Source organism: Poeciliopsis prolifica, unplaced genomic scaffold (assembly GCF_027474105.1).
Source record: "Poeciliopsis prolifica strain line A6 unplaced genomic scaffold, Auburn_PproV2 SCAFFOLD179, whole genome shotgun sequence".
In the NCBI taxonomy this organism is placed as follows: Eukaryota; Metazoa; Chordata; class Actinopteri; order Cyprinodontiformes; family Poeciliidae; genus Poeciliopsis; species Poeciliopsis prolifica.
In genome coordinates this window covers 72,428-143,890 of record NW_026562554.1, presented here as the reverse complement: position 1 = coordinate 143,890, position 71,463 = coordinate 72,428, and the positions used below count along the sequence as shown (strand labels likewise).

Sequence of the window (71,463 nt, the reverse complement as noted above, 5' to 3'; positions counted from 1 at the left end):
AAGCGACTAGTTTTAAGTCAAGGCTTTTAAATTATTTATTAGCCGAGGCAAAATTAGCTATATATAACTCGAAGAGACAAGATGCAGGATGGACCTCAAGTTGATGTTGTGGCTCTGTGGAAAGTAAACATCAAGGCGAGGCTGAGTTTGGAGTTTGCTTTCCACAGGGCCACTGGGAATGTGCAGGGGTTTTTAGAGTTATGGGGATGTGACAAAGTGTTGTGCATCATTTCAGGAAATAATGAACTAATTTATACTGATGTTTTATTATAATGTATTTTTTGTAATGTATGACATAGGATTATTGTAAAACAACAAAAAAAATAAAATTGTTTTATTATTATTGTAAATAAATGTTTTGTAAAAATCAAATCAAAATCTTCTTCTACTACTTTTTCTTCTTCTTCCCCTTTACATTGTAACGGCAGTTTGCATCCATTGCTCTTGCACTACTGCCACCTATTAGATCCTCATATCTATGTCTCATTCTAATATCTTTGATTTACATATTTTCTACAACTAATAAAAACATGTTCCATAAAATCACACCAACTTCATAAACCAGTAAGATGTTTCCTCATCTTAAAAAGAGTTCCATTTAAAAAAACTGACTGGTTCTTATTCTATTCATAATCTCCTCCCTCCTGTTTATTCCGCTAACCATTACTACATCAATTGTATATAAATGACTTCCACTTATTTCATCATCCCACCTAATTTTCCAAATCTTCTTGCTTCCTCTCCAAACTATACTTTTGCCTTCATATTTAGATCACTTTACTGGCATATCAACAACTTCTTGTTTAATAGCCTCCTTAGCCAACCTATCTGCTCTTTCGTTACCCAAAATACCCACATGAGCAGGAATCCAAAATTATATTACATTTTTATTTTGTTCACGTATTCTGTTATGAACAGCCATAACCTCATTTCATCTCTTTTGTTTTCTTCTTCTGCTGCAGTTTTTTTTTTGTCTTCTTCTTTGGGATTTTATAATTAACTGCATTCATGTCATCGCATTACCGCCACCATGTGGATCCTACGATCATCACAACTACAAATTTCTCATATAGTGCCTATTCGGGGAGTCCGGGAGAAATCAAGCAGTCTGCGCTGATCGTCCATCTCTTCCTCCGACTGGACGATGATTTCTTTAAACTCTGTCAATGTTTCTGCAGTTCACTGCTCGCTGATTAACTGGTTTAAGCCGGACTGGAGATATTTATTAGAAAAACACTCAAACATTCAACAAACAGACCATGTGTCGTCCTCTTTGTCTTCTTCTTCTTCTACTACTTTTTCTTCTTCTTTACATTGTAACGGCAGTTTGTATCCATTGCTCTTGTACTACTGCCACCTATTGGATCCTCATATCTATGTCTCAAATTCTAATATCTTTGATTTACATATTTTCTATACCTAATAAAAACATGTTCCATAGAATCACACCAACTTCATAAACCAGTAAGATGTTTCCCCATCTTAAAAAGAGTTCAATTTAAAAAACTGACTGGTTCTTATTCTATTCATAATTATCTCCTCCCTTGTTTATTCCTCTAACCATTACTACATCAATTGTATAAAATGCCTTCCATTTATTTATATCCCACCTAATTTTCCAAATCTTCTTGCTTCCTCTCCAAACTATACCTTTGTCTTCAGATTTAAATAATTCTGTTATGAACAGCCATAACCTCGTTTTCATCTCTTTTGCTTTGTCGTCTTCTTCTTTGGGGTTTTATGACTAACTGCATTCATGTCATTCCATTACTGCCACCTTGTGGATCCTACGATCAGCACATCTACAGATTTTTCTCAGTGCCAGTTCTCGTTGCAGAACGTGAAATGTTTTCCTCGTAATATAAGAGAGCAGAAAAAAAAATAGAAATACAACTAAGACAAAAGACACACAGAATTACTGAAGACAACAATAATCAACCAAACTTTAAAAAAATCAAGAACTATCAATGAGTGATTTTCATAAAGTTTTTAAATGGATTTTTTATCTAATCATCAAAGAAAATGTAAAGTCAGTGCATAACAGCACATTGTATTTTTGATTATAAGTGTATTGAGATAAACAACATCCATCCCTCACACTTTCTCTATACATAATAGAATAATACAAATCAATCCCTCAAGTCCAATCTTGTGAGAATGTTCTGGAAGGGAGTCCATGTCCAGTCAAACTCTGTTAATGCATGAAATTAGTCACAATGGACCACAATGTCTCTTCATCTATCAGCATCAGTACTGGCTCTCCTCAGGGCTCTGAGCTGAGCTTTTGCTCTTCACGTTGTACAAACACAACATACAGTCTGATATAAACAGTATATAAGTACAATAACATACAGTTTATCATTATTGTTGGATGGTTGCACAACGTCCATATGATCACATTTAAATACTAAAATTTTCAGCTTTATAGACATGAAACCCTCCAGTCTTTCATTCTAGTTTTTAACAAAATCAAATCTATAGTGAACCTCAACATAGGACATGTACGGAAAATACTTCTACAGCTTTTCACCAGTGTGAATCCTCATGTGCCGAGTTAAATTCTGTTTTTGACTAAAACTTTTTCCACAGTTCACACATGAAAACGGCTTTTCACCAGTGTGAATACTCATGTGCTTAGTTAAATTCTGTTTTTCACTAAAACTTTTTCCACAGTTCACACATGAAAATGGCTTTTCACCAGTGTGAATCATCATGTGCTTAGTTAAATGCTGTTTACGACTAAAACTTTTTCCACAGTTCACACATGAAAACGGCTTTTCACCAGTGTGAATCCTCATGTGCCGAGTTAAATCCAGTTTATGTCTAAAACTTTTTCCACAGTTCCCACATGAAAATGGCTTTTCACCAGTGTGAATCATCATGTGCCGAGTTAAATCCTGTTTTTGACTAAAACTTTTTCCACAGTTCACACATGAAAACGGCTTTTCACCAGTGTGAATCCTCATGTGCTGAGTTAAATGCTGTTCATGTCTAAAACCTTTTCCACAGTTCACACATGAAAACGGCTTTTCACCAGTGTGAATCCTCATGTGCCGACTTAAATTCTGTTTTTGACTAAAACTTTTTCCACAGTTCACACATGAAAACGGCTTTTCACCAGAGTGATTCATCATGTGCCGAGTTAATTTCTGTTTTAGACTAAAACTTTTCCACAGTTCACACATGAAAACGGCTTTTCACCAGAGTGAATCATCATGTGCCGAGTTAATTTCTGTTTTAGACTAAAACTTTTTCCACAGTTCACATGAAAACGGCTTTTCACCAGAGTGAATCATCATGTGCTGAGTTAAATCCTGTTTTTGACTAAAACTTTTTCCACAGTTCACACATGAAAACGGCTTTTCACCAGTGTGAATCCTCATGTGCTTAGTTAAATTCTGTTTTTCACTAAAACTTCTTCCACAGTTCACACATGAAAACGGCTTTTCACCAGTGTGAATCCTCATGTGCAGAGTTAAACTATATTTATGTCTAAAACTTTTTCCACAGTTCACACATGAAAACGGCTTTTCACCAGTGTGAATCCTCATGTGCTTAGTTAAATTCTGTTTTTCACTAAAACTTTTTCCACAGTTCACACATAAAAACGGCTTTTCACCAGAGTGAATCCTCATGTGCTGAGTTAAATACTCTTTTCGACCGAAACTTTTTCCACAGTTCCCACATGAAAACGGCTTTTCACCAGTGTGAATCCTCATGTGCTGAGTTAATGCCGTTTTTTCACTAAAACTTTTTCCACAGTTCACACATGAAAACGGCTTTTCACCAGTGTGAATCCTCATGTGCTGAGTTAAATTCTGTTTTTGACTAAAACTTTTTCCACAGTTCACACATGAAAACGGCTTTTCACCAGAGTGAATCCTCATGTGCTGAGTTAATGCCGTTTTTTCACTAAAACTTTTTCCACAGTTCACACATGAAAACGGCTTTTCACCAGTGTGAATCCTCATGTGCAGAGTTAAACTATATTTACGTCTAAAACTTTTTCCACAGTTCCCACATGAAAACGGCTTTTCACCAGAGTGAATCCTCATGTGCTGAGTTAAATACTCTTTTCGACCGAAACTTTTCCACAGTTCCCACATGAAAACGGCTTTTCACCAGTGTGAATCCTCATGTGCTTAGTTAAATTCTGTTTATGTCTAAAACTTTTTCCACAGTTCACACATGAAAACGGCTTTTCACCCTTATGAATTCTGATATTATCACTGACAGGATATTTGACAATCAATTGTTTTTTACAGGTGACACCTGACAAAGGTTTTCTTCTGTCCTGATTTTGGTTCTCAGTTTCATCAGGCTTTTCTAAGATTTCTTGGTTCCTGTTTGGTTCTGATTCAGTTTGGTATGTTTGCTCATCAACAGGAACCACCATGCAGGTATCAGAATCCTGTTTTAATGCAATCAGCTCTTCACCCTGACTGCAGTAAACTTCTTTTTCTTCCACTTTTATCTGCAGGTGTTCTAGATCCTCCTGTTCTTCTTTTATCTGATGATCTTCTGGCTCTTCCTGTTCTTGTTTCACCTGCAGAGGTTCTAACTCCTCCTGGTCCAGAGTGGATCTCCTCTCCTGGTTATAAACGTTACACTTCAGGGAATCTGGACAAGCAAACAGAGAAGAGAGAAATTGTTAACTTTACTGAAGTAAATAGGAGAAATTGTTCACAGTTTTAGACAGAAATCAACAAAATAACATTGAAAATTCAACAGCGTAGACAGAGATACACATCAGTCGACAAATCCAGCTGACATTTGGAAAATTCTCAAATGAACTGATAAAAAAAAATATTTTATTTATTACAAAATTAAACTTTGTAGGGATTATTGTTAGTATTTAATAGTAAACTGTATTATTTCAATATATAATTTTTTTATTACTTTGAATAATATTTAAATGTAATTTTTGTATACTTTAAATTTTTGGGGTTGAGTTATAAACATGAATTTATTTGTAGGTTAATAGTTGTATATTTTTTGTTCCTTTATTATTTGCTTTTCTAAGTTAGACAGGAAGAACTGTGGGTCCATTTGCTGAAAGTATAGAGGCTTGGAAGTGACGTCACTGTGTGTGACGTTTACGTCACTGGGCGCCATCTTGTATGGCAACATACCAAAACAAACATTTTTTGATGGTTTTATCACCTTTCCGCTGTATCTTCCTCTTCCATAATGCAGAAAAGCAGTTTGAAACAAAGTGGGATATATTGTGAAAAGCTTCTCCCAGAAGCTCAAAAAAATGTTACATGGAAAAAATATCTAAAATTGAAATCGACCCGTTAGAAATAAAGAGTTGGAGCAGAGACCCTGATCATCCTCTAATAACAAGATAGAAAGACTTTGAATTCATTTGGATTTACACATGTACAATGAAAGAAAATCCAGTTGGAAAGTGCAACTAAAGTATGAAATATGTACAATATAAACCTAAATATGCAACTGCTGGAGATGCATCAGCAACTCTCGCGATAAGCGAGTTAGAAAACGGATGGATGGAAACCAAACACACAAATAGTGTTGCACTCACGAAACAGACTCTTCTTCACTTTCGGCAACTTTATTTGCACATGACGTGTATTTGTTTTGGGGCTGCCGTTACAAAGTCCCTTCTTCCAGAGCTACAACGTTTTAACTGACTACTGACACTACTTCCACTACACAACGAAACACTGACGCAGCACAAAGCTCAGATTGTGAGAAACTCCATTTTCTCTCCATAAATCAGCCATTCTCATTGTGATGTCTGCGTTCATTTACCTGCTAACAAAACATTTATCCGGGAAAAGAGCGTTTACTAAAATGATCCTCATGCAGAAAGGTGCAGACATTTAGACCTTAACCTGCATCCAAACGCTGCTGTTTCCTACCTATTCGGTGTAAGATGATCTGGGGAGTCCGGGAGAAATCAAGCAGTCTGCGCTGATCCTCTCTTCCTCCGACTGGACGATGATTTCTTTAAACTCTGTCAATGTTCCTGTTCACTGCTCGTTGATTCACTGGTTTAAGCTGGACTGGAGATATTTATTCGAGAAACACTGAAACATTCAACAACACAGACCATGTGTCGTCCTCTTTGTCTTCTTCTTCTTCTTCTTCTTCTTCTTCTTCTTCTTCTTCTTCTTCTTCTTCTTCTTCTTCTTCTTCTTCTTCTTCTTCTTCTTCTTCTTCTTCTATTTCTCCTTTACATTGTAACGGCAGTTTGCATCCATTGCTCTTGTACTACTGCCACATATTGGATCCTCATATCTGTGTCTCAAATTCTCGTATCTTTGATTTACATATTTTCTATACCTAATAAAAACATGTTCCATAGAATCACACCAACTTCATAAACCAGTAAGATGTTTCCCCATCTTAAAAAGAGTTACATTTAAAAAAACTGACTGGTTCTTATTCTATTCATAATTATCTCCTCCCTTGTTTATTCCTCTAACCATTACTACATCAATTGTATATAAATGCCTTCCATTTATTTATATCCCACCTAATTTTCCATATCTTCTTGCTTCCTCTCCAAACTATACCTTTGTCTTCAGATTTAAATAATCTGTTATGAACAGCCATAACCTCGTTTCATCTCTTTTGCTTTGTCTTCTTCTTCTTTGGGGTTTTATGACTAACTGCATTCATGTCATTGCATTACTGCCACCTTGTGGATCCTACGATCATCACATCTACAGATTTTTCTCAGTGCCAGTTCTCGTTGCAGAACGTGAAATGTTTTCCTCGTAATAGAAAAGAGCAGAAAAAACAAAAATACAACTAAGACAAAAGACACACAGAGAATTACTGAAGACAATAATAATCAACCAAACTTTTAAAAAATCATGAACAATCAATGAGTGATTTCATAAAGTTTTTAAATGGATTTTTTTTATCTAATCATCAAAGAAAATGTAACATCAGTGCATAACAGCACATTGTATTTTGATAATTAGTGTATTAAGATAAACATCATCCATCCCTCACACTTTGTCTATACAGAATAGAATAATACAGATCAATTCCCCAAGTCCAATCTTGTGAGAATGTTCTGGAAGGGAGTCCATGTCCAGTCAAACTCTGTTAATGCATGAAATTAGTCACAATGGTCCACAAGAGCACTTAGACCACTGAGAATGGCAGTTGACCTTTTCACTGCTTTTGTAGAACAATGTTCAATAAATCCCAAGAAGCATTAAAAGCACAATATTATAACATTAATATGAATGCTACAATAAGATTCTGGAACATTGAAACTTTGTGAGACGATTACTTGTTTATAATGCATAAATGAACCGCTGAAAAAGAATGATTAAATGTTTTTAATCCAAACAAGATAATTACTTACTGTAAGGCATGAATATATTTGTAAGCAAAACAATTACAAAACAACAGCAAGAAAATCTCTCAAGGAAACTGTTGGATCTGAACACAAAACATTTATCAAACATTTCACAATATGACGAAAGAGATACAGTTGAAGTTTTAAATGCAATAGAATTGAATGGAGAGCCAGCTTCAGGACGTCTGCTATCTCCGTCTCCAGGCCAGTTCTAACGTGCTCTCATACAACTCAATATTTATTACATTGAGGCGTTGCTTACAAATCATTTGCATAGAAGGAGACCAGATTTCAGTCACAAGTCTCTGCTCAAACAATGTTGTCATCCTGCATCCATGCAGCTGTTGTCCTCCAAGCACATTTTTGTAGCTCTTGAAGATCCTGTCTGTAAATTTCTTGAGGTTATAAAAAACTTTTCTCTTGTTTCTTGTTTCTCTGGGCTACAAAACAAGAGTTTCTCAGGACTTCTAGTCTTTGATCCATTCTCCTGCTAAGGTGATAACATTTTCTTTCTGACTGGCATTTTTCGTCTAGTCAAGCTATCAGTGTAGCTGCGGCTTCAGGCATTTTGCTTCTCAAATCGGCCTGCTTCATACTGCTACAAACACACATCCTAGGGGCAAATAAATATCACATTTAACAACTTAATTAAAAAATTTCCACCACTTTATAGATGTAAACCCTCCAGTAAATAACACATTTTTATTACAATGACATTTATAGTGAACTTTTAAGACTTTTCACCAGTGTGAATCCTCATGTGCCGAGTTAAATCCTGTTTTTGACTAAACCTTTTTCCACAATTCCCATATAAAAACGGCTTTTCACCAGTGTGAATCATCATGTGCCGAGTTAAATGTTTTCGACAAAAACTTTTTCCACAGTTCACACATGAAAATGGCTTTTCACCAGTGTGAATCATCATGTGCCGAGTTAAACAAAGTTTTATGACTAAAACTTTTTCCACATTTCACACATGAAAACGGCTTTTCACCAGTGTGAATCATCATGTGTTGAGTTAATGCCTTTTTTTCAGTAAAACTTCTTCCACAGTTCACACATGAAAACGGCTTTTCACCAGTGAATCATCATGTGCCGAGTTAAATGCTGTTTTCGACTAAAACTTTTTCCACAGTTCACACATGAAAACGGCTTTTCACCAGTGTGAATCATCATGTGCCGAGTTAATGCTGTTTTCCACTAAAACTTTTTCCACAGTTCACACATGAAAACGGCTTTTCACCAGTGTGAATCCTCATGTGCCGAGTTAAACAAAGTTTATGACTAAAACTTTTTCCACAGTTCACACATGAAAACGGCTTTTCACCAGTGTGAATCCTCATGTGCCGAGTTAAACAAAGTTTATGACTAAAACTTTTTCCACAGTTCACACATGGAAACGGCTTTTCACCAGTGTGAATCCTCATGTGCTGAGTTAAACTCTGTTTATGACTGAAACTTTTTCCACAGTTCCCACATGAAAACGGCTTTTCACCAGTGTGAATCCTCATGTGCCGAGTTAAATGCTGTTTTTCACTAAAACTTTTTCCACAGTTCACACATGAAAACGGCTTTTCACCAGTGTGAATCATCATGTGTTGAGTTAATGCCTTTTTTTCACTAAAACTTTTTCCGCAGTTCACACATGAAAAAAGATTTTCACCAGTGTGAATCATCATGTGTTGAGTTAAATGCTGTTTACGACTAAAACTTTTTCCACAGTTCACACATGAAAACGGCTTTTCACCAGTGTGAATCATCATGTGTTGAGTTAAACAAAGTTTATGACTAAAACTTTTTCCACAGTTCACACATGAAAATGGTTTTTCACCAGTGTGAATCATCATGTGCCGAGTTAAATGCTGTTTTCGACTAAAACTTTTTCCACAGTTCACACATGAAAACGGTTTTTCACCAGTGTGAATCCTCATGTGCCGAGTTAAATGCTGTTTTCCACTAAAACTTTTTCCACAGTTGACACATGAAAACGGTTTTTCACCAGTGTGAATCCTCATGTGCAGAGTTAAACAAAGTTTAATTCTAAAACTTTTTCCACAGTTCACACATGAAAACGGCTTTTCACCAGTGTGAATCCTCATGTGCTGAGTTAAACTCTGTTTATGACTGAAACTTTTTCCACAGTTCCCACATGAAAACGGCTTTTCACCAGTGTGAATCCTCATGTGCCGAGTTAAATGCTGTTTTCGACAAAAACTTTTTCCACAGTTCACACATGAAAACGGTTTTTCACCCTTATGAATTCTGATATTATCACTGAGAGCATATTTGGCAGTCAATTGTTTTTTACAGATGACACCTGACAAAGGTTTTCTTCTGTCCTGATGTTGGTTCTCAGTTTCATCAGGCTTTTTTAAGATGTCTTGGTTCCCATTTGGTTCTGATTCAGTTTGGTATGTTTGCACATCAACAGGAACCACCATGCAGGTATCAGTCTCCAGTTTTAATGCAATCAGTTCTTCACCCTGAGTGCAGTAAACTTCTTTCTCTGCCACTTTTATCTGATGATCTTCTGGCTCTTCCTGTTATTGTTTCACCTGCAGAGGTTCTAACTCATCCAGAGTGGATCTCCTCTCCTGGTTATAAACGTTACACTTCAGGGAATCTGGACAAGCAAACAGATAAAAAGAATAATTGTTAACTTTACTGAAGTAAATAGTAGAAATTGTTCACAGTTTAAGACAGAAATGAACAAAATAACATTGAAAATTCAACAACGTAGACAGAGATACACATCAGTCGACAAATCCAGCTGACATTTGGAGAATTCTCAAATGAACGGATTAAAAAAATAATTTTATTGATTACAAAATTAAATGTCGTAGGGATTATTGTTAGTATTTAATAGTAAACTGTATTATTTCAATACATTACTTCTTTTATTACTTTGAATAATAGTTAAATCTAATTTTCGTGCACTTTAAATCCTTGGGGTTGAGTTATAAACATGAATTTATTTGTAGGTTAATAGTTGTTTAGTTTTGTTCCTTTCTTATTTGCTTTTCTAAGTTAGACAGGAAGCGGCCCGCCAAACGATTTAGCCCGGCCCGGGGTCTAAATGCCCCCAGCCGGACATTACCATTGAAGAAAAAATTAATAAAATGGCCGACACCACGACATCTGAAGACATTTTCCGCTCTGTTGTTGGACCGTCCCGCGCCGTAAGCCTGGCTACTGATGGTGCGCCGTCAATGATTGGGAAAAAGACAGGTGTTGTGACAAAGTTCAGAGAGAAAGTACAAGCTGCAAATAAAGGAGGGAGTTTTGGACATTTCATTGTATTTTGCATCAGGAAGCATTAAGCTGCAAGTCGCTAAAAATGCACCATGTAATGGAGGTGGTTGTCCGAACTGTAAATTTCATCCGAGCCAGAGCTCTCAGTCATTGTCAGTTTGCTGAGTGAAATATTTCTCATGCATGCAATACATGTTATGTGTGAAAGTTTTTCTATATGTATATATTTTATGCATCAACAAGAAAGGCGACAAATGTACTTCATCAAATGTCTGTTTAAAACACCTGACACTTAAAATTTCAAATGTGTGAAGCTCACGAATTTGTTCAAATTGCTTCCCAGATGTAGAAAATTGATTTTAAATGATTTCTTAATTTTTATCTGTTCACTGCGTGTGACGTTTACGTCGCTGGGCGCCATCTTGTATGGCAACATTCCAAAACAAACCTTTTCTGATGGTTTTATAGCGTTTCCGCTGTATCTTCCTCTTCCATAATGCTGAAAAGCAGTTTGAAACAAAGTGGGCTATATTGTAAAAAGCTTCTCCCAGAAGCCCCCAAAAAAAACTCTACATGGAAAAATATCTAAAATTGGACAAATCGACCCGTTAGAAATACAGAGTTGGAGCAGAGACCCTGATCATCCTCTAATAACAAGATAGAAAGACTTTGAATTACTTTGGATTTACACATGTACAATGAAAGAAAATCCAGTTGGAAAAGTGCAACTAAAGTATGAAATATGTACAATATAAACCTAAATATGCAACTGCTGGAGATGCATCAGCAACTCTCGCGATAAGAGTTAGAAAACGGATGGATGGAAACCAAACACACAAATAGTGTTGCACTCACGAAACAGACTCTTCTTCAGTTTCGGCAACTTTATTTGCACATGATGTGTGTATTTGTTTCGGGGCTGCCGATACAAAGTTCCTTCTTCCAGAGCTACAACGTTTTAACTGACTACTGACACTACTTCCACTACACAACGAAACACTGACGCAGCACAAAGCTCAGATTGTGAGAAACTCCATTTTCTCTCCATAAATCAGCCATTCTCATTGTGATGTCTGCGTTCATTTACCTGCTAACAAAACATTTATCCGGGAAAAGAGCGTTTACTAAAATGATCCTCATGCAGAAAGGTGCAGACATTTAGACCTTAACCTGCATCCAAACGCTGCTGTTTCCTACCTATTCGGTGTAAGATGATCTGGGGAGTCCGGGAGAAATCAAGCAGTCTGCGCTGATCCTCCATCTCTTCCTCCGACTGGACGATGATTTCTTTAAACTCTGTCAATGTTTCTGCAGTTCACTGCTCGCTGATTCACTGGTTTAAGCTGGACTGGAGATATTTATTAGAGAAACACTCAAACATTCAACAAAACAGACCATGTGCTGTCCTCTTTGTCTTCTTCTACTTCTTCTTCTTCTACTACTTCTTCTTCTTCATCTCCTTTTGCTTCTTCATCTCCTTTACATTTTAACGGCAGTTTGCATCCATTGCTCTTGCACTACTGCCACCTATTGGATCCTCATATCTATGTCTCAAACTCTAATATCTTTGATTTACATATTTTCTACAACTAATAAAAACATGTTCCATAAAATCACACCAACTTCATAAACCAGTAAGATGTTTCCCCATCTTAAAAAGAGTTCCATTTAAAAAAAACTGACTGGTTCTTATTCTACTCATAATTATCTCCTCCCTCCTGTTTATTCCGCTAACCATTACGACATCAATTGTATATAAATGCCTTCCATTTATTTCATTATCCCACGTAATTTTCCAAATCTTCTTGCTTCCTCTCCAAACTATACCTTTGTCTTCAGATTTAAATCATTTCACTGGCATATCAATAACTTCTTGTTTAATAGCCTCCTTAGCCAACCTATCTAAGTCAAGCCACTTAGCAGATTTTACTCAATAAGTTGAAGACTATAGATAGATTTAGATAGATTTTATTACAGACTCAAGTCCAAATTACATAAAAAAAGAAGAAGAAAAAAAATTGATAAAAGTAGAAAAAATACATAAAATAACGGCTACTAGCGTTTCAGGAGGCAGTCATACCAATGTCTCCAGAGTACAGATGAGTATTTTACTGCAGAATATATTTTACTGCAGAATATTTTTTACTGCAATATATTTCATCAACAGTAGGATAATGCTATTATTAGACTCGTTTATATGACAAATAAAATTAAACATAAGCTTTCTTAAAACAGCCATCAAAATGCTGACGCGAGCGGATACAAACAGTTCACTGGCACTGGTCCATCTGGGCTTATTTAACAAAAGTCATTGTCAGCCACCTTCAATCTTTGAAGACTGGCTCTTTGAACGTTGCACCACAAATGTGCAGTATACAGTGATGTACAATATGATCTAAACAAGGATATTTGCCTGAGCAGATGACATTCGGACCTGACGGTAAATCACAGACAGTCTGTCGACACATGACCAAGATATTTTACTTCATTAGAGAAATTCAATAGAGTCCCAGACAGCTTGAAATTTGGAAATGCCCTATTTTTTTCCTCCTTAGTGCAACAGATCAAGATACTTTTTGATGGATTGAATTTATCATGTAGGTTACCAACATGATGCAGTTTCTGAAGACCAGCTGAACTGGGACTAAAAACGTCTCGGTCATCAGCATACATTAAATGATTAATAATAGTTTCACCATCCATGCAGCCAGTTCTACACAGGTTCAGGAGATTAGAGAGATCATTCACATGAAAATTAAACAACATAGGAAATAAAATGCTTCCTTATCTCAGACGAAAGGATGCAGACATACACTTGTCCCATTTGACCTGCATAGTTTGATTAGCACACCAATAGGACAGACATCTTACTATATATTTGCCCACAACAGCGTTGCACAATTTTAAAATTAGTTTTTTCTGATTTACACGATCAAAAGCCTTAGTGGCGTCTAAAAACACAGAAAAACTGTAGAGTTTTTACTGTTATAATTATCCAGTAATTCTCATGTATCAGGTTGGACTTGAACCCAAATTGATTGTCTACAGACATAACAATCTGCAAATTTTGGCAAAAGAATAAGTTCAAAGACTTCAGAGTGTGTACTAGGTTATAGTTATCAGAGCTACCTATTTTACCAGCTTTTTTTTTAAATCACCGGAAGTAGAAGTACATTCATCAAGCTATCAGGAATAAAAACAGAAATAATAAAATCAGTGAAACACAAGGCAAGAAGAGGGGCGACCCTTGAACTCCATTCCTTCAGATTTATTTACAGACAGTTCCTTAATTGCTTGATAGACCTCGTGTGTTTTGATCATTTCTACAGTACTAACCTTGTCAACTTGAAAGGGTTCACTGTATACACAGGAAAATAATTAATTAATTAATTAAAAATAATTGGATCTCCTCTCCTGCTGACTTAGCTCATCCTCATAAACGTCATGTTGTAGGTGATCTGGAGAAGAAAACAGAAAAAATTAGGAATTCACTTCATTGAAGTAAATAAAAAACTTCCATCGTTTAAGAGAGAAGTCACCCAAACAAAAAAACAAAAGAAAAAGAAAACCGGAACTCCACCGTAAAACCAACCCGGGAGCAACGTCCCCCCCAAAAAAGTTCCGCTTCGCCACTGCTGCTCCGAAACAAACAAAATATAACTTGTTCATTTTTGGAATAAATCGAATAAGTCATACATTAAAATACATTAAAATTATTTAATAAATATTAATACAACCAAAATAAAATAATGGGGTGGCAGTTTTAGGTGCGCCACATCTTCACTGCATTGATTCTCCCGTGGCTTCAAAAGTATTAACCCTTGAACTTTTCCAAATTTTATCACATAAACACATCTGAAAATATATTTCATAAGAATTTTATGTAATTATCCAACATAAAGTGGGATACAATAGTGAAGTAACACTAGACATTTAGACCTTAACCTGCATCCAAACGCTGCTGTTTCCTACCTATTCGGTGTAAGATGATCTGGGGAGTCCGGGAGAAATCAAGCAGTCTGCGCTGATCATCCATCTCTTCCTCCGACTGGACGATGATTTCTTTAAACTCTGTCAATGTTCCTGCAGTTCACTGCTCGCTGATTAACTGGTTTAAGCTGGACTGGAGATATTTATTAGAGAAACACTCAAACATTCAACAACACAGACCATGTGCTGTTCTCTCTGTCTTCTTCTTCTACTTTTTCTCCTTTACATTTTAACGGCAGTTTGCATCCATTGCTCTTGCACTACTGCCACCTATTGGATCCTCATATCTATGTCTCAAACTCTAATATCTTTGATTTACATATTTTCTATACCTAATAAAAACATGTTCCATAGAATCACACCAACTTCATAAACCAGTAAGATGTTTCCCCATCTTAAAAAGAGTTCCATTTAAAAAAACTGACTGGTTCTTATTCTATTCATAATTATCTCCTCCCTCCTGTTTATTTCCTCTAACCATTACTACATCAATTGTATATAAATGCCTTCCATTTATTTATATCCCACCTAATTTTCCAAATCTTCTTGCTTCCTCTCCAAACTATACCTTTGTCTTCAGATTTAAATAATTCTGTTATGAACAGCCATAAACCTCGTTTCATCTCCTTTGCTTTGTCTTCTTCTTCTTTGGGGTTTTATGACTAACTGCATTCATGTCATTGCATTACTGCCACCTTGTGGATCCTACGATCATCACATCTACAGATTTTTCTCAGTGCCACTTCTCGTGGCAGAACGTGAAATGTTTTCCTCGTAATAGAAAAGAGCAGAAAAAACAAAAATACAACTAAGACAAAAGACACACAGAGAATTACTGAAGACAATAATAATCAACCAAACTTTTAAAAAATCATGAACAATCAATGAGTGATTTCATAGTTTTTAAATGGATTTTTTTTATCTAATCATCAAAGAAAATGTAACATCAGTGCATAGCACATTGTATTTTTGATAATTAGTGTATTAAGATAAACAACATCCATCCCTCACACTTTCTCTATACAGAATAGAATAATACAAATCAATCCCTCAAGTCCAATCTTGTGAGAATGTTCTGGAAGGGAGTCCATGTCCAGTCAAACTCTGTTAATGCATGAAATTAGTCACAATGGTCCACAAGAGCACTGAGAATGGCAGTTGACCTTTTCACTGCTTTTGCAGAACAATGTTCAAATAAATCCCAAGAAGCATTAAAAGCACAATATTATATTAATATGAATGCTACAATAAGATTCTGGAACATTGAAACTTTGTGAGACGATTACTTGTTATAATGCATAAATGAATAACGCTGAATAAAAATGATTAAATGCTTTTAATCCAAACAAGACAATTACTTATTATAAGGCATGAATATATTTGTAAGCAAAACAATTACAAAACAACAGCAAGAAAATCTCTCAAGGAAACTGTTGGATCTGAACACAAAACATTTATCAAACATTTCACAATATGACGAAAGAGATACAGTTGAAGTTTTAAATGCAATAGAATTGAATGGAGAGCCAGCTTCAGGACGTCTGCTATCTCCGTCTCCAGGCCAGTTTCTAACGTGCTCTCATACAACTCAATATTTATTACATTGAGGCGTTGCTTACAAATCATTTGCATAGAAGGAGACCAGATTTCAGTCACAATCTCTGCTCAAACAATGTTGTCATCCTGCATCTATGCAGCTGTTGTCCTCCAAGCACATTTTTGTAGCTCTTGAAGATCCTGTCTGTCAATTTCTTGAGGTTATAAAAACTTTTCTCTTGTTTCTTGTTTCTCTGGGCTACAAAAAAAGAGTTTCTCAGGACTTCTAGTCTTTGATCCATTCTCCTGCTAAGGTGATAACATTTTCTTTATGACTGGCATTTTTCGTCTAGTCAAGCTATCAGTGTAGCTGCGGCTTCAGGCATTTTGCTTCTCAAATCGGCCTGCTTCCTACTGCTACAAACACACATCCTAGGGGCAAATAAATATCACATTTAACAACTTAATTAAAAAATGTCACCACTTTATAGATGCAAACCCTCCAGTAAATAACAAATTTTTATTACAATGACATTTATAGTGAACTTTTAAGACTTTTCACCAGTGTGAATCCTCATGTGCCGAGTTAAAAGCTGTTTACGACTAAAACTTTTTCCACAGGACACACATGAAAACGGCTTTTCACCAGTGTGAATCATCATGTGTTGAGTTAAATGCTGTTTTCGACAAAAACATTTTCCACAGTTCACACATGAAAACGGCTTTTCACCAGTGTGAATCATCATGTGTTGAGTTAATGCCCGTTTATGTCTAAAACTTTTTCCACAGTTCACACATGAAAACGGCTTTTCACCAGTGTGAATCATCATGTGCCGAGTTAAATGCTGTTTACGACTAAAACTTTTTCCACAGTTCACACATGAAAACGGCTTTTCACCAGTGTGAATCATCATGTGCAGAGTTAAACAAAGTTTATGACTAAAACTTTTTCCACAGTTCACACATGAAAACGGCTTTTCACCAGTGTGAATCATCATGTGCTGAGTTAATGCCCGTTTTTCACTAAAACTTTTTCCACAGTTCACACATGAAAACGGCTTTTCACCAGTGTGAATCATCATGTGCTGAGTTAAATGCTGTTTTTGACTAAAACTTTTTCCACAGTTCACACATGAAAACGGTTTTTCACCAGTGTGAATCATCATGTGCCGAGTTAAACAAAGTTTAATTCTAAAACTTTTTCCACAGTTCACACATGAAAACGGCTTTTCACCAGTGTGAATCCTCATGTGCCGAGTTAATGCCTTTTTTTCACTAAAACTTTTTCCACAGTTCACACATGAAAACAGCTTTTCACCAGTGTGAATCATCATGTGCCGAGTTAAACAAAGTTTTTGACTAAAACTTTTTCCACAGTTCACACATGAAAACGGTTTTTCACCAGTGTGAATCATCATGTGCCGAGTTAAACAAAGTTTAATTCTAAAACTTTTTCCACAGTTCACACATGAAAACGGCTTTTCACCAGTGTGAATCATCATGTGCTGAGTTAATGCCCGTTTTTCACTAAAACTTTTTCCACAGTTCACACATGAAAACGGTTTTTCACCCTCATGAATTCTGATATGATCACTGACAGCATATTTGGCAGTCGATTGTTTTTTACAGATGACACCTGATAAAGGTTTTCTTCTGTCCTGATTTTGGTTCTCAGTTTCATCAGGCTTTTCTAAGATGTCTTGGTTCCCATTTGGTTCTGATTCAGTTTGGTATGTTTGCTCATCAACAGGAACCACCATGCAGGTATCAGTCTCCTGTTTTAATTCAATCTGTTCTTCACCCTGACTGCAGTAAACTTCTTTCTCTTCCACTTTTATCTGCAGGTGTTCTAGATCCTCCTGTTCTTCTTTTATCTGATGATTTTCTGGCTCTTCCTGTTCTTGTTTCACCTGCAGAGGTTCTAACTCCTCCTGGTCCAGAGTGGATCTCCTCTCCTGGTTATAAACGTTACACTTCAGGGAATCTGGACAAGCAAACAGATAAAAAGAAGAAGTGTTAACTTTACTGAAGTAAATAGTAGAAATTGTTCACAGTTTAAGACACAAATGAACAAAATAACATTGAAAATTCAACAGCGTAGACAGAGATATACATCAGTCAACAAATCCAGCTGACATTTGGAGAATTCTCAAATGAGCTTCAGGTTCTGTAAACAGCTTCGATTCTATCGCTTCATCCGCGTGTTATTTTGGCCCCGGCAGCCTCATCAACGACATGTCTTTCTCAAAAAAGAGAAAAGTAGACACAGAGTGTCGGATTTTTCAAGAAAAATTGACTGCTTATTTGTTCATGCAGGTGAATGGAAAACCCGTGTGCCTTGTGTGCCTGCAGCAGGTTTCGGTGCTTAAGGAATACAATATTCACCGCCACTATGAAACTCAGCATGGTGAAAAATACAAGCACTTGCAAGGAGAACTGAGAAATCAGAAGATAAATGAAATGTTGACGGTCTGAGGAAACAGCAATCTGTTTTCACCCAGAGTCGAGGCCAGTGATGCTGCGGTGAAAGCCAGCTAGCTAACTGCTAGCCAAATAGCGTTAGCATCAAAGCCTCACTGTAAGGTAGAGTTCGGCAAGAACTGCATGCTGAAGCTGCTCAAGTTGTGTCCTGAGAAGCGACAAGCTTTTCCAATATTAGCTTGACTAGAAATACCGTCGCAGACAGGATTTCAGAACTATCGGCAAATTTGGACAACCAGCTCAAACGAAAAACGGAGTCATTTCTGGCATTTTCTGTTGCCATTGATGAGAGAGAGTACTGATGTTGCAGATGTCGCTCAACTGGCCATATTTATTCGTGGAGTTGATGTTGACTGTCAGAGGAGTTTCTAGAGTTGGTGCCCATGACCGACATCTGAAGACATTTTCCGCTCCGTTGTTGGAGCGCCGGACCGAGTCGGGGTGGACCGAGTCGGGATGGACCGAGTCGGGGTGGAAATTATTTAAATTGATTTTAAATCATTTCTAAATTTTTATCTGTTTGATGTATTTTGTCACGCAGGACAGTGTTTGAAGTTCCAAAAACTGAATAAATGTTTTGCAACTTTGTACAATCACTGTGATCAGTTCTTATGCATAATGCATTTAAATAAATGTTTAACTGAGTAAAATTATTGTTGAAATTGTATATACTTTTCTTAAAAAGTCTGAAGTTATTCATAATATATTTTTGCAAAAGTGAAATTTGTTTAATTTAAAAATCAACGAGTCCACTTTCATTAGTTCCATTTAATCTTGCAATGAGTTAATTTGTGCGGCCCCTTGAGATCAGGTTGAGCTGAATGCGGCCCCTAAACCAAAATGAATTTGACACCCCTGCTCTAGAGGCTTGGAAGTTATGTCACTGCGTGTGACGTTTACGTCGCTGGGCGCCATCTTGTATGGCAACATACCAAAACAAACATTTTTTGATGGTTTTATCACCTTTCCGCTGTATCTTCCTCTTCCATAATGCAGAAAAGCAGTTTGAAACAAAGTGGGATATATTGTGAAAAGCTTCTCCCAGAAGCCCAAAAAAAATGTTACATGGAAAAATATCTAAAATTAGACAAATCGACCCGTTAGAAATAAAGAGTTGGAGCAGAGACCCTGATCATCCTCTAATAACAAGATAGAAAGACTTTGAATTAATTTGGATTTACACATGTACAATGAAAGAAAATCCAGTTGGAAAAGTGCAACTAAAGTATGAAATATGTACAATATAAACCTAAATATGCAACTGCTGGAGATGCATCAGCAACTCTCGCGATAAGCGAGTTAGAAAACGGATGGATGGAAACCAAACACACAAATAGTGTTGCACTCACGAAACAGACTCTTCTTCACTTTCGGCAACTTTATTTGCACATGATGTGTGTATTTGTGTTGGGGCTGCCGTTACAAAGTCCCTTCTTCCAGAGCTACAACGTTTTAACTGACTACTGACACTACTTCCACTACACAACGAAACACTGACGCAGCACAAAGCTCAGATTGTGAGAAACTCCATTTTCTCTCCATAAATCAGCCATTCTCATTGTGATGTCTGCATTCATTTACCTGCTAACAAAACATTTATCCGGGAAAAGAGCGTTTACTAAAATGATCCTCATGCAGAAAGGTGCAGACATTTAGACCTTAACCTGCATCCAAACGCTGCTGTTTCCTACCTATTCGGTGTAAGATGATCTGGGGAGTCCGGGAGAAATCAAGCAGTCTGCGCTGATCCTCCATCTCTTCCTCCGACTGGACGATGATTTCTTTAAACTCTGTCAATGTTTCTGCAGTTCACTGCTCGCTGATTCACTGGTTTAAGCTGGACTGAAGATATTTATTAGAGAAAAACTCAAACATTCAACAAACAGACCACGTGCTGTCCTCTTTGTCTTCTTCTACTTCTTCTTCTCCTACTTTTTCTTCTTCTTCTCCTTTACATTGTAACGGAAGTTTGCATCCATTGTTGTTGCACTACTGCCACCTATTGGATCCTCATATCTATGTCTCAAATTCTCATATCTTTGATTTACATATTTTCTAAAACTAATAAAAACATGTTCCATAAAATCACACCAACTACATAAACCAGTAAGATGTTTCCCCATCTTAAAAAGAGTTCCATTTAAAAAAAACTGACTGTTCTTATTCTATTCATAATTATCTCCTCCCTCCTGTTTATTCCTCTAACCATTACTACATCAAATGTATATAAATGCCTTCCATTTATTTCATTATTCCACGTAATTTTCCAAATCTTCTTGCTTCCTCTCCAAACTATACCTTTGTCTTCAGATTTAAATCATTTTACTGGCATATCAATAACTTCTTGTTTAATAGCCTCCTTAGCCAACCTATCTAAGTCAAGCCACTTAGCAGATTTTACTCAATAAGTTGAAGACTATAGATAGATTTAGATAGATTTTATTACAGACTCAAAGTCCAAATTACATAAAAAAAGAAGAAGAAAAAATTGATAAAAGTAGAAAAAAATACATAAAATAACGGCTACTAGCGTTTCAGGAGACAGTCATACCAATGTCTCCAGAGTACAGATGAGTATTTTACTGCAATATATTTTACTGCAATATATTTCATCAACACTAGGATAATGCTATTATTAGACTCGTTTATATGACAAATAAAATTAAACATAAGCTTTCTTAAAACAGCCATCAAAATGCTGACGCGAGCGGATACAAACAGTTCACTGGCACTGGTCCATCTGGGCTTATTTAACAAAAGTCATTGTCAGCCACCTTCAATCTTTGAAGACTGGCTCTTTGAACGTTGCATCACAAATGTGCAGTATACAGTGATGTACAATATGATCTAAACAAGGATATTTGCCTGAGCAGATGACATTCGGACCTGACGGTAAATCACAGACAGTCTGTCGACACATGACCAAGATATTTTACTTCATTTAATTCAATAGAGTCCCAGACAGCTTGAAATTTGGAAATGCCCTATTTTTTCCTCCTTAGTGCAACAGATCAAGATAATTTTTGATGGATTGAATTTATCATGTAGGTTACCAACATGATGCAGTTTCTGAAGACCAGCTGAACTGGGACTAAAAACGTCTCGGTCATCAGCATACATTAAATGATTAATAATAGTTTTCACCATCCATGCAGCCAGTTCTACACAGGTTCAGGAGATTAGAGAGATCATTCACATGAAAATTAAACAACATAGGAAATAAAATGCTTCCTTATCTCAGACGAAAGGATGCAGACATACACTTGTCCCATTTGACCTGCATAGTTTGATTAGCACACCAATAGGACAGACATCTTACTATATATTTGCCCACAACAGCGTTGCACAATTTTAAAATTAGTTTTTTCTGATTTACACGATCAAAAGCCTTAGTGGTGTCTAAAAACACAGAAAAACTGTAGTTTTTACTGTTATAATTATCCAGTAATTCTCATGTATCAGGTTGGACTTGAACCCAAATTGATTGTCTACAGACATAACAATCTGCAAATTTTGGCAAAAGAATAAGTTCAAAGACTTCAGAGTGTGTACTAGGTTATAGTTATCAGAGCTGCCTATTTTACCAGCTTTTTTTTTTAAATCACTGGAAGTAGAAGTACATTCATCAAGCTATCAGGAATAAAAACAGGAATAATAAAATCAGTGAAACACAAGGCAAGAAGAGGGGCGACCCTTGAACTCCATTCCTTCAGATTTATTTACAGACAGTTCCTTAATTGCTTGATAGACCTCGTGTGTTTTGATCATTTCTACAGTACTAACCTTGTCAACTTGAAAGGGTTCACTGTATACACAGGAAAATAATTTTCTGTAGTGACGTTGCCAAAAATCAACAATCATATTCGTCCCAGAAGCGCCATTGACAGTGCAAGGGAGAGGATTTACTGTTTGATGGTTTTAACCTCTTTCCAAAAGGCTTTTGTATCCTTACCTATAAGCTTTTTTGCCAAGCAGTCAGCCCTCATGGTTTTCTTATTCTGGATAATGAACCATAGTGCATATTTGTATTTTGCATTAGACCGCTTTTTATGTTCAAATAAAGGGCCCTGCCTAGGTTTACCTGCTAGAGCCCAAGAAGTAGGAGCTTCACTGTGGTATTTAGACACATAGGTGTTGCAGCCTGGTCTGTTTTGAATCTTTATATTACTTTTATCATAAGGAAGGCCAGCTCCCAGTAGCTTCAATTATATTAGAATATAATCCAGTTATATTGGCTCTGTGTCCAATAATAGAGCAGTTACCGTCTGAACAAGTAACTGCCTCTCTTGGTATTTTAATGGTACATAACAATTGATCAGTTTGGGCATAGTAATGAGCTATTTGATTACTGTTCACATTTAGTTGACACCTCGAAGGGGATGTGGTCAACAGTGGACATATTGCATAAGATTTTTAGGTATAGCATAGCAAGATGAGCATCTGCTGTAGTCATACAATGGTCCAACCAAGACACAGTATGCCAAGCTTCAATTACATAAATGTAGCTAGCAGCTGGCAGACGCTCTTTACTTGACAATACTAGATTAGAATTTGTAAAAAAAAAATGGTGTTTAGCAAACTGAGTTTTTATCTGAGATGTCTGCATTCATGTCACCCATGACAACCATGTTATGGTCAGGAATAAAATGACAAATTAGGCTTTTTTATTAGAATTTCTTTTTTTTTTGCGCTCTAAATTAATAACTACCCGAGTGATTTCTCATGTGGACAGTTAAATAAAATTTTTTACTCAAACCTTTTCCACAAATAAGACACCAAAAAGGCCTCGTATTTGTGTGAATTACAATATGATTAAGTAGAACATGTTTTTGACTGAAACATTTCCCACAAGTGACGCATTAAAAGGGGTTTCTCCCCAGTGTGAGTTCTATGAGCATCAAAAGCAGATTTGAAAGCAAAACACTTTCCACAGGTCATACATGAAAACGGCTTTTCACCTGAGTGAATCGTCATGTGCTCAGATAAATATTGTTTGCAACTAAAACTTTTCCCACAGATGACGCATAGAAAAGGCTTTTCTCCTGTGTGAGTTCTCACATGAACATTGAAAGCAGACTTGAAAGTAAAGCATTTTCCACAGTTCTCACATGAAAAAGGCTTTACACCGATGTGAACCATCATGTGATTAGTTAAAACGTGTTTTTGGCTAAAAGATTGTCCACAGGTACCACATGAAAAAGGCTTTTCCTTCCTATGAGTTCTCTGGTGAGCATCGAAAGCAGATTTGAAAGAAAAGAGAAAGCAGAAAAAAAATGAAAGACTTTTCATCTGTATGACACCTCATGTGACCAGTTAAAAGCCAAAAATATTTACCACAGATCACACACAAAAACGGCATTTTACCTGTGTGAATCGTCAAGTGTCGAGTTAAAACCTCTTTTTGACAAAAACGTTTTCCACAAGTCAGACATAAAAATGGCTTTTTACCAGTATGAGTTTTCATGTGAGCCTCAAAAGCAGATCTGAAGGCAAAACGCTTTTTACAAATGACACATGAGAAAGGTTTTCTTCTGTCCTGATGTTGGTTCTCAGTTTCATCAGGCTTTTTTAACATGTCTTGGTTCCTGTTTGGTTCTGATTCAGTTTGGTATGTTTGCTCATCAACAGGAACCACCATGCAGTTATCAGTCTCCTGTTTTAATTGAATCAGTTCTTCACCCTGACTGCAGTAAACTTCTTTATCTTCCACTTTTATCTGCAGGTGTTCTAGATCCTTCGGTTCTCCTTTTATCTGATGATTTTCTGGCTCTTCCTGTTCTTGTTTCACCTGCAGAGGTTCTAACTCCTCCTGGTCCAGAGTGGATCTCCTCTCCTGCTGACTTAGCTCATCCTCATAAACGTCATGTTGTAGGTGATCTGGAGAATAAAACAGAGAAAATTAGGAATTCACTTCACTGAAGTAAATAAAAAACTTCCATCGTTTAAGAGAGAAGTCACCCAAACAAAAAAACAAAAGAAAAAGAAAACCGGAACTCCACCGTAAAACCAACCCGGGAGCAACGTCCCCCAAACAAAAGTTCCGCTTCGCCACTGCTGCTCCGAAACAAACAAAATATAACTTGTTCATTTTTGGAATAAATCGAATAAGTCATACATTAAAATATTTAAAAATTATTTAATAAATATTAATACAACCAAAATAAAATAATGGGGTGGCAGTTTTAGGTGCGCCACATCTTCACTGCATTGATTCTCCCGTGGCTTCAAAAGTATTAACCCTTGAACTTTTCCAAATTTTATCACATAAACACATCTGAAAATATATTTCATAAGAATTTTATGTAATTATCCAACATAAAGTGGGATACAATAGTGAAGTAACACTAGACATTTAGACCTTAACCTGCATCCAAACGCTGCTGTTTCCTACCTATTCGGTGTAAGATGATCTGGGAGTCCGGAGAAATCAAGCAGTCTGCGCTGATCATCCATCTCTTCCTCCGACTGGACGATGATTTCTTTAAACTCTGTCAATGTTTCTGCAGTTCACTGCTCGCTGATTCACTGGTTTAAGCTGGACTGGAGATATTTATTAGAGAAACACTCAAACATTCAACAACACAGACCATGTACTGTCCTCTCTGTCTTCTTCTTCTTCTTCTTCTACTTTTTCTTCTACTTTTTCTCCTTTACATTGTAACGGCAGTTTGCATCCATTGCTCTTGTACTACTGCCACCTATTGGATCCTCATATCTATGTCTCAAACTCTAATATCTTTGATTTACATATTTTCTACAACTAATAAAAACATGTTCCATAGAATCACACCAACTTCATAAACTAGTAAGATGTTTCCCCATCTTAAAAAGAGTTCCATTTAAAAAAACTGACTGGTTCTTATTCTATTCATAATTATCTCCTCCTTTGTTTATTCCTCTAACCATTACTACATCAATTGTATATAAATGCCTTCCATTTATTTATATCCCACCTAATTTTCCATATCTTCTTGCTTCCTCTCCAAACTATACCTTTGTCTTCAGATTTAAATAATTCTGTTATGAACAGCCATAACCTCGTTTCATCTCTTTTGCTTTGTTCTTCTTCTTTGGGGTTTTATGACTAACTGCATTCATGTCATTGCATTACTGCCACCTTGTGGATCCTACGATCATCACATCTACAGATTTTTCTCAGTGCCACTTCTCGTTGCAGAACGTGAAATGTTTTCCTCGTAATAGAAAAGAGCAGAAAAAACAAAATACACTAAGACAAAAGACACACAGAGAATTACTGAAGACAATAATAATCAACCAAACTTTTAAAAGATCATGAACAATCAATGAGTGATTTCATAAAGTTTTAAAATGGATTTTTTTTATCTAATCATCAAAGAAAATGTAAAGTCAGTGCATAACAGCACATTGTATTTTTGATAATAAGTGTATTAAGATAAACATCATCCATCCCTCACACTTTCTCTATACAGAATAGAATAATACAAATTAATCCCTCAAGTCCAATCTTGTGAGAATGTTCTGGAAGGGAGTCCATGTCCAGTCAAACTGTTAATGCATGAAATTAGTCACAATGGTCCACAAGAGCACTGAGAATGGCAGTTGACCTTTTCACTGCTTTTGCAGAACAATGTTCAAATAAATCCCAAGAAGCATTAAAAGCACAATATTATAACATTAATATGAATGCTACAATAAGATTCTGGAACATTGAAACTTTGTGAGACGATTACTTGTTATAATGCATAAATGAATAACGCTTAATAAAAATGATTAAATTTTTAATCCAAACAAGATAATTACTTATTGTAAGGCATGAATATATTTGTAAGCAAAACAATTACAAAACAACAGCAAGAAAATCTCTCAAGGAAACTGTTGGATCTGAACACAAAACATTTATCAAACATTTCACAATATGACGAAAGAGATACAGTTGAAGTTTTAAATGCAATAGAATTGAATGGAGAGCCAGCTTCAGGACGTCTGCTATCTCCGTCTCCAGGCCAGTTCTAACGTGCTCTCATACAACTCAATATTTATTACATTGAGGCGTTGCTTACAAATCATTTGTATAGAAGGAGACCAGATTTCAGTCACAAGTCTCTGCTCAAACAATGTTGTCATCCTGCATCCATGCAGCTGTTGTCTTCCAAGCACATTTTCGTAGCTCTTGAAGATCCTGTCTGTAAATTTCTTGAGGTTATAAAAACTTTTCTCTTGTTTCTTGTTTCTCTGGGCTACAAAACAAGAGTTTCTCAGGACTTCTAGTCTTTGATCCATTCTCCTGCTAAGGTGATAACATTTTCTTTCTGACTGGCATATTTCGTCTAGTCAAGCTATCAGTGTAGCTGCGGCTTCAGGCATTTTGCTTCTCAAATCGGCCTGCTTCCTACTGCTACAAACACACATCCTTGGTGCAAATAAATATCACATTTAACAACTTAATTAAAAAATTTCCACCACTTTATAGATGTAAACCCTCCAGTAAATAACACATTTTTATTACAATGACATTTATAGTGAACTTTTAAGACTTTTCACCAGTGTGAATCATCATGTGCCGAGTTAAATGCTGTTTTCGACAAAAACATTTTCCACAGTTCACACATGAAAACGGCTTTTCACCAGTGTGAGTCATCATGTGCCGAGTTAAATGCTGTTTACGACTAAAACTTTTTCCACAGTTCACACATGAAAACGGCTTTTCACCAGTGTGAATCATCATGTGCCGAGTTAAATGCTGTTTTCCACTAAAACTTTTTCCACAGTTCACACATGAATACGGCTTTTCACCAGTGTGAATCATCATGTGCCGAGTTAAATGCTGTTTTCACTAAAACTTTTTCCACAGTTCACACATGAAAACGGCTTTTCACCAGTGTGAATCATCATGTGCCGAGTTAAATGCTGTTTTCCACTAAAACTTTTTCCACAGTTCACACATGAAAACGGCTTTTCACCAGTGTGAATCCTCATGTGCCGAGTTAAACAAAGTTTAATTCTAAAACTTTTTCCACAGTTCACACATGAAAACGGCTTTTCACCAGTGTGAATCCTCATGTGCCGAGTTAAACAAAGTTTAATTCTAAAACTTTTTCCACAGTTCACACATGAAAACGGCTTTTCACCAGTGTGAATCATCATGTGCCGAGTTAAATGCTTTTTGACTAAAACTTTTTCCACAGTTCACACATGAAAACGGCTTTTCACCAGTGTGAATCCTCATGTGCGAGTTAATTTCTGTTTTAGACTAAAACTTTTTCCACAGTTCACACATGAAAACGGCTTTTCACCAGAGTGAATCATCATGTGCTGAGTTAATCCTGTTTTTGACTAAAACTTTTTCCACAGTTCACACATGAAAACGGCTTTTCACCAGTGTGAATCATCATGTGCCGAGTTAAACAAAGTTTTTGACTAAAACATTTTCCACAGTTCACACATGAAAACGGCTTTTCACCAGTGTGAATCATCATGTGCCGAGTTAAATGCCGTTTTTGACTAAAACTTTTTCCACAGTTCACACATGAAAACGGCTTTTCACCAGTGTGAATCCTCATGTGCTGAGTTAAACAAAGTTTATGACTAAAACTTTTTCCACAGTTCACACATGAAAACGGCTTTTCACCAGTGTGAATCCTCATGTGCTGAGTTAAACTCTGTTTATGACTGAAACTTTTTCCACAGTTCACACATGAAAACGGCTTTTCACCAGTGTGAATCATCATGTGCCGAGTTAAATGCCGTTTTTCACTAAAACTTTTTCCACAGTTCACACATGAAAACGGCTTTTCACCAGTGTGAATCATCATGTGCCGAGTTAAATGCCGTTTTTGACTAAAACTTTTTCCACAGTTCACACATGAAAACGGTTTTTCACCCTTATGAATTCTGATATGATCACTGACAGCATATTGGCAGTCAATTGTTTTTTACAGAGACACTGATAAAGGTTTTCTTCTGTCCTGATGTTGGTTCTCAGTTTCATCAGGCTTTTTAAAGATGTCTTGGTTTCTGTTTGGTTCTGATTCAGTTTGGTATGTTTGCTCATCAACAGGAACCACCATGCAGGTATCAGTCTCCTGTTTTAATGCAATCAGCTCTTCACCCTGACTGCAGTAAACTTCTTTCTCTGCCACTTTTATCTGATGATCTTCTGGCTCTTCCTGTTCTTGTTTCACCTGCAGAGGTTCTAACTCATCCAGAGTGGATCTCCTCTCCTGGTTATAAACGTTACACTTCAGGGAATCTGGACAAGCAAACAGATAAAAAGAATAATTGTTAACTTTACTGAAGTAAATAGTAGAAATTGTTCACAGTTTAAGACAGAAATGAACAAAATAACATTGAAAATTCAACAGCGTAGACAGAGATACACATCAGTCGACAAATCCAGCTGACATTTGGAGAATTCTCAAATGAACTGATAAAAAAAATATTTTATTTATTACAAAATTAAACTTTGTAGGGATTATTGTTAGTATTTAATAGTAAACTGTATTATTTCAATACATTACTTCTTTTATTACTTTGAATAATAGTTAAATCTAATTTTCGTGCACTTTAAATCCTTGTGGTTGAGTTATAAACATGAATTTATTTGTAGGTTAATAGTTGTTTAGTTTTGTTCCTTTCTTATTTGCTTTTCTAAGTTAGACAGGAAGCGGCCCGCCGAACGATTTAGCCCGGCCCGGGGTCTAAATGCCCCCAGCCGGACCATTACCATTGAAGAAAAAATTAATAAAAATGGCCGACACCACGACATCTGAAGACATTTTCCGCTCTGTTGTTGGACCGTCCCGCGCCGTAAGCCTGGCTACTGATGGTGCGCCGTCAATGATTGGGAAAAAGACAGGTGTTGTGACAAAGTTCAGAGAGAAAGTACAAGCTGCAAATAAAGGGGGGAGTTTTGGACATTTCATTGTATTTTGCATCAGGAAGCATTAAGCTGCAAGTCGCTAAAAATGCACCATGTAATGGAGGTGGTTGTCCGAACTGTAAATTTCATCCGAGCCAGAGCTCTCAGTCATTGTCAGTTTGCTGAGTGAAATATTTCTCATGCATGCAATACATGTTATGTGTGAAAGTTTTTCTATATGTATATATTTTATGCATCAACAAGAAAGGCGACAAATGTACTTCATCAAATGTCTGTTTAAAACACCTGACACTTAAAATTTCAAATGTGTGAAGCTCGCGAATTTGTTCAAATTGCTTCCCAGATGTAGAAAATTGATTTTAAATGATTTCTTAATTTTTATCTGTTCACTGCGTGTGACGTTTACGTCGCTGGGCGCCATCTTGTATGGCAACATTCCAAAACAAACCTTTTCTGATGGTTTTATAGCGTTTCCGCTGTATCTTCCTCTTCCATAATGCTGAAAAGCAGTTTGAAACAAAGTGGGCTATATTGTGAAAAGCTTCTCCCAGAAGCCCCAAAAAAAACGCTACATGGAAAAAATATCTAAAATTGGACAAATCGACCCATTAGAAATAAAGAGTTGGAGCAGAGACCCTGATCATCCTCTAATAACAAGATATAAAGACTTTGAATTACTTTGGATTTACACATGTACAATGAAAGAAAATCCAGTTGTAAAAGTGCAACTAAAGTATGAAATATGAACAATATAAACCTAAATATGCAACTGCTGGAGATGCATCAGCAACTCTCGCGATAAGCGAGTTAGAAAACGGATGGATGGAAACCAAACACACAAATAGTGTTGCACTCACGAAACAGACTCTTCTTCACTTTCGGCAACTTTATTTGCACATGATGTGTGTATTTGTTTTGGGTCTGCCGTTACAAAGTCCCTTCCTCCAGAGATACAACGTTTTAACTGACTACTGACACTACTTCCACTACACAACGAAACACTGACGCAGCACAAAGCTCAGATTGTGAGAAACTCAATTTTCTCTCCATAAATCAGCCATTCTCATTGTGATGTCTGCGTTCATTTACCTGCTAACAAAACATTTATCCGGGAAAAGAGCGTTTACTAAAATGATCCTCATGCAGAAAGGTGCAGACATTTAGACCTTAACCTGCATCCAAACGCTGCTGTTTCCTACCTATTCGGTGTAAGATGATCTGGGGAGTCCGGGAGAAATCAAGCAGTCTGCGCTGATCATCCATCTCTTCCTCCGACTGGACGATGATTTCTTTAAACTCTGTCAATGTTTCTGCAGTTCACTGCTCGCTGATTCACTGGTTTAAGCTGGACTGGAGATATTTATTAGAGAAACACTCAAACATTCAACAAAACAAACCATGTGCTGTCCTCTTTGTCTTCTTCTGTTTCTTCTTCTACTTTTTCTTCTTCTTCTCCTTTACATTGTAACGGCAGTTTGCATCCATTGCTCTTGCACTACTGCCACCTATTGGATCCTCATATCTATGTCTCAAATTCTCATATCTTTGATTTACATATTTTCTACAACTTATTAAAACATGTTCCATAGAATCACACCAACTACATAAACCAGTAAGGTGGTGCGTTTTGGCCTTGACGGTGACGCCCCCTTTTGCTGTGGCTTTTCCCGTGATCGACATGGATCGATGGAGGGAGATCCAACCAATGTGACCTGACAGCAGCGACCGCAAAGCCTCGGCCACTGGGTTCAGTTTATGAAATTTAATGTTTTTATTTTAATAAATTATTATAAATTTGAAGTAGTGTCTACTTTACGGAGTGTCTATTTTTTTTTCTCGCAAAACTCGCAAAAGAAAAAAAATCCCCATGTCCCCTAGGGGGCTCCGTACTATTGCAAAAACGTACCTGTGACAAAAATCAGTTCCTGGGTGGAAGTCCCAGGTGGAGTTATTGACAACAAACAAAATAATTGTTTATTTTTACCATGGATTGCCTCACTAATATTTATTTAGTTAACGTTAGCTTATACACTCTTGCTACTGCACTAAATGGGTTAAATGCCATTGCGCTCTTTTATACTGAAATTATTCAATAAATGACCACCTTTGCAAGCCTTACTATAAAATATTGTCATTTTAAGTAGGGACCTTCGTAGTGATTTTAAATTATTCACTTTTGCTGACAGTATTTTGCTGTGTAACCAGATTTGCAGACTGTTTAACATTTTTCTGTTGCTCATTTTATGTCAGCAAGAGTTTTGCAGTTGAACCCAAAAGTTTCACGAAGTTGAAGTCGGTTTCCGATTCGGGAAATGGCCAAAAAGCGATTCCACCTGTAAATAAAGCGCAACTGATAAAAGTATCTGAGCTACTCTGAATGCTATGACACAGTATTAAAGCCATACGATTACAGGAATAAACTTATACAATTACCACAATAATCTCATACGAGAATAAAGTCCTCATATCTACAGAATAATATTGTATGAGAAAAAAGTCATAATAATATGAGAGCAAACTCATAATTTTACAAGGATATGTGTTGAGAATTGTCAAAATATGAAAATAAAGTCAATATGTTGAGTCTGAAGTCATAATACTATGAGACTGAAGTTGAAATATTATGAATGTATTTTTGGATCATTTTGACTTTTTTCTCGTACAACTTTATTATCATGTCATGATGCTATGACTTTATCCTTGTAATTTTATGATATTTTTCTCCTCATCATTTTAATTAATTATTCTTTTTTTCCACTTTCTTAGTGTGTTCCTAATAATGCAGATTATGGCAGTCCAAATGACCTCTGGAGACTTCAGTCAAAACATTCAGTTGCAGGTTTTGCAAAACTCATATGATCTCACAACACTGACAGAACATAAAAATCTTCAAGTATCTACTGAAAATAGCAGCAAACATGTTCTTGAGATCCTGGATCTCAGCTTTTCTCAGTCTTTTTTTTCCATCTGATGTCAGGCGTGAACCATCAGACCATCAGCGTGATGATGACTCCGTCATCCTGGCCCTGCCACAGCATCTCCCCTTCAAACGCCACCTTCCCGTGTTTCCGGGCTCTCATCAGAATCCCCACCACCTTGTCGGAGATTCGAACGTATCTGTCAAAAAGCTGTCCGAACGTGACGCGGGTCTTTCCGTCTGGATCCGGATCGGCCATAGTCCTGATCACGTAGCACATGTCGTCTATTTCACGGTGGATGTGCTGCTCGGCTCGTTTGGCCCTCTCTGCGGTCTTCGTGCCCTCCTTTGGACGTCCGTAGCCCTCCTCGCCCTTCTGCAGGCGCAGCGACATCGAGTAGTCATAGTCAAAGTATTCGCTGAAGGGGTTCAGCTTCTGGTTGACTGTGTGCTCCACTGCCCAGTTTTGCCAGCGACTCTTTAGATTTCCAACAGCGCTGTGTTTCTTGGAGAGGGCATTGATCTTGTTGGCATCCTCAGCTTCCTTTTTGTACCTGGGAGTCACATTGTATCCAATTATGGACAGACAGAAACATGAAAAGGCACTAAAATATGAACAAATGAAGCAGAGCTCCACAGGAAGACCTTGAGATTTTCTTTCATATTTAATACTTAAATGAGCTGTTTAATAACTTAAGGTAACGTGAATTACACAAAAGAGGATTAGGACCCTTTGAAAAATGACTTTTTTCAGATTTCTGCCTTTTGAAATAATCTCAAAAAATGAGATTATTGTTAGATTATTGTCAGAATTCTGAGATTAGTCAGACTTCCGAAAAAAGTCAGAGTCCTGAGATTGATGTCTGTAATCTGAGATTAAAACCAGAACTGAGACTGAAGTCAGACTTCTCAGATTAAATGTCAATAATGCTCCATCTAGCTCAGATTATAGAGTACTGCAACAAGATGAGATTATATTCCCCTGTGCACTACATTATGTCCTGCCATAATGTACATGAGTGGATGTGTTAGAATTGCTTCTAATTTAATGCTTGAAGTAATTGTTATTTATTTAAAAAATGCAGATCTTAACTGATTTATATAAGATGCTCCAGATTTTACGTGAGGATGTCAGATTTAAACCGACAACCTCTTCGTTTCTCATTGGACTGATTTTATGAAGTAGTACAGCTTGTAACATTTTATAAAAACTTCCACCTCCTGAAAATGTTTCTAATTCCATTCAACACATGAATACATAAGAGTATAATAAGGATGTCAAATGTCTGTCACTGAGCGAAAACAATGAGAACAAACTGTTTTATGGGACATACCAGACGGAAGTTGCAAGAACACTTTTTGGGAATGTTAAACTAGCTTTTGTTTCGGAAATGACAAAAAGTTACCCATTACGCTTCTTTAAACAGGTTAGGAATTGGCGACACAGCACAGATGTTACATGGACGTCACAAAATCAGTCTTAGTTCATGAGATTTTAGTCTGGTTAGTTCTGCCTGTCTGGAACTGCTTTAGGCCTCTTGTCACATTACGTTCAAATAAGCTGCTGGTGGCCACTCCACCCAAATCAGCGTTGATGCTCTTACATAAAAATGGCTGCAAACAGATGTGCAATTATCCAACCGTACATCTTTGAAAAGCAGAAGTGGAGTCTCCTGCACAATCAACAAGAATTCAGCAAGTGGTTTCTGGTAAGTGAACAACAAAACACTTGTCTTTTCCAGCAGCCATTGTACTCTACATATTACTGGTCCTGATATTGAAGAAAATTCTAGATTGGGTATTAGTGACAATGTGCCCAATCCATAGGGACAGATCTATGCACTCTAATTCTATGTTATGAGCTCTTAGCTTCTCTTTAGTATTTATTTGACATTATATTTAGAATTTATAATTGCACTTTATGAACTATTTGAACAAAAGTTTGTTGCAGTTCAGTTTTAATGTTTGACCAGGGTAGACAACCTATATTTAGGCCTGTTTTGTTTTATATTATTTATTTATTTTTTTTACATTTACATTTACTGTTACACTTCTAATTGCACCAACAAATTAAAGTTTTGTTGTTTTTGCATGTTTGACCAACATTGTGAAGCTAGCGGTGTATTTAGTTGTGCTGAACCGGTGCAGAGTTATCAAATAAATTTGTGATTCAGGAAAGAAAAAATGTTCCAAGTCAGTTTTGATTTCTGTATCGGATCGTTATCGACTGATACTAAACCTCAGAAATTTGTGTCGGTATCGGAAGTGAAAAAAGGTTTACAGCCGTAAAACCAGGCGCCCAAATGCTCCTGAGCTCTGCTTTGGTTGCTAGGTGACGCCCTGGGTTCCACTGGGGTTGCCAGGCAACAGTCTGGAGGTTTTTGAAACTGCTCATTTTTTCCTGACACCAAAAACACCAACTTATTGCCAAAAATGTGATTTTTTTCAAAGCATTTTTTAAAAACTCAAATAAAAGTATAAAACAGGTGAATTTTGCATAATAAATCCAGTTTAAATGAAACACGGTGCCAGAACTCACCCTGACTTGAGGTCTTTTTATCCTCACTGAGTCTTCGTCAGAGTCGCTTCTCTCCGCAGCCTTTGAAAACGTCTCACTGTGTCTCTGAGCAACTTGCTCCTCGACGCTCTCCTTCTCTCTGCCTCCTTTGTCTCCTTGCCTCCTCCTTCCTTTCCGAGCGTCCGCTCATTCTCCACCTGCTTCCAGCTTTTCGTCAGAGAGGACACCATGTTGGAGCACTTCCTGCGGCGCGTCGGGGAGCTCTTCTTCCTCAGCAGGCGGTCAATCTCATCACCCGAAGGAACAGATTCCCTTTTCAGCTTTTCAGCCAGGAAGCCCACACCTGAGTGACAGATCAATTGACAGCGCATACGAGAGAATCAATGTCAAATTTTATGGTTTTAGAATGGATTGAAGAAGTTGAAGAAAGTTAGAATTTGTTCAGACTAAAGTGGTGCGTCAATAAGAATTCACTCATAATTCTTATCAAAATATAAATTCAGATTTCAGGAGAAAGAATTATTATTCATGCTGGTCTGGATTCCTGCTCATATTGGAATTGCAGGAATTGATTTGACTGACAATTTTGCTAAAACCTCTATTGTGAGAAGTTGCTACTTTTACTTGGGTAACATTTCTGGATTCTCTACCAACTGAATGAAAAACAAACCAAAAATTCACCAGACACAGACCTGCAGTTTCTGTTCCAGTTTTATGTTTGTTACTAGAAGAAACTGATCAGGAACGGTTTTCTTTAGTCTGATTTTATTTTTTATTTTTTATGAATTACTCTCATTAAAATACTTTAGATTTTGTTTCACCTGATTGTGTAATTTTTAAATATGAAATTATTGATAAATTGATCAGTTACTCAGTAGTTGAGTAAACTTTTCACCAAACACTTTTTTTTTTTTACTCTTACTCTTACTTTTTACTTTTATGTTGCACTAGTGCTACTTGAATAAAACTTTTGGAAACTACCAACTCTGGTAATGATATTTTCTTATATTAATATTATGATCAATCTGGAAGGTGGCAGTAAAGCACCGTAGATTGTTTCCCAACCACCATTAAAAACAGAAGAAGAAGAAGAAAAAGCCACCTGTGATTTTCTCCTGGACGCCGCTGGACACCGTCTTCACCACCTGCTTTGTTCTGATGCAAGATGGCTGCCCGTTTGAGGTCTGAACGCCGTCGTCGCTGGGCGCTCCTTGAGATGTTCGAGTCTCTGAAAGTGCTTTTGTAGAGTGAGGCTCTTTAGGGGCCCATCTCTTTTTGGGTTCCCCTGGTTCGTCGTGGGACGACGGCGCCCAGCCGCTGGGCTCGCTGGCTTGTTTCTTCTCGTTTTCCGCCACCCACTGCTGCCAGCCGCTGGTCAGGCTGCACACCAGGCTCACAGCCTGCAGCTTCCTGCGGCTCTTGTTGGTTGAAGCTTTCCTTTCAGAGGTCTCACCAGTTGTTTTTTCAGACATTTTTCAAAGAATTCAATAAATAAAACTTTTTTGCATGAATTTCTGGAGATTTCTCTCCGTGTGCTGGTTTCTAGCCTCACGCTTGCAGCTGTAGCCTCTAAAATAGACACAGGAAACCGAAACATGACGGTGGAAAGTATTTCAGTCATCCCAGGCTTCCAACGGGTCATCTTACTCTGACCTCGATGACACCCATGGGGTCATGTTTCATCACAGATAGCAGAGCTTTTAATCAGCTGTAAGCAGGGCAATGGCGAGTCATTCGATGCTTTTTATTTTTTAAACATTCAAATATTTTGACAAATTTTGAATCAAAATTAGAATTTGTAACAAAAACAAAACAAACAAAAAAAGCTCAAAAACAGATTTGGAAACTGTTTTGGTGCCTTATTCGGTAAAATGTGTTTGCTAATGAAAGTTACAGTACTTTAGTAGGTAAAACTCAAATTATAGTGCATTAACAGGTATAATTATAAAGAATTAGGCATGAACTGATGATACAAAGTAATAGTGTTGGGTTTAATACGTCTTTTGGCCTCTACCTCCATGTACAAATCCTAGAATGTCATAATTTTCAAATACTTGAGCTTATGACTCTTATATAAAGTACAAAATGGGGCTTTGGGCTGCTGCCACTAACTTTTGGCCCAACTTCTAACTACTTTTATTAGGAAAGTGTCATGAGCCATCACTTATCAAGAAGTGGGAGGCATTCAGAGACTTTATCTGTCTTCAAATTATTTCCTCTTTTAACAAACAAGTCGAACTGAAATGTGCTGTCACTTCGTTATTACATAAAGACGTAACATCTGGTCAACATCACTGTTTTCACTAAACCAGCTGCTTAAAAGCAAATTTTTGGGACGGGTTTGCTCTTTTGCTTCACATTAGTATTTATTTTGAACATAATATAAAGAAAAGTTGATTAATCTGTAATGGTTATGTGACCTACTTCAGGAGTGTAAATAAAAAGCAGCCATCCAAGGAATTAGCTGAGTAACACCTGGTGAAAAGCTCATTATCATTTAATTAAACAATCAGACGGACCAAAATATAGAGTAAAAGTTAAAAATGTTGGTGTTTTGAGGACCAAAATGACAATAATATATTTCCAAACCAGTTTGTTTCAATATAAAGCTTCTGAAACTCTCTAGTAAAAGTAAAAAGAACAAAATAACTTTTTTTTCTTTCAAAAATTTGCTGAGGTGAATATAACCGAGTAAATGTAATTAGTTACAACACAACTCTGCTCATCAGTTGGAAATACAGGAAGTATGACTTTAATTTATTTGTTAACAGAAAACTAGAGTCAAACTACAGCAAAAGGAAAGCATCTGAAGTGCCTCGTTATTCTGCAGTTATTCTGGTTTGAGATCTTGTGTTTTATGGTAACTTTGTTATGTAATTGTTTTAGTTTTCATCTGTGTGTTTACAGAACCAGCTGGTTCATAAATAGCAGCAGCAGCTGCTGGGATCCGTCACAGAAACAAGCCAACACTTCCTGCTCCAGATCTGTGACTTAAAGAAAAACTGAGATCCTATATGTCAACATAATTAATAAATATGCACCAATAATGCGATAAGCTTTGATTTAGGGTTAAAAATACGTCATAAGCTGCGTGAAAAATGCTTTCAATGAAACTATATTTCCGCGTTATCAGAAAACACTTACAGTAAGTAACCGCAGGCACAAAAATGTCTGAGTACTTTTAGACTCACATGAAACATTCCTGTTATTCGCATCACAAAAATGTCTCTGTCATTTTCAGGTAATCAAGACTTCCTTGTTTTGAACTAAACAAGACAGACGACATTCATTAAACTGCAGAAGTTTAGTCAGTACAGCAGTTTTTGTTAATAAATAAAACTACTCATAAAAAATATTTATAAGAAGATTTTGTGGCTCAAGCGGTCATGCATGTTTTTCCCCACTAATTGGGATTTTCAAGATAAAATAAAAAAAAACACGTAATCTACCACTAGGGGTCAGTATAATATTGTTAAAAGCACCATGTTGCTCAGCCAGAACTTTGTTTCAAATTTATCTCCATAAATTAGAATATTGCTGAAAGTTGATTTGTTTAAGTGACTCAGAAAAGAAAATGTAATTTCTTTATGCAAAGTTTAATTTATTTTTTCATTTAATTATAACACCATAAACCCGGCAAAGTTCAGGAAAAGCAATATTTAAAGCAAAATGTTATATATGACCATGGAGACTGCTGCTGAACTGGCAGTTCTCCAGTATAAAATTACAAATACATTGATGGAAAGTTGAGTGGAAGGAAAACATGGCAGACAAAATAAGTAAAAGTAGCAGAAATAACCAAGTTTCGCTTTTTAAATTGAATTAGTCAAAGTGTTGGAGGATATTCTGATTCAGATTCACCTGTATGTAGGAAAACCAACAAATGGATTTTCACCTTCCCAGCTTATTAAAACATTAAATATTTATTCATGATGAAAGCCAATGGGAATTTAGCGCTGTAACGGCTGCTGATCAACAGTTGTAAACCATAAAATTCAGCACTGATGAATTAAGTGAGCAACAAATGGCGCAAAAGCTCTTGTGAAGTTTGTAGTTAAAAGAGGCAGAGGTTTGAATAAACACCTAAAATCTCAGACCAACCTTAAGCTCGGTGGTGGCGGTGTGATGACTTGGGGACGTAGATGCTAAATGTTCTCCAGAGCCATCAAATCGAGGAAAGTAAAAAATAAAGACATATGGTTCTGTAAGGGCCCAGTCAAAGTCCAACCCTAAACATCTTGTGGTGGGACTTTAAGAAAGTAAACGGCTCCGAGGTGATGTGTTGTAAAAAAAGAGTAAGTTAAAATCTTTTTTAAATGTAAAGTTATTGCTTTTGTATGGTGTGGTAAAAATGCAGTCTTGAAATTGGGTCTCTGTCTCTTTAAGAAGCTCCTGCTCTTTCAGGCACTTTGCCTTCAGCACACTGTCATGTTTTTCTCTTATGGCGTTTAGGTCGTTGTTCAGCGCATTGCGGTTAAATATTGCATAGGCTCCATAACAAAGACAAGATTCTTACATTTCATCAGTCGACAATTATTGCTTTCCAAACGTTTTTTTTCTGATGTGACTTTTGCGTACAACAATTCTAACCAGCATCACATAAAAAATAAAATAAATAGGACTGAACAACTGATTTATTATTTTCTTTCCAGCTTAATTTCTCCAGCAGGTTTACATTTTTATAAAAAAAAAATTCAAATATGACAACAGAAAAAAAGAAACTGTACAGATAAGCCGAGTAACAGGTGAGGTAAGTTTGTGAGGCGGAGAATTTTGCTTTTGAGTATCAGGACATTTTCTGAAACACGAACACCAAGTAGATACCTGCAAAAAAAACAAGAGGGAGTCATTATTCTGCTCAGACGTCGGCTTTATGAAAACAATTTTGACCTTTCGTTACGTTTCTTGATCAGAAAACAAAATGTGATATAATCGAACTTACTGGTCGCGTCCCACTCAGATTTGCTCAGGGTTCCCTGTTCACACAGAAAACAGAGTTAAATCAGGATTATTGGAGGAGTTGAGAGCTGAAGGCAACTCACCACTGGCAGTCTGACTCCAGGTCTGCCGCAGTGCTCTTTAGCATGGCAGTACTGCTCCTTGTTGTCGGCAGCCTGCTGACCTCCATCGTCACAGGGAAAAGGCTGAAGCAGCACAACGGAAACGACAGGAGAAAAAACAGAGAACAAAGTCTTCATTTTTCTTTGAAAAACTGAAAATTATATTTTTGTTTTTTATTTTTTGTTTCTTGTCGGAGGGTTGAAAACTGATTCATTTTTATGTCTATATATTGATCTAATTTTCTAGAAATATCTTCATCCCATAGAATAAATCAATCATCTTTTATGCAAAACTTTTTTTCTTCGTTTTAAAACCTAAAGATGGAAACAAATAAAATAAAATAAAAATGACTGGCAAATGTTCAGCATAAAAAAAATTTTTTTTAAAGACACCGTAATACTTAATTTTTATATTTTTGTATATATATATAAATATTTGTTTTTTTTGTTTTCTTCCGCAGTAATTTTTCACAAAGATTTTTGTTTTTGCTAATTTTCTTCTGTAAAATTTGCAGAAAAAAAGCTCATTAAGGACTTGCCATACAAGGAAAGACACTTATTTGAAAAACACAAAAATAAAATAAAACTTATTGGTGAAGTTTCTTCATTTTCCAGCAGTAAATGGATGAAATAAAAAAAAGTTCTTTTTTTTTTTGCTCAACAAGAACAGTTTCTTCTTCCAACAAACAACAGCACTTAAACAAGATTTACATTTATCTAAAAATAAAGGTCTTTTAATCCAGGAACCTTATTTGAATACGGACAAATGGCATCAGATCATCTGAATTAGCCAGACACAAATCAGTCTGACGTTTTATTAAACATAAAATCCGACGTTTCTGTTTGTTGCTGTCATTTGACGTCTCTGTACAGACTGGAAGCGAGTCCTGCATGAGCAGGAACTGCTCCTGTTTCTATAAATGTCTGAGGAATGTTGTTCCTCATTTTTAAAGCAAACACAAAAGAACCTGTTTAATTTGTAGAAAAAAAAAGTAGTTTAAGAAAAACATTCTAGCTTTCTGTCACAATTATTAGAATCGTCATAATTTTTAGGAAGGTTTTCCTGTCATTTGTGTTGAGATTTACAGAAGTTTTACCTCCAGAGCCATCATCTTCATCATGAGGCTGCGGTGACTCTCCTTTTTCACCTTTTCCTCAAAGAACTCCGAGAACCTCTGCTTCAGCACCAGACGCATGTTGTACCGCTTTGCCATGCTGGAACGCAAGTTTGACAGTATGCATAGAAATCTGAAGCAGCTTTTCCATGAGTAACAACTCAGCTCCAATCCATTGGATACTCCATTGGATACTCTCTGCTCAGCGGGCCGAGGCGAGAAGACGAAAACGTGACGTCAGAAGACCGCCGGTCACTGATTCTCTGGGGGTTTATATCTTTTAAAGTTGAGGTCAATATGAGGAAAGTTGAGTCGATGAAGAAAGTGCATTTCTGGTGTTTCTAACTGCGTTTCCATTTGAAATGTGTGCAAAACTTTGTCGAGATTCTGCTACTGTCAAAAAAAAAATCCTGCAATCTGTGCAGACAGCTCCGCCTGGAAGGATCCAATTCATAGAGATGCAACTGGTCAACATTTAGGCTGGGATATCCTGCGTGTCGACTACAAACACAAAATCTTAACATGTATTTTTATCCTAGTTTCTAGTGCAAACATCTTTGTACACTTGAGATACGACAAAACTAACTTACAAGTAACGCTTCATTAAGAAATATGTGCTTTAAGTCAATAATTCCTTAATATCGAAGAGAAAGTTCTCGTTCCACCGGCAGATTATTTCACCTATAATATGAGGAAATGTCATGTTGTATGTAAAATTAACTGCCAGTTGATTTTGAAATAAGTGAAAAAAAATTCTGCCAGTGGAACGACTGCTTTTTAAATCAATATTAAAGACATTTACTTTAAAAAAAAGCTTGTCTATCTTGCTGAAAAGTTACTTTTAAGTTAGCTTTGTCTCACTTCAGGTGTTCAAATGTATTTGCAGTAGAAACCAGGCATAAAAAGTTGGTAGGATTTTGTGTTTTTGCAGTGCAGTTGACCGGATATTCTACTTTATAGCGTATTTGGAGCTTGTGGGAACTGACGACATTGAGAGTAACGCAACATTTCTCTGCTTCACGGCTGGTGAGACAATTCAGAGAGAGCGAGACGGAGCGATCCGAAACGAGAAAATTCAGTGTGTCGTCGCATGAAACCACTGCAATGGATCAGAGCAGAGTTCAGCTGAGCAAATACTCACGAGAAAGAAGCGTTACAGGGAATTTAGAAGACAAATATATGCTTTTTCTTGTGTTGATTTCAATAATAGTTAAATCTTACTGTTCAAAAAGAGGAAAGTAGACCAGAAACTCCGGAACATCGACCACGCCCTCGAGGCTGAAGTGGTACTGACATCCAAACAGTGGATAGGAACCTTTGGACTGAAAGGAAACTTTGAAGACTTCGTTTCCAAATGACAGGGAGTCTGACGCCTCCAGACGTTTACTAGAAGCATAAAAAGAACAATAAAGACAAAAACTAAACGTTACACATGCAGTACAGTGGATGGAGGAGTCGCTGCTCTTACACCAGCTCGTAGGCGTCTGGCGTGGTTCCGATGAAGAAGCCTCCGGGTTTGAGACGCTCACAGGCGTTTCTCAGCATCATGTCCGCCTTCTGCTCGCTCTCGAACGAGTAATGATACACAAACTGACAGCTGCAGATGTCGAACATCAGCTCAGGGTCGTCCAGCCTGTCCGACAAAACCTCCTGCACCAGCAGGTCACGAAAAGGGAAACTGGTCTTATTACTGCTTCTATTAACATTTTCAACCAATCACATCTGCACAGATGGACAGATCTACCTTCGAACAGTCGGAGGTGATGAACTGAGCGCTGAAGATTTTCTCATTGGAATGACTTTTTCTTTTCATCTCTTCGTACCGAGTCCGGCACTGATCCACGGACACTTCAGCTATATCTGAGAGAAAACAAAACAGAAACAAACTGATGAAAGTGGGAATAAGGACATCCTCAAGGTACAAAGTAGCGTTCCTTCAGATCCCTCCTGCTATCAGGAAGCTAAAACATTTTAACCACCACTGAGTCTTTATAACTCTGCTTTTATTTGCACTTTTGACCCTCCTGTTAAATAGTCTGTTGATTTTTATGCAATATATTAATGAATTTAGTTCTCTACATGCTCCTACTGGGCTGCACATCACTTTTTGTCTGAATGTTTTTTTTAATAATAACTGCACAGTATTATTTTCCTTATGTTGTAAAGGTCTTGTTACTTTACAGAGTCTTAATCTTGAATGAGTTAGACATTGCTTGAATTTATGTAAGACTGATTTAGAAAATGAACAACATATTATAGCATAAACCTGAAAGATTTAAATAGTTTAATAAAAATAATCTACAGAATGTGCCAATGTTTTTATCCGATTAAATCGATTGTCGGAGTAATAATAGGATAATTGATTAATATAACTGTCAGTTGCAGCCTTGCTGCAGTATAAACAGAATTTATTCTGAGGATTTTTACACATGTTCATTTAAAACAAGGTCAAAAGTCGTGGTGGTCACAAATTTTTGTTTCCAAATGTACAGATTAAATAATTTTCCAGAGGTGAAACCACCGAGGGGAAGATTGTCTTGCCATTTTGGGACTAAAGTCAGACCAGAGGTCAGAGGTCAGTCTGTGAAGAGTGGTTACCTGCACAGACGATGTGACTGATGCCTCCTCTTCTCCACTTCAACAAGTCTCCTCCTTTTCCACAGCCCAGGTCCAACACAGACACATTCCTGCTCCCTGCGCTTCGCACCTGGTCCAGGATCTCCCCTGTTAGCGGAGAAGAAGGAAAATAAACACCTGTGGTTTCCACGATGCAAAAGATTCAGACAGGATCCAGGAATAAATAAATCGAAGCTTAGTGCAAGGCTAAGGACCAGGACATTTTATGAAATAATTTAAAACTGTTCTGTATGTTTTATCAGTGCCTGGTTGATCTAATCAGTCATGACTCCAACTGAGATTTCTGTAAAAGACGGAATACATAAAAAACAACAAAGAGTCCTAATTATTATGGAAATGTGAATAAGCTTTTATTTTTTACTAGTTTTTTGTGATACGTTTTTGTTCAGTTAAACCGAAGCATTTTTAAAAGGGAGATTTTGGACGAGGTTGTTAGTTTTGCACATAATGTTTGAGTTCTTTACAAAAATAAAGGGGAAAACGAGAATCGGGCATTTGTCATATTGTTAATCCATTTCCATTTGATGTTTGAGAAGTCTTAAAATTGTCCCGATTGTTATTTTTTTACTATTTTTCTTCACTGCTTTTTCAAGAAAGGTGTATCAATAAATAGCAATAAATGGTGAAAATATGATTTTATGCAGTTATTGTGTGCATTTTAGTGATAAAAGTCACATTTTTATGATTACAAAGTGGCTTTAAAGAGCAGTATTTGTTTTTGTGGGGCCGTCATAAGACTATTTCATTAGCCAGACAGTATTGATCATTGATCACTTACCAATCAGAACACTCTTCATCCAGTTGTTGAAGTTCCTCATGTAGAAGATCCTGCTTTGACTTCGAACCACCAGTCCGACTTCCTGTAGCGTGTTGTAGTGACTCGCCACCTTTTCACCATGATCGCTCACCTGGATGATCGATAATAGATCAATAACTGCTGTGGGACACTTTAACTGCAAGGCATGGAATAGCCACAGAAGATTAGGATTGAAACGATTAATGTGATGAATAAATTATTGAAATAATTATTAACTGGATTATACAAAGTCAAAAACAGACAATTTTCTGATGAAAACAAGACTCAGATCAGTACTGAAGCAAAAACTGTTCAATATATGTATAAATATTTTAAATTTAAGATAAAAACATATTTGTTTGTAAATATGTTTAAGCCAAAACCCCTCAACTGGCAGTTTTAGCTTCACCGGGTTCAAATTCATTAAAATAATGTTACATTATTGCATTTTCTTAGGGGCTATTTTCGAGAGAAAAACAACATATTAAGGATAGAAATTAAGCCATGACTGTGCAAAGTAACATCTTTTTTTTTTTGAGAAAAAAAAAACATCTTTGTCTGTAATTGTTTTACCCAAAACTCTTCAAAACATTTTTCATATTCACCTGATTCTAATTCACAAAAGATTTCATTTTAGCCAGTAAAACTTTTATTTTAAAAAGGAACTGAATTGCATATTTGGACAATTTCATGTATCTTTAATATTGTATAAAAAGGCATAAGCAGTTAAATGTAATGTCTATAAAATATACCAATTTATTTCATCCCATTCATCAATAGAATTAGTTGCTGCCCTACAGAAGACGGTGACAAGGGTAAGTCAGTGAGCCTACCAGCTTCTTATTGGGGGAAGTTTCTTCCTCAGCCTCCTCTTCCTCATGTCTTCTCTTCATCCTGGTCTTCTGATCCAGTTCTCTTCCTCCTCCTACTTCCTCTTCATTCGCTCCTCCCTGTTTTTGTTCTGCCTGCTCCATTATTTCTGCTAGGAAAGAACACAAGTCAAACTCAAACTTAGAAGCATCAACGCCACAGAATCAGACCATCACATCATTAGAACCTAAAGGTTCTGCTTTTTAACCCCGTCACTATAATCAATCATGTGATAAATTCAAATGAGCTCAATGATTTACAATTTGATTATTAATTTGTTTTTTTAAGTTAAAAAACAGCAACTGGAAGCAAAACCTCCATCTTACCAAACAAACATAAGCTAAATAACAGCAAAAGATGAAAAAGAAAGTTTGAAAAATACATATTCAACAATCAGACAATATTCTCCTATATTTGCTTCAACAAAATCTGTTCTACTTGATCAACTTCTTTCAATTAACTTTATTTTTTTTAAATCTAATGTCTGATTTCAATGACTTCATCTCCAAATTGCTTATGCAAACATTTCAAGTTGCACAGTACATTGAAGTGCAGTACATGATATTAGAAGTGCCAACCTTTTTTACTCAATTTCTATTTGAAAAAACAGATTTTGGCAAAAATAAATAAAAATCCAACCATGTGTCAAAAACCTTAAAAATATTAAACTCAAATAAAAACAATGATCACATAAAAAGCCATCAGATGAACGTCACTGTCATTTCACTTGGTTTATTGCGTATTATTTATGTTTTGTACGTATTTCTGATTTATCTCATGACGGTGGACGTCAGGTTCTGTTGCCATGGAGACGTTGAGCGTGACAACTTATTGACCCCAGATCACTTTTAAACGAGATTTTTAATCCTAATTAGATTTGCCAGTAACATGAAAAAAATTTAAAAGTCGTGACACAATTGCTGAATTTTTTTTTTAGAAAAATAACCACCAATCTTTTTCTCACTTTTATATCATCACGATGTCCTTACAACTGATCAAGTATCGATAATGGGCATCAGCAGCGGCAAAAAGTCGAATAACAGGTCAGACGTGTCACAGAGACTCACACCATTGTTAGAAGTTTAATTTGTAAACAAGTCGAGTCGGTTATCACGACTCCCTACGAGACAGAAATCACCATTTTGACTGAAATTAGCCTCGAACTTCCTAGTAGCAGGATTAATACGATTAAAAGACAAATGACGAAAGACTGACGGTTAATTTCCATTTTATTTTCGGGTTTCGTTGAACACCCTGGTCTTAACGTATGTATGTAATCCTGGAGGATAATCCAGCCTGTTCTCAGTCACCAACTACTTTCACCTGCGAGCATTAGCGACCAGCAGTTAGCTAGCTTACGCTAACCAGCTTGTTTTCCGTAAATGTTGGGAAAACAACATTTATGGCGCCGAAGATGAATCTCAAATAGGCGGAATTAACGACGAACAGCTGTCTGATGCCAGATGGTACCAGAAACACAGACAGGGTCAAAGCTAAGTAGGCATATTTACGCCAAAAGTTACAAAAAGACACATTTTACTCACTGTAATCTGTAGAAAGTACACATGCGCAGTGGGCAGCTTCCGCTCTCTGAACCGTTTCCTCTTCTTCTTGGCAAACAACGATGAGGTGATGCATCATCGCCACCAACTGGCTTGGAGTGTGGACAGGAACGTGTGCGCAAATAAATAAATAAATAAATAATAAATAAATAATAAATAAATAAATAAATAAATAAATAAATAAATAAATAAATAAATAAATAAATAAATAAATAAATAGTCTCTCGATTCAGATTTTTTTGTATCCCAAATGGGCAATTGATGTTACAGCAAGTACAAATGACTAAAAGACAACATATCAAAGATTCAAAAATAAAAACAAAACCAAAACATACATAAAAAGGACATAAAATACCAATCAATACATGATGGAAAAAGCACACCAGTGTATTTCATCAATGACTGACAGTTGCCACAAACACCAAATCAGGTGCAGGTCCCTCTAACTTGTCCTGCATTAAACATAGATGTGTCTGTAGGAACAAAAGAGTGCTTGTGTCTGTTACTTTTCTTACTAGGAGGTCTGCCTGATGCCAGAAGGCAGAAACTGGAACTCAACAAAGGATGAGAAGTATCAGTAATAATGGGTTTAGTTTTCCCTAATGATTTGACGTTCAACGTTAAATGGTTGAAGAAGGTGTCATAATATATCAAGCATATATTTCTAGACATTTCCATTAGACTTTTTTTTCTGTAACTCTCTCCTGAATTGGGAAATTGCGCGTTGTTACCTTCCTGACAAAGGAAAACGAGAATTTGAAGGGCGTCAGAAAGAAGAGGAGATAAGTAAGTCTACAATGAGAATATCTTACTGGTATCCTACTGGTTTGCAAAATGTCGGAAATATGAGTCAGAGAACATTAACCATGGATTTACAGAGTTTTAGAAAGATAAAGTTGAAGACGTCCTAAGAAACATTTCGATGTGATTCTCATATGATCCAGAGGGTGGCGGTAAAGCGGCAATGTTGATGCCGACAGTCATAAAACCCTGAAGAAGAAGAGGAAGAAGAATACAAAGCGGAAGTGATAGCTGAAAACAATGTCTTCAGTAGAGCTTCGTCGAGAGCTTATAACTCATACTGAAGAAACATTCACAGAGTTTAAAGAAATTGTCATCAAGACCGAGGAAGAGATGGATTTTACCCGGACGGCCTTAAACCGAACAGGTACGAAACACCTGGATGACAGACGGACAGCGGATCTGTCTGTTTACACGCCTGAGTTTTTTACATGTTGATTTCTGTCTTAAACGATTTCTTCGATGAAGTTAACAATTCCTATTTTTATCTGTTTTATTGTCCAGACCACCTGCAGCATAACATTGATAAGCCATGTAAACAGGAGAGGAGCTTCACTCCAGACCAGGAGGAATTGGAATCTCTGCAGGTGAAGCAGGAAGATGAAAAGACAGAGTATCAGCAAATCAAAGAAGAGCAGGAGGAGCTTGATTATTTGCAGATAAAAGTGGAAGAGGACGAAGTTTACTACAGTCAGGGTGAAGAACAACTTGCATTGAAACAGGAGGCTGATGCATGTTATGAGCAAACATGTCAGACTGAACCAGAACCACACAGGACTCGAACCATCTTTCAGGAAGCTGCAGAAGCTGAGAACCAAAACCAGGAAAGAAGCAATGATAACAACTTCGAAGCAAAAAGAGATGAAGAGAAGAAACAGAAGAGGCATCAGAAAACCAGAGGGTATGGTGACAGTTCAAAGCAAAAAGGTCCTGAAAATCTTCCTCAAAGTAGTGACGTGAGTAAAAAGACATGTGAGAGGCCTGTCTCAACTAGGAAGCGTTTCAGCCGGAAAGATAAATTAAATTGTCACATGTCAGACCACACAGGCGAGAAACCTCTTCTATGTGTGAACTGTGGAAAAGGTTTCAGTTGTAATAGTGACTTAACTGTCCACATGAGAGTTCATACAGGTGAAAAACCATTTCTGTGTGTCAAGTGTGGAAGGAGTTTCAGTAGAAGAAGTAATCTAACTGTTCACATGAAAGCTCACACAGGTGAAAAGCAATTCCAGTGTATTACCTGTGGCAAACATTTTATTTCAAAAGGTTCTTTGATTATTCACGTGAGAAGGCACACAGGTGAGAAGCCTTTCCAATGTAAGACCTGTGGTAAACGGTTTGTTGATCAATATTCTGTGAATCTTCACATGAGGAGTCACTCGGTGTTGAAGCCTTATATTTGTGTGAACTGTGGAAAAAGTTTTGCTCAGAAACAGAATTTAACAAGTCACATGATGATTCACACAGGTGAAAAGCCTTTTTCGTGTGAGACCTGTGGAAAATGTTTCAGTCAAAAGGGTATTTTAACTCGTCACATGCTGATTCACACAGGCGAGAGGCCTTTTCAGTGTCTGACTTGTGGAAAAGGTTTCAATCAAAAATGTAGCTTAACTGATCACATGACAATTCACACAGGTGAGAAGCCTTTTTCATGCTCAGCTTGTGGAAAAGGTTTCAGTCGGAGGCATGCTTTAACTAAGCACATGAAAGCCCATGTGCTTAGTTAAATAAAAATCTGCTGTAGTCCAAGTAAGTCATCTAAAACATACTTGAGTAAAAGGTACTTAGTCACCTTGTAATAACTTTTTAAGAAAACACTCCCTAAATGCATCACTTAAGAAGGAAAAGTAGTCGTAATTTGAGAAGTATTTTTTATGTATGATGTTAAAGTTCACTGTAAAATCATTTGGATAAAAACCAGAATGAAAGGAGGACTTTCTTGTTTCAAATTTCAAATTAACTTTTCCCTCAGGAACTCACACATATTAAAGACCTCTAACTTTCTAGTTTGTGGAAAAGATCAACTGTGATCATTTGATGATTAGTAACCTCATTGACCAGAAGTTTTAATAGCATGATTGTTGTAAAATAATCTGGTTTTGGCGGGACTTGGACATTTCCAGTAAAAAAAAAATTTTAGTTTGCATTTAACCTTAAAATTGAAACACAAGTTTTGTTTTTAAACTGAGATTAAAACTGTTTGTCATTTATTTGACATTTTAATAACCAATATGATTACTTATTTAAAAGCTATTCCACTCTTAAATTCATTTATTGTTTTTTGTTTGTACAAAGGATCTGTGGTTATCTTCAATAAATGGGCATGCCTTTCTTTTTGGTATTCCAGTTTTTCTCAGTCATTTTGGTGCATTTCTTGAACCAATTGCTATTTAAGTTGAACTGCTGTTCTTACATTTTGTTTACTTAACATGTACTTCAGACCTTGTTGTATTAACTTAATTGTGTCAAGTTAATTTAACTTAAGTGAAGTTGTTTCAACTTCAAAATAGCAAGCAAATGATCCTCTTAACTCAATTACATCAAGTTAGTCCAACTTACATGAACAGTACAGTTTACTGAGCAGAATCTATGAAACAGATTGCCTTACATAAATTAAGAAACCACAACTAAAGATTTTAAGTTCACAAGATTCAATGTTTTATTTTAACAAAATGATATACTTATTGTAGCATAACAGTCAATAACCCAACAGGAACCTGGATAAAGTCTGACATGGCATCTGAATCCTGTAGATAATAAGAAAAGTACAAATTAAAAAAAGAACGAGGTGAAGTTTTGATTTTTTTTTCACAACCTCTGACAAAGGGAATAGCAATACATTCAAGAGACATTGTATAATTCTTTCATCGTTCTCGATGAAAACTGAGAGATCAACAATAAAAGCAAAAGCATATTCTGAAGAAACTAGATCACATTTTTTCACAACAGTTGCTCACTGTCAATTGTTTTCTGAGTAAAACTCAGAAACTGTACAGAATATTGATGGCTGTACAGTTAAAGGAGCAACTGCAATTTTCCAACCTGGTATCAGCTCATTGTTATATTAATGCCATAGATTGTTGCTCAATTGTTCATTATTTTAACAACTAACTGTGTTTTTTCCAGTCTCAATCGCCCAAATATCACCAATACAAATTCTCCACCTCCAAACAAGAATCTTGGGAAGTGCATTGTGAACGACTGAATGCAGGACAGGAGATCCCACTTTCCACTCCACTGGTGAACTCTGCAAAAACAGTCACAGTCAAACCCAGCTCCAGAGGAATTTTGCTGATTTTGGGGTGCCACCGTAAATTGGCCTTTCATTTAATATAAATACATAAACAACTTTGTGTTTGTCAATACAAAAAAAAAACTAATTATGTAAATACTAACATGTAGAAAATGCTAAGCAACTATGCTCAGATTTGCATAAACGTATGCTCACATGTTGCAGAAGTCTAAGAATCTGTTTCCAATCACTTAAGTCTATTTCTTGATACAAAATCAACCAAGCATAAGTATCAATAGCTCATAATATTACTACTTCCACTAGTAAGTATTATTAGGACTACTACTGTTAGTAAAAGTGAAAAGTTCAGTGTTACTCCCATAATTGTAACCAATTGTTCTTAACTAGTTTAACATATATATATATATATATATATATATATATATATATATATATATATATATATATATATATATATATATATATATATATGTACTTTTTATGAAAAAGGTTTCCTTCTTTCATGATGTTGGTTTTCAGTTTCATCAGGCTTTTTTAAGATGTCTTGGTTCCCATTTGGTTCTGATTCAGTTTGGTATGTTTGATCATCAACAGGAGCCACCATGCAGGTATCAGTCTCCTGTTTTATATATATATATATATATATATATATATATATATATATATATATATATATATATATATATATATATATATATATATATATATATATATGTTAGCTACTATATATTAGCAAACAGCTACTTTACTTCCTCTATTTGTTTAGAAAAAAAGCAACTGTGCAAAGATTTTTTGTCGTTAATTGGTTTTGTGCCAAGACTCTAACGCACCAGTGTCCACCTCTGCACAGCAACACGTCTTCGTGAAAGCGTCTTGTGTTGCATGTAAAGGTGGCTCGGAAAAACACTTGACTACATTTTAGCAACGGCTGGAAAAGTGCGGTAAACAAACGGCACATATATTGGAGGTACAGGAGCGCTTCCCGTATCAAATAATAGAAAGTTCGCCACTTGGAGATTAAAAAGTATAAATAAAAATACTAAATAAAATGAACAACTTCGAAGCTAGGGCGGGTCGGTGGCGGAGCTAGACTCTTTTTCAAGGCCGTGGTTCACCTTTAAAAGGGTTTATTCTGACAAGAATAACAAATAGGAAATAGCCGTGTTACAGGCTGCCCACTCCAAGCCCTCTCCCACAGGACAACATGACAAAAGGGCGGGTCTTAGCTCACAACATGTTAAATATGCAAAATAAACCTTTCTATACAACATACCTGACAAGAATAACAAATAGGAAATAGCCGTGTTACAGGCTGCCCGCTCCAAGCCCTACATAAACAAAAGTACATAACAGAAATTAACTTAATAAATCTATAAATAAACTGGATGTATTTAGATACAAAATAAATAATACACACCTCTCCCACAGGACAACATGACAAAAGGGGAGGGTCTAAGGGACGCAAACATTTTAAAGGCAATACCACAGAGGAAGAAACAAAAGGGGAGGGGCTTCCGTTCTTAAAGTAACACAGTTAAAACAATAACAGAGATTTTCAGTCAGGTAGGAACCCATACAAATAACCAAAGAAAAACATTTTGAGTAATTATAACAACATATAAATTCAACCAGGTTACACTAACCTTTAGAATTAGGCTTATTGGATTTTAATACTTAATAACTCTCTGTCACAGCCTCTAACCCACTGGTGATACACTTGGGCCTGGAGTCTCCTGGCTGGATTCTCCAGGTTGGTCACTGGTCCTGGTCACTGCTGCAGGGTTCTGTCTGGCCCTGGTCACTGCTGCAGGGTTCTGTCTGGCCCTGGTCACTGCTGCAGGGTTCTGTCTGGCCCTGGTCACTGCTGCAGGGTTCTGTCTGGTCCTGGTCACTGCTGCAGGGTTCTGTCTGGTCCTGGTCACTGCTGCAGGGTTCTGTCTGGTCCTGGTCACTGCTGCACGGTTCTGTCTGGTCCTGGTCACTGCTGCAGGGTTCTGTCTGGTCCTGGTCTGGCTCTGGTTTTTGCCTCTTTAAGAAGAACAGGGAGATATTCTCTTTTCTCTTCTTTTGGGCTCTACACAAAATAAGACAGCCTGGTATTTAGACTCCATGACTGTTTGGCAGAGAAAACACTATTTTAACTATTATTTAAACTATAGTTTTTAGTTTTCTGTAGCTAGCTAAAATACTAAATTAAAAATACATTAATTCAAATTAATTAATATAACTAGTGAGGTTATAATTCAAAGCTTTCATATGACATAGCCTACTTACATTTAATCATTATAATACTTAATGGTTTTTCACATATTCTTACCACACACATTTCAAGCAAGAGCTGGGAGATATAAAACATTACAGGGCAGAATGTCACTAAAACATGTTAAAAGAATCTGTGTAAAACACCATCTATCAGCACTAGCATGGCTAATATAATAAACGAGGCACTACGCATGGTTTGTAAAACCTTTTTTTTTTTTTTTCTTTTTAGAAATTTATGACAAGTGCCGCCTCTCATTAGGAAGGTAACAGCGGTTACCGCTGAGCGGTAAAATGTTGGAAATACCTGCAAAACTCCTTGGCGGTGTAACTCTAAATGAGTTTTGGATCAAGCAGGACCCACATGTCAGTTTGACCAATGAACAGCGTCGGGCATCGAGCTGCCTTCAGGGACAGTCGGAAATTACAGTTTTCCTGACAAATCTTTGCCGATCTCATAAGTATTATATTTTAAAATTACAATTTCCAGTGGGGTGGCAGTAGGGGTGGCCAGGGCTCTGTTGGGTGGCAAGTGCCACCCCGGCCACCCCTCTGGCTCCGCCACTGCCAAAGAGAACTGGCACTTTATGAGAAATCTGTAGATATAATGATCGTAGGATCCACAAGGTGGCGGTAATGCGATGAAATGAATGAACGACAGTCATAAAACTCCAAAGAAGAAGAAGCAGACGACGACGACGACGACGAAGACAGAGAGGACGGCACGTGGTCTGTTTTGTTGAACGTTTGAGTGTTTCTCTAATAAATATCTCCAGTCCAGCTTAAACCAGTGAATCAGCGAGCAGTGAACTGCAGAAACATTGACAGAGTTTAAAGAAATCATCGTCCAGTCGGAGGAAGAGATGGATGATCAGCGCAGACTGCTTGATTTCTCCCGGACTCCCCAGATCATCTTACACCGAATAGGTAGGAAACAGCAGCGTTTGGATGCAGGTTAAGGTCTAAATGTCTGCACCTTTCTGCGTGAGGATCATTTTAGTAAACGCTCTTTTCTCGGATAAATGTTTTGTTAGCAGGTAAATGAACGCAGACATCACAATGAGAATGGCTGATTTATGGAGAGAAAATGACCTTTTTATGGCTCTTCCTCCTTTAACTACTGAGTCTTTCTTTTGAAAACGGGAGAAATGTGAACAATGCAGCGCGAGGTTAGTAAAGAAAGCAGCATAAACTAATAATAGCGGTGTTAGAAGCTGTAAAATGTAATAATTTGTAATAAATAAATTGTTGTGGCGATTGTTTGCTTCATACGTAGATAAAAGAAGTTCAATGTCCAAAAAACTTGAAGATTCCTTTTATAGTTTATTTCTCCAGTTTAACAAGCAATAATAAAAATAAACTTTTCATTAGTGATCTGTCGAGTAATCCAGGAGGATTTTAATGAAGCACATAAAACAGAGAATTCACCTAAACCAGAATACAGTTAAAGTTTTTATTTTTAGTAATAAATCGTTGCCCCTGGTGAAACAGCGAATAACAAGCCAATCACAACTCTCTGTTTTCTATTTGTTTCTAGTTTCCTTTTTGATGCAGCCATTGTTTCATACAAACAGATTAATCAGAATCACAAACATCTTTTACTTGTTTATTCATTGTAAGGCTTCGTGTTGTTTTCACGTTGCCTATTTTACATATATTGTCCACTTGATGTCACAGTGGAGCATATGAAGCACCGCGGTGCATCGGCTCATGAGTCCATGATGGGATGGAGTTCCTCAGAGCTTCATGAAGCTTCATCTCACCATCACTACTTTTCATTGTTTCTTCTCCTGCTCTGGTCAAAACCCACAGGCCCAACCAGTGCATGCTGGTCCTTTACCAGTCCCCATACTTACAGGAAATGGACCCACAGTTCTTCCTGTCTAACTTAGAAAAGCAAGTAACAAAGGAACTGTTTTAATGTTGAATGAATTCTCCTATTTAATTCAGTAAGTTAACAATTACTCTTTTTGTCTGTTTCTTCTGCAGATTGCCTGCAATGTAACGTTTATAACCAGGAGAGGAGATCCACTCTGGACCAGGATGAGTTTGAACCTCTGCAGGTGAAACAAGAACAGGAAGAGCCAGAAGATCATCAGATAAAAGAAGAACAGGAGGATCTAGAACACCTGCAGATAAAAGAGGAAGAGAAAGAAGTTTACTGCAGTCAGGGTGAAGAACTGATTGAATTAAAACAGGAGACTGATACCTGCATGGTGGTTCCTGTTGATGATCAAACATACCAAACTGAATCAGAACTAAACAGGAACCAAGACATCTTAAAAAAGCCTGATGAAACTGAGAACCAAAATCAGGAAAGAAGGAAACCTTTTTCATGTGTCATTTGTAAAAAGTATTTTACTTTCAAATCTGTTTTTGATGCTCACATGAGGATTCACACTGGTGAAAAGCCTTTTTCATGTGTGAACTGTGGAAAAAATTTTAGTCGTAAACAGAATTTAACTCTGCACATGATGATTCACACTGGTGAAAAGCCGTTTTCATGTGTGAACTGTGGAAAAAGTTTTAGTCATAAACAGAATTTATCTGAGCACATGAGGATTCACACTGGTGAAAAGCCGTTTTCATGTGTGAACTGTGGAAAAAGTTTCGTCAAAAACAGGATTTAACTCGGCACATGAGGATTCACACTGGTGAAAAGCCGTTTTCATGTGTGAACTGTGGAAAAAGTTTTAGTCAAAAAAAGGCATTAACTCAGCACATGAGGATTCACACTGGTGAAAAGCCGTTTTCATGTGTGACCTGTGGAAAAAGTTTTAGACATAAACTTTGTTTAACTCAGCACATGAGGATTCACACTGGTGAAAAGCCGTTTTCATGTGTGAACTGTGGAAAAAGTTTTAGTCAACAACGGGATTTAACTCGACACATGATGATTCACACTGGTGAAAAGCCGTTTTTATGTGTGAACTGTGGAAAACGTTTTACTCATAAACACCATTTAACTAAGCACATGAGGATTCACACTGGTGAAAAGCCGTAGAAGTATTTCCGATATAGGCCTGTCGCGATAAACGATAAATCAATTGATCACACAATAAATTAAAACTATCAACCTCATTTCAATTATCGTCTATATCATTTCTTCCTGCCTTTTTACCTTACTGTTGGTTCTCTTACACTGAATGAAAAATGGCTCCACTCCACTGACCCTCTGTTGACATTATGAATGTTTTTGTGCTCTCATTTGTTGTTGTTGTTGTTGTTGTTTTTTTCTCATTATTGGATTATTGTGTGTCACATCACGTGACCTGTCTAATTGAACACACTTCTGTACAATAAAAGGGTGTGTCCTCCAAACAAAGGGAGAACAACACGAAAGCCAAACCGGTGCGAGTTTCTTGATGTCACGCTGAACGCTGTGCCGAAAACTGATTCTGCTAACACCCTCCCTTCCTTACTTCCTTAGTGTAATGCCCAGCACACATTATGTCGCGAATTGTTGACTCTTTATCAAAACCTCAGAGACACATTAGCCGACAGAAATCCTAGATATAAAGGTTTGATCGAACCGTGTTGTGTCCAACAATGGGCACAAAATAATAAGTCCAGTTCACTAACTTTGAAACCAGTCATTAATCAATTCCTCACTACAATCTATCTGCAATGCATGTGGCTTGTGTCAGTCCTGACTAAATGAAAATCATTATAACCTATTTATGTCACGTTAACGAAGAACAGCTGAAAAGTTACGGGGTTTTCTGGTAGAAATTTAACTTCTCCCCTAGTTATTTATGTTTGGTTTTTTTTTTTGCACGAACTGTTGAATAAACATTCATGTTGTTTCCGATGTCCGCTGGACTTCGGGTTGCCTCGTGTCAGCTGTTCGGGATTCCCTCCGTGTTTCCCCTCAGAAAGCACGAGGAGAATCCGCGCTTTCTGATTGGCTACCGGTCACAGTCAACAAGCTGCGTCACTCTCCCAGTCTGTGTAAATCCTTGATTTAGATCGGATTTACCCAGATTATTATGTAATTTCCATTAAATCAGTGTATAAAGGTCTTCAAACAATATTATCGTTTACTGCACAAATTTTTTGAAACAATTAATCGCCCAGCAAAATCTGTTATCGTGACAGGCCTAATTTCCAAACATATCCTATGTTGAGGTTCACGAAAGAATTGATTTTGTTAAAAATTGGAATGAAAGACTGGAGGGATTTCATGTCTATAGAGCTGAAAATTGTTGTATTTGTTAAATGGGATCATTTGGATCTTCACCTTTAGATACTTGGAGATGTGCAGCCATGACATTTTCCTTCCCAGATCTGTTGTAGTTTTTGGCATATTCTGTATCAAAAAAGAATTATGATAAACTGTATGTTATTGTATTAACATGCTGTTTATGTCAAACTGTATGTAGTGTGTGCAATGTGAAGAGCAGAGGGCTCAGCTCAGAGCCCTGAGGAGAGCCAGTACTGATGCTGATAGATGAAGAGACATTGTGGTCCATTGTGACTAATTTCATGCATTATCAGTTTGACTCCCTTCCAGAACATTCCCACTTGATTGGACTTGAGGGATTGATTTGTATATTCTGTACAATAGAGAAAGTTTTGTGGGGATTATTATCATTATTATTTTTTAACTCGACAATAGAATGTATATGATGATTGAGTTTGTTAAAAAAAAAAAATTAGCAGAAAAGTATTAGTGATAGTTTTGCCTTTAAAGTAAAATGAGATTGAAACTGATTTGAAAAGTCGGAAAACAAACCGAATCTCTGACCGGCGGTTGCCCATCTTTGTCTCACTTTTCGAGTGCTAGGTGAATGATATTTCACCCTATTTGCTCAAATTATCCAGAAGGGGAAGTTAATGCAACAATGTGAATGTCGACTGTCATAAAGTCTCCAAGAAGAAGAATAGCAGGAAGAACAATGAGATGAGATGGTCTGTTTTGTTGAATGTTTGAGTTTCTCTAATAAATATCTCCAGTCCAGCTTTAACGAGTTGTAATGGAAAAATTACAGTAAGGTCACATCTCCTAGTCATGTCATGTGAAATGTTTTGTGAACTCTGACCAAAAGAATTGAATTTCTTGTAAAGAACTATTTGGGTTACTTGTACAAGGCTGGAAGGTTGTTTTCCACAGCTGCATAAGAACCAGACCGTCTTGCCCTTGTTTTTCCTTCCTTATCATTGTATAAAACTTGCATGTTGTCTCTGTAGTATGGTTGATTATTATTGTCTTCAATAATTTAGTGTTTCTTTTGTCTTAGTTGTATTTTTCTCTTTTCTGCTGCAGCTTATTCTGTTTGTGAAAAAGGCTGTATAACAAACTGCCATGATGAGTCATTAAGGGGCGGGGCTTAGAGCAGCTGCAGCATGCAGACGAAGAAAGAGAGAAAAAAGAGTGAAAAAGGAGTATAGTTACTTTCGCATTTGTTCGTTTAACCGGCTGTTGTTTATTGTTACTTCCTTGATGTGTGTGCGTGGAAATACAAGTAAGTGATGTTAGCTGTTAAATATTGTTTATTTAGCGAAGTATTTTAGTTTTTTTCGCTTAATAGTAGCATGCTCTGTTCACGTGCACACTTTAGAATTACACGCGTGTATGTAGAAATGTGATGTTTAGAATCATTGAGAGTGCAGTTATTTAGTATGTGTGATGTTATTTCAGTCATGTTATACAGACACTGATGTTGTATTGTTGTTTATTTTCTAGAACCACACACAAAATTACCTAAATAAACGGCAAGTACGAGTTAAATCACCTGGAGTAAGACTCTGCGTTCTTTGGAGTTCTGACCGACTCACCACAGTGTTCTGAATATTCACACCAGCAAGTTCAAGTTCTAATAATTTTTCAATGGTCCTTCGAGCCGGATGAGCAGAATACTGTTTTAAGATGCAGAACCCAGAGTCAAGGCATTGGACACTCGACCCAAACGACGGATGTCAGTTCCTTCCTACCTGTCAGATTATGACCTAAGTGGACCTGGAGCTCACAGTAGATTCAGAACAGCAGCTGCAGGGAATTGTCAGAGGAGCAAAGCGGACTAGTGCGTCCAACTGCCAGATCTCCATCACCACCCATTAGCCAGAGCTTCGACATGATGGATTTGAGGGATGATATGGAGCAAGAACGAGAGCTTTGTGAATCTATGGAGCAAGTCACCGGGGAGCAGCAGACCAGCCACGTTCCAGAGTTTAGTGCTGCTCTCGAAGAGATGCGCCAAGAAAACGCTGAGCTTCGTAAACAGTTTTCAGAGCCTGATGGTTGCTTTACAGTCCCAGCCAGCAGCCCATCAGCCTCTGTTCCCACCTCCTCCACCTCAAAGTATGTACAGCGGTGGTTATGGACCTTACCAACCCCATATCAATTCTCCAGCATACCAGCAGCTACAATATCCAACATTCAGCTCCCAAAGAAACCTGCGATTAGATTTCACTAATCCTAGAGTTTCCCAAACATCTGGTGGTCTGCCTCAGAGCCCGTATTATGCAGACACACCACAACAGAACGCACCTTCCTATTCACATAGAGAATCTTCATTTGTCCAAGTTCCCAGCTTTAATGAGCCACCAAGAGAAACCACATACAGGGGGCCGAAGCCCACCATCCCCAGATTTATATCACCAGATCCCAGAGAGTTTGCACGCATGAAGATTGCCTTAGAGAATCTATTACCAGGCGATGCTACGGAAAGATACAAGTACCAGATCCTCACTGATCATCTCCAGTGTGAAGAAGCTTCACTTGTAGCAGACTCCTACTGCAACTCAAGGCAACCTTACACTGATACAATGTTGGCTCTCACGAAAATGTATGGACAGCCCCACAAGCTTGCAGTGCAACGGATTGCAGAGTTAATGGATGGTCCAAATATACGCTGTGGTGATGTGAAGAGCTTTCGTCTGTTTGCCCTCAACGTCCGGTTCACTAGTAGGCATGTTGGAACAACTGGGGCAAAGAGGTCAAATCGAGTTAGCTTGTGGCTCTCATGTTTCAGACTCTTAAGTAAACTTCCCTATGACCTCAATGCCAGCTTTAAGAGATTTATCCATCCCCTGAGAGTAGCCATTCCTACCCTCATTGACTTTGCTGATTGGCTAGAATATGAGCTGGAAGTTCAAGAAGACAGCATGAAGCCCCGAAGAGAGAGGAGTCGTTTAACAAGAGCCTGATACCAAGCGCACTTCCAAACTCTCAAGTAAGACTGCTACTATCCTCCTGGGTACTGAGAAGGTCTCTGGATCAAATAGTGTAGCAGTACCACCTACACCTGGACATGTTGTTAACAAGTCCAAGGGAATAGAGAAGGTTACGGCCTACTGTCCATATTGTGACAACGACAAGCACTTCCTGAACAACTGTTCCAACTTTAAGACCTTGAGCAAAGAACAGAAGGTGACATGGATTAAAGCGAATAATAAGTGTTGGCGTTGTGGACGTAACCACCAAGCGGCAAAGTGTACACTTAAAGCTCCCTGCAAAACCTGGTAGGGAGACATCTGCTAGTGCTGCATGAGGTGAATGAGAGAGCAGAGGAAGAACAAGCTCAGTTCCACCTTCAGCAGAAAGTTGCCTTATTAACACTGCCAATAAAGTCATGTATGTTGACCGACCAGTTTACAACTGCAAGGTGCTCCTGAAGATCAGTAAGGTAGTCCTGAGGAATGGTGACAAGTCCCTTGAGACTATGCAGTCTTAGACGATGGCTCTGAGCGGACAATTCTGCTTCAGCCTGCGGCAAACAGTTGGCCTTAGAGGAAGCAAAGAGGTGTTAGCTCTTCGCACAGTCAGACAAGAAGTGGAGAAGCTCCACGGGGCGGCTGTGTCGTTCACAATTTCCCCAGCAGCCACCCTGACAAAGTGTACAGCATCCAGAATGCTTTTACAGCCGAGCAACTGAGTTTAGCAGAGCATTCCCACCCAGTTGTCTCACTTCAGGAGAAGTATAAACATTTGTCAGGTTTGCCTTTCCCTCCTTTAAACAGAGTCCGCCTATGTTACTGATTGGTGCCGATTACACACACCTCATAACCCCTGGGGAGCCAATCAAACTGGGACCACCTGGTGGGCCGGCAGCAGTGAAGACTCTCCTCGGTTGGACACTACAGTGACCAGCACAAGCCATGGAATCCATCACGAATGTGAGTCACTGTCTCTTCACATCTACATCATCACCTACAGAGCTGCTCTCCTGTGTAGAGAAGTTATGGCAGATGGATGTGCTCCCTTACCGCAGTGAGAAGTTAGCAGTTAGGTCACGGCAAGATCACGAAGCAATCAGGCTCCTGCAAGAACAGACGGTGAGAGTCAATGTCGGTGGTGTTGAACGTTATGCCACACCCCTTCTTCGAATCAAAGACATGCCTCTACTGAACTCCACACCAGAAGCAGTGTTACCTCTCCTGAGAAGCACAGAGAAGCGCCTAGCCAAGTCGCCAGAACAAGCTGCTGCTTATCAGATGGAGATTGAGAAGCTTGTAGAATCTGGCTATGTAGTAAAGTTGGTGGACCATCAATCCGACACCATTGGTGAAGCTTGCTATATACCCATCACATGTCCAACATAATGGGAAGAACCGGGTGGTGTACAACTGTTCATTTCAACACCAAGGCTACAACCTAAATCAACTCCTCTTACCAGGTCCCACTCTCGGCCCTGCCCTGCTAGCGGTGCTCCTACGTTTCAGGGAACATGCTGTGGCCTTCAGCAGCGATATTCGTGGCATGTTCCACCACGTGAGGCTCCTACCAGCAGATCGACCGTTGCTTCGGTTTCTGTGGCGGGACATGAACCGAGACAAGCCCCCTGATGTCTACGAGTGGCAAGTACTTCCATTTGGAACTACTTGCAGCCCTTGTTGCGCAACGTTCGCATTGCAGAAACATGTCATAGACCACACCAACCAGAAGAAGATGTTCGTGTTGCCATTAACAATCCTTCTACGTGGACAACTGCTTACAGAGTCTCACATGTCCAATAGCCGCCAAGACACTCATTAATAAACTGCGCCACCTTCTGGCCGATGGGGGATTTGAGTTGAGGCAGTGGGCCAGTAACAATCCAGATGTCATCTGCCATCTTCCTCCAGACCTCAGGTCATCCAGTTGTGAGCTGTGCTCAGTCAAGGTCAGTCCGACATCCAAGAGCCAGCCCTTGGGCTACACTGGAACTGTAAGTCTGACACCCTCACTTACAAACACAGACACATTGATTGCTCAGTGGCTACTATGAGGAACATCTATAGAGTTTTAGCTAGCCAGTATGATCCTCTTGGCTACATAGTGCCTTATACCACTCGAGCTAAAGTTATCGTACGCCACCTGTGGGAGAAACAGAGGGATTGGATGACCCACAACTCCCTGAGCTGCTGCTCAGGGAGTGGCATGCATGGGAAGCAAGCTGGAACAGTTGCACAAGATCACCCTGCCTAGGTGCTACACCAGTCACAGACTAGACCAGCCCAACTGTATAAGAGATATCCATGTATTCTGTGATGCCTCTGAACAGGCATATGGATCAGTGGCTTATCTCAGAACAGAGAGTCCAGAAGGAGAAGTTGAGGTTGCCTTCCTTGCAGCTCGATCTCGGGTTGCTCCAAAGAAACAATCTGTTTCCGCGGTTAGAGTTGTGTGCTGCTCTAACAGGTGCTCTCTGCAAAGTCGTCAGCTCTGAGTTAACTCTTCCCATACGCAGCTGTACCTTGTGGTCTGACTCAGCCACAGTCCTAACCTGGTTGGGTTCAGACTCCTGCAGATACAAGGTTTTTGTGGGCACTCGTGTGCAGAAATACAAGAATCACGGAAGCTTCAACTTGGAGGTATGTGCCCTCAAGAGACAACCCAGCAGATGATATAACTCGTGGTCTCACCATCCAAGACATCTGCAAAGGCAGTAGGTGGACAGATGGTCCGGAATTCCTGAAACTAGCTCCAGGTTACTGGCCTGACCTACCTCCTCCACTCCAGAGTAATGCTGAAGGTGAGCTGAAACGACAAGCTGTTTGTCTAACTGTGTCCAGCTCCAGTGTTCCAGATCCACGCCAGCACCAAACTTGGGACAGCTACTTGGAGGCCATTGTACATCACCTTCACGGGGCGGCTGACCTCAGCCACCCTATTACTGCTGATTCCTACGCTGCTGCTGAAATAGAAGCTCTACAACGAGCCCAAAGGGAATCATTCTTGGAAGAAATCACCCAGTTAACGGCTGGTAAACCTATTGCCAAATCTAGTCGTCTTCTTTTACTTGCACCTGAGTTTGATGAGAAAACAGGGCTCATCAGAGTAGGAGGCCGTCTACGCAGGAATCCTGACCTGGCAGTAGATGAAGTTCACCCCATTGTTCTGGACCCAAGACATGCTCTGACCCAACTCATCATACAAGATTTGATAGGAAGCTCCAACATCCTGGGCCAGAAAGGGTGTTCGCTGAGATCAGAAGGAGATATTGGTGCTACGGGGACGTGAAGCAGTACGCCGCCATCAGAGATCCTGCGTTGAGTGCAAGAGGTGGAAAGGTCAACCTAACCCACCCCGGATGGCGGATCTCCCTCCAGCCAGACTGCGTCTATTCAAGCCGGCATTTTATTCCACGGGGGTGGATTGTTTTGGGCCATACACTATCAAGATCCGACGCAGTCATGAAAAAAGGTGGGGACTACTGTTTAATGTCTAACTACAAGAGCAGTGCATCTTGATTTGATCCCCAGTATGGACACAGATGCTTTCTTGATGGCTCTGAGACGCTTTATAGCCAGGCGTGGGAAACCGAAGGAGATCCTCTGTGACCAGGGGACAAATTTCCGAGGAGGAGAACGTGAGCTGCAGGAAGCATTTCAAGCACTTCAACCTGACCTCAAAGAGCAGCTAGCTTGCCAGCAAATCAAGTTCATTTTCAATCCTCCTGGTTCCCCACACTTTGGAGGTTGCTGGGAACGTGAAATTCGCTCGCTAAAGACTGCTCTTCAAGTCATCATCGGAGCCCAAACCGTCTCTGAAGAGGTGCTGCACACCGTTCTGATTGAAATTGAGGGGATACTTAATTCAAAACCCCTAGGTTACATCTCTTCTGAAGTAGCAGACCCTGACCCGGTGACCCCCAACTATCTTCTCATGGGACGGCGGGATGCTTCGCTGCCGCAAGTAATCTATGACAGCCCAGATTCTTGGGCGGAGAAGATGGAGGCACAGCCAGATTCTAGCCGACCATTTCTGGCAGAACTTTCTGAAGTACTACCTGCCAGGACTCCAAGCCGCCAGAAGTGGCAGACTGAATCAGCAAATCTACAAGTAGGAGATGTGGTCATGATCGTGGACAACCGCTTCCGCGAGCCCTCTGGCCTGTGGGTAAAGTCTCTCAAGTTTTTCCTGGGCCAGACACCCGGATCAGATCAGCTGAATGACTGTGAAGGACGAACCTATGTTCGACCCGTGGCAAGGCTGGTCAGCCTACCTACCCTGCCTAATGATGATTAACCACCTCCTTTTATTCAGCCTTTTTTTGATATTCGTATTCACAGGTGAATACGGGGGCGGCTGTGAAAAAGGCTGTATAACAAACTGCCATGATGAGTCATTAAGGGGCGGGGCTTAGAGCAGCTGCAGCATGCAGACGAAGAAAGAGAGAAAAAAGAGTGAAAAAGGAGTATAGTTACTTTCGCATTTGTTCGTTTAACCGGCTGTTGTTTATTGTTACCTTCCTTGATGTGTGTGCGTGGAAATACAAGTAAGTGATGTTAGCTGTTAATAATATTGTTTATTTAGCGAAGTATTTAGTTTTTTTCGCTTAATTAGTAGCATGCTCTGTTCACGTGCACACTTTAGAATTATACACGCGTGTATGTAGAAATGTGATGTTTAGAATCATTGAGAGTGCAGTTATTTAGTATGTGTGATGTTATTCAGTCATGTTATACAGACACTGATGTTGTATTGTTGTTTATTTTCTAGAACCACACACAAAATTACCTAAAAAAACGGCAAGTACGAGTTAAATCACCTGAGTAAGACTCTGCGTTCTTTGGAGTTCTGACCGACTCACCACAGTGTTCTGAATATTCACACCAGCAAGTTCAAGTTCTAATAATTTTCACTGTTACTAGGAAAAGATTTTAGGTTCTGCAAAGAAACTGGCACTTTATGAGAAATCTGTAGATGTAATGATCGTTGGATCCACAAGGTGGCGGTAATGCGATGACATGAATGAACGACAGTCTTAAACCCCGAAGAAGAAGAAAGTAGTAGTAGAAGAAAAAGAAGTAGAAGACAAAGAGGACGGCACATGGTCTGTGTTGTTGAATGTTTGAGTGTTTCTCTAATAAATACCTCCAGTCCAGCTTAAACCAGTGAATCAGCGAGCAGTGAACTGCAGAAACATTGACAGAGTTTAAAGAAATCATCGTCCAGTCGGAGGAAGAGATGGATGATCAGCGCAGACTGCTTGATTTCTCCCGGACTCCCCAGATCATCTTACACCAAATAGGTAGGAAACAGCAGCGTTTGGATGCAGGTTAAGGTCTAAATGTCTGCACCTTTCTGCATGAGGATCATTTTAGTAAACGCTCTTTTCCCGGATAAATGTTTTGTTAGCAGGTAAATGAACGCAGACATCACAATGAGAATGGCTGATTTTGGAGAGAAATGAACTTTTTATGGCTCTTCCTCCTTTAACTACTGAGTCTTTCTTTTGAAAACGGAGAAATGTGAACAATGCAGCGCGAGGTTAGTAAAGAAAGCAGCATAAACTAATAATAGCGGTGTAGAAGCTGTAAAATGTAATAATTTGTAATAAATAAATTGTTGTGGCGATTGTTTGCTTCATACGTAGATAAAAGAAGTTCAATGTTCAAAAAACTTTTAAGATTCCTTTTATAGTTTATTTTTCTAGTTTAAGAAGCAAATAATAAAAATAAACTTTTCATTAGTGATGTGTCGAGTAATTCAGGAGGATTTTAATGAAGCACATAAAACAGAGAATTCACCTAAACCAGAATACAGTTAAAGTTTTTATTTTTAGTAATAAATCGTTGCTCCTGGTGAAACAGCGAATAACAAGCCAATCACAACTCTCTGTTTTCTATTTGTTTCTAGTTTCCTTTTTGATGCAGCCATTGTTTCATACAAACAGATTAATCAGAATCACAAACATCTTTTACTTGTTTACTCATTGTAAGGCTTCGTGTTGTTTTCACGTTGCCTATTTTACATATATTGTCCACTTGATGTCACAGTGGAGCATATGAAGCACCGCGGTGCATCGGCTCATGAGTCCATGATGGGATGGAGTTCCTCAGAGCTTCATGAAGCTTCATCTCACCATCACTACTTTTCATTGTTTCTTCTCCTGCTCTGGTCAAACCCACAGGCCCAACCAGTGCATGCTGGTCCTTTACCAGTCCCCATACTTACAGGAAATGGACCCACAGTTTCTTCCTGTCTAACTTAGAAAAGCAAGTAACAAAGGAACTGTTTTAATGTTGAATGAATTCTCCTATTTAATTCAGTAAAGTTAAGAATTACTCTTTTTGTCCTTTTTCTTCTGCAGATTGCCTGCAATGTAACGTTTATAACCAGGAGAGGAGATCCACTCTGGACCAGGATGAGTTTAGAACCTCTGCAGGTGAAACAAGAACAAGAAGAGCCAGAAAATCATCAGATAAAAGAAGAACAGGAGGATCTAGAACACCTGCAGATAAAAGTGGAAGAGAAGAAGTTACTGCAGTAAGGGTGAAGAACTGATTGAATTAAAACAGGAGACTGATACCTGCATGGTGGTTCCTGTTGATAAGCAAACATACCAAACTGAATCAGAACCAAATGGGAACCAAGACATCTTAAAAGCCTGATGAAACTGAGAACCAAAATCAGGAAAGAAGGAAACCTTTTTCATGTGTCATCTGTAAAAAGCATTTGACTTTCAAATCTGTTTTTGATGCTCACATGAGAACTCACACGGGTGAAAAGCCGTTTTCATGTGAACTGTGGAAAAAGTTTTAGTAAAAACAGGCATTAACTAAGCACATGAGGATTCACACTGGTGAAAAGCCGTTTTCATGTGGGAAATGTGGAAAAAGTTTTTAGTCAAAAACAGAACTTAGCTCAGCACATGAGGATTCACACTGGTGAAAAGCCTTTTTCATGTGTGGACTGTGGGAAAGTTTTAGTCATAAACAAATTTAACTCTGCACATGATGATTCACACTGGTGAAAAGCCGTTTTCATGTGTGGACTGTGGGAAAAGTTTTAGTCATAAACTGTGTTTAACTCGGCACATGATGATTCACACTGGTGAAAAGCCGTTTTCATGTGTGGACTGTGGAAAAAGTTTTAGTCATAAACTGTGTTTAACTCGGCACATGATGATTCACACTGTGAAAAGCCGTTTTCATGTGTGAACTGTGGAAAAAGTTTTAGTCATAAACAGAATTTATCTGAGCACATGAGGATTCACACTGGTGAAAAGCCGTTTTCATGTGTGGACTGTGGAAAAAGTTTTAGTCGAAACATCATTTAACTCGGCACATGATGATTCACACTGGTGAAAAGCCGTTTTCATGTGGGAACTGTGGAAAAAGTTTTAGTCGAAAACTTTGTTTAACTCGGCACATGAGGATTTACACTAATGAAAAACCTTTTTCATGTGTGAACTGTGGAAAACGTTTTAGTCATAAACATTGTTTAACTCTGCACATGAGAATTCACACCAATGAAAAACGTTTTTCATGTGTGAACTGTGGAAAAAGTTTTAGTGAAAAACAGAATTTAACTCGACACATAAGGATTCACACTGGTGAAAAGCCGTTTTCATGTGGAAACTGTGGAAAAAGTTTTAGTCAAAAAGAGCATTTAACTAAGCACATGAGGATTCACACTGGTGAAAAGCCGTAGAAGTATTTCCGATATAGGCCTGTCGCGATAAACGATAAATCAATTAATCACACAATAAATTAAAACTATCAACCTCATTTCAATTATCGTCTATATCGTTTCTTCCTGCCTTTTTACCTTACTGTTGGTTCTCTTACACTGAATGAAAAAAGGCTCCACTCCACTGACTCTCTGTTGACATTATGAATGTTTTTTGTGCTCTCATTTGTTGTTGTTGTTTTTTTTTCTCATTATTGGATTATTGTGTGTCACATCACGTGACCTGTCTAATTGAACACACTTCTGTACAATAAAAGGGTGTGTCCTCCAAACAAAGGGAGAACAACACGAAAGCCAAACCGGTGCGAGTTTCTTGATGTCACGCTGAACGCTGTGCCGAAAACTGATTCTGCTAACAGGTTATGGGCCCAGAATCAATGAAAACAGGTGAATGCCTCGACAGACCGTGAACACCTGCTGTGTAAGTAAACGAGAAAATGAACAGAAAAGAAAAAGACATGGCACACAGCCGCTGGTCAAGACTTCTTTTGATGGAGATGAGAAATTATGAACTATGGGAAACCCAAGTTTTTAGGACATCTTCGACTGCAAGGGTTGAAACAGACAATTTTGACAAGTCCCTCCGATGATGACGATGAAGAGGAACACGCGAAGAAAAATGCTGAAGCTTATGCCGAGCTCATTCAGTTTTTGGATGACAAGAGTCTCACTTATCATACATGACGCGGCAGACGATGGACGTGCGGCACTTGGAATCCTGCCGGCCCATTACGCCGGCAAAGGAAAGCCCAGAGTAATTAACTTGTACACTGAACTGACTTCGCTGCAGAAATCACCCAGTGAATCGGTTACAGAGTACATCATCAGAGCTGAGACCGCGATCACCGCTTTAAGGAATGCAGGTGACGTGCTGAACGATGGACTTTTGATCGCCATGATCCTGAAAGGACTTCCAGGGACATTTAAGCCATTTGCTGTTTACATTACGCAAAGCGAAGATGGTGATAAATTGACTTTTGCAGAGTTTAAGACTAAACTCAGAAGTTTTGAAGACATTGAGAATATGCGTGCTACAGTATCTGAAGACAATGTGATGAAAGCTAAAGCACATTCTCAATGTGCTTTAGCATTTGCACCAAGAGGCGCAAATGATCCTGGAGCAGGAAATTCTGAGATCGTGTGTTTTAAATGTGGGATGAAAGGCCACATCAGCAGAACCTGCCAGCGGAAGCAATGGTGCAGTTACTGTAAGAATAACAGTCACAGCAACGCAACCTGCAGACGGAGAAAACAACGGGACAACGCACGGAAAGTAGCCGAAGAGACGGGCGGCGACAAAGAGTTTGCATTCCGGGTGAGCGACGCTGACACGCGAGTGGACATCAGGAGGAGAGGTCTGATGGTGGACGCTGGTGCAACATCGCATATAATCACCGACATCGGGAAGTTTCGGAAGCTTGAGTTTCCAGGCCGAGACGCACTGCGTGGAATTGGCTGATGGATCCAGGTGTTTTGGGGTTGCTAAGCAACGAGGAGACGCGGAAGTGTTTTGATCGACAACAGAGGTCGACGTCTTAAAACGGTGCTGAGGAACGCATTGTACATCCCTTCATATCCGCAGGACATCTTCTCAGTGAAAGCTGCAACATCCAGCGGAGCAACGGTGATCTTCAAAGAAGGAAAGAACGTTCTTCTCAGAGACGATACCAAGTTCCCCATTCACGTATGTAACAAATTGTATTATTTGCAAACGACGGACAATGAATGTGGTGATCAGTGTAAAAAATGTTATGACTTACAAGGTTGGCATGAGATTCTTGGACATTGCAATTCCAGAGATGTACTGAAGCTAGAAAATGTTGTTCATGGCATGGAAATTAAAGGGAGAGGTGAACCAATGCCATATTGTGAAGTTTGCACAAAAGGAAAATTTGTTCAAACTAGGAACAAGGAGCCAGATGCAAGAGCTAAAGAACCACTAGCAATGGTCCACACAGATTTAGCAGGACCTATAAATCCAATGTCAAAAGATGGTCACAGATATGCATTATCCTTCACACATGATTATTCCAGTGCAGTCTTTGTATATTTTTTGAAAAACAAGAGTGATACAGTACAAGCTACTGAAAAGTTTATTGCTGACATGACCCCACATGGAAAGATTAAATGTATGAGGTCAGATAATGGTACAGAATTCACAGGAAAAGAGTATCAGGCATTACTGAGCAGAAATAGTATCAGACACGAGACCTCCGCACCATATTCTCCACATCAAAATGGTACGGCAGAACGAAACTGGAGAACTTTATTTGACATGGCTAGATGTATGTTAATCGATGGTGAGTTACCAAAAATGTTATGGCCATATGCAGTTCAGACAGCTGCTGTAGTGCGAAACAGATGTTTTAATAATCGCACAAAACAAACACCTTACTTCATGTTGACAGGCAGACAGCCTAACATTTCTAGGATGCACAAGTTTGGATGCGTTTGTTACACTTACAAACGAGAGAAAGGGAAGCTGGATTCAAGGTGTGAAAAAGGCATTTTTATAGGGTATGACAAGAATAGCCCAGCTTATATGGTCTACTATCCAAACAGCAGGAAAATCCAGAAACACAGGCTTGTGGAAATTGTATCCAGAGCGAAAATGAGACTGTAACTTTGGATGATGATGATGATGATATGATAAGAATTAGTCCCAAAGCAACCAAAACTTCAGATGCTGATCCAGTAAATCAGGACCCGAGCATAGAAAAAGAACCAATGGCGAGTACCAGTCACACAACAAAACATGAAGAACCTGAGAGGTGATACCCTGTCAGAGAAAGAAAGAAACCAGATTATTTAGATGACTATGTATGTAGCATTGATGATGAAGAGCAAATAGCTAACATTGATTATTGTTACAGACTGATAAGTGGAGTACCTCAAACCTACAAAGAAGCTGTAACGTCTGTGAATGCAAAAGAGTGGGTTACAGCAATGGATGAGGAAATGCAGTCAATACAGGACAATGTTACTTTTTCCCTGACCAAACTTACCTGAGGGTAAAGCTGTAGTGGGGGGTAATGGGTGTATACAATCAAAAAGAATAATGATGGATCAGATAAATACAAGGCTAGATATGTTGCTAAAGGATTCAGTCAAAAGAAAGGTGTGAACTATGATGAAACCTTTTCACCAACTGCTAGCATGACGAGCATCAGAGTGTTGATGCAAAAGGTAGCACAGGAGAACATGTTTGTTCACCAGATGGATGTAAAGACAGCATATTTACATGCTCCATTCAATTGGAGCATGTAAATAAAACCAGAGGGCTACAAGAAGGAATCTCATTATTGGATTAT

The 71,463-nt window shown here is 38.1% G+C and overlaps 5 protein-coding genes and 4 pseudogenes across 8 annotated transcripts; 3 read left to right on the top strand and 6 right to left on the bottom strand.

The window, feature by feature from the left end:
- Positions 1–2,446: 2,446 nt before the first annotated feature.
- Positions 2,447–3,986, bottom strand: LOC129356576 (gastrula zinc finger protein XlCGF57.1-like). Of its 3 annotated transcripts, none has more exons than XM_055026159.1 (2): positions 3,262–3,986; positions 2,447–3,096 (listed from the first exon to the last, which is right to left on the bottom strand). In XM_055026159.1, the coding sequence occupies exons 1-2, from the start codon at positions 3,969–3,971 to the stop codon at positions 2,517–2,519; spliced, it is 1,290 nt and encodes a 429-aa protein (XP_054882134.1). In that variant the 5' UTR covers positions 3,972–3,986; the 3' UTR covers positions 2,447–2,516. The 3 variants fall into 3 exon arrangements, with proteins under 3 accessions (XP_054882134.1, XP_054882133.1, XP_054882135.1); XM_055026158.1 differs by having other exon boundaries at positions 2,447–3,134; positions 3,300–3,986; XM_055026160.1 differs by having other exon boundaries at positions 2,447–3,050; positions 3,300–3,986.
- A 4,548-nt stretch (positions 3,987–8,534) lies between these two features.
- On the bottom strand, positions 8,535–12,068 carry LOC129356586 (gastrula zinc finger protein XlCGF8.2DB-like; annotated as a pseudogene).
- A 4,190-nt stretch (positions 12,069–16,258) lies between these two features.
- LOC129356578 (gastrula zinc finger protein XlCGF57.1-like) lies at positions 16,259–23,824 on the bottom strand. The gene is made up of 2 exons (XM_055026161.1): positions 23,503–23,824; positions 16,259–17,717 (listed from the first exon to the last, which is right to left on the bottom strand). The coding sequence occupies exons 1-2, from the start codon at positions 23,741–23,743 to the stop codon at positions 16,669–16,671; spliced, it is 1,290 nt and encodes a 429-aa protein (XP_054882136.1). The 5' UTR covers positions 23,744–23,824; the 3' UTR covers positions 16,259–16,668.
- A 3,355-nt stretch (positions 23,825–27,179) lies between these two features.
- LOC129356579 (gastrula zinc finger protein XlCGF57.1-like) lies at positions 27,180–28,485 on the bottom strand (annotated as a pseudogene).
- Positions 28,486–30,801: 2,316 nt separating this feature from the next.
- Positions 30,802–36,451, bottom strand: LOC129356581 (actin-binding Rho-activating protein-like). The gene is given in 4 exon segments (XM_055026163.1): positions 30,802–32,933; positions 34,902–35,052; positions 35,055–35,240; positions 36,000–36,451. Coding segments are annotated over 4 exon segments (1,191 nt in total). The 5' UTR covers positions 36,370–36,451; the 3' UTR covers positions 30,802–32,449.
- A 3,062-nt stretch (positions 36,452–39,513) lies between these two features.
- LOC129356565 (mRNA cap guanine-N7 methyltransferase-like) lies at positions 39,514–47,005 on the bottom strand. Of its 2 annotated transcripts, none has more exons than XM_055026149.1 (11): positions 46,920–47,005; positions 45,339–45,487; positions 44,488–44,617; positions 43,671–43,796; positions 42,817–42,932; positions 42,541–42,722; positions 42,294–42,458; positions 41,055–41,172; positions 39,940–40,041; positions 39,840–39,873; positions 39,514–39,721 (listed from the first exon to the last, which is right to left on the bottom strand). In XM_055026149.1, the coding sequence occupies exons 2-11, from the start codon at positions 45,477–45,479 to the stop codon at positions 39,684–39,686; spliced, it is 1,152 nt and encodes a 383-aa protein (XP_054882124.1). In that variant the 5' UTR covers positions 45,480–45,487; positions 46,920–47,005; the 3' UTR covers positions 39,514–39,683. The 2 variants fall into 2 exon arrangements, with proteins under 2 accessions (XP_054882124.1, XP_054882125.1); XM_055026150.1 differs by having other exon boundaries at positions 45,339–45,484; positions 46,920–46,998.
- Positions 47,006–47,907: 902 nt separating this feature from the next.
- LOC129356564 (zinc finger protein OZF-like) lies at positions 47,908–50,047 on the top strand. The gene is made up of 2 exons (XM_055026147.1): positions 47,908–48,105; positions 48,243–50,047. The coding sequence occupies exons 1-2, from the start codon at positions 47,979–47,981 to the stop codon at positions 49,463–49,465; spliced, it is 1,350 nt and encodes a 449-aa protein (XP_054882122.1). The 5' UTR covers positions 47,908–47,978; the 3' UTR covers positions 49,466–50,047.
- A 4,046-nt stretch (positions 50,048–54,093) lies between these two features.
- Positions 54,094–56,586, top strand: LOC129356566 (gastrula zinc finger protein XlCGF8.2DB-like; annotated as a pseudogene).
- Positions 56,587–67,581: 10,995 nt separating this feature from the next.
- LOC129356572 (gastrula zinc finger protein XlCGF8.2DB-like) lies at positions 67,582–68,300 on the top strand (annotated as a pseudogene).
- The last annotated feature ends 3,163 nt before the right edge of the window (positions 68,301–71,463 follow it).

Bases quoted from the DNA above. Each gene is read 5' to 3' on its own strand.
- LOC129356564 (XM_055026147.1), top strand. From the start codon at position 47,979: ATGTCTTCAGTAGAGCTTCGTCGAGAGCTTATAACTCATACTGAAGAA. The intron at 48,106-48,242 runs GTACGAAACACC...TTTATTGTCCAG, and splicing joins GACGGCCTTAAACCGAACAG to ACCACCTGCAGCATAACATT.
- LOC129356578 (XM_055026161.1), bottom strand. From the start codon at position 23,743: ATGATGGTTCACATCGGTGTAAAGCCTTTTTCATGTGAGAACTGTGGA. The intron at 17,718-23,502 runs TTGATGCTCATA...CCAAATATGCTG, and splicing joins TTTTGCTTTCAAATCTGCTT to TCAGTGATCATATCAGAATT.
- LOC129356576 (XM_055026159.1), bottom strand. From the start codon at position 3,971: ATGAGGATTCACACTGGTGAAAAGCCGTTTTCATGTGTGAACTGTGGA. The intron at 3,097-3,261 runs ACTGTGGAAAAA...GTTTTCATGTGT, and splicing joins GAAAAGCCGTTTTCATGTGA to GAACTGTGGAAAAAGTTTTA.
- LOC129356565 (XM_055026149.1), bottom strand. From the start codon at position 45,479: ATGGAGCAGGCAGAACAAAAACAGGGAGGAGCGAATGAAGAGGAAGTA. The intron at 44,618-45,338 runs GTAGGCTCACTG...TCGATCATCCAG, and splicing joins CTTCCCCCAATAAGAAGCTG to GTGAGCGATCATGGTGAAAA. The intron at 41,173-42,293 runs GTAAGATTTAAC...CTTGCGTTCCAG, and splicing joins TACTTTCCTCTTTTTGAACA to CATGGCAAAGCGGTACAACA.